This window comes from Diadema setosum, chromosome 6 (assembly GCF_964275005.1).
Source record: "Diadema setosum chromosome 6, eeDiaSeto1, whole genome shotgun sequence".
Taxonomy (NCBI): Eukaryota; Metazoa; Echinodermata; class Echinoidea; order Diadematoida; family Diadematidae; genus Diadema; species Diadema setosum.
In genome coordinates, this window is record NC_092690.1 from 28,853,188 (window position 1) to 28,917,949 (window position 64,762).

At 41.4% G+C, this 64,762-nt stretch overlaps 1 protein-coding gene and 1 pseudogene across 1 annotated transcript; one reads left to right on the forward strand and one right to left on the reverse strand.

Annotated features, from left to right (window-relative positions):
• Positions 1-8,108: 8,108 nt before the first annotated feature.
• On the reverse strand, positions 8,109-35,275 carry LOC140230069 (dual specificity tyrosine-phosphorylation-regulated kinase 1B-like). Its single transcript, XM_072310276.1, has 10 exons — positions 35,130-35,275; positions 33,043-33,204; positions 28,937-29,125; positions 16,937-17,084; positions 15,808-16,094; positions 14,099-14,245; positions 13,022-13,159; positions 11,879-12,009; positions 10,079-10,251; positions 8,109-9,475 (listed from the first exon to the last, which is right to left on the reverse strand). The coding sequence occupies exons 1-10, from the start codon at positions 35,202-35,204 to the stop codon at positions 8,679-8,681; spliced, it is 2,247 nt and encodes a 748-aa protein (XP_072166377.1). The 5' UTR covers positions 35,205-35,275; the 3' UTR covers positions 8,109-8,678.
• A 15,190-nt stretch (positions 35,276-50,465) lies between these two features.
• Positions 50,466-53,846, forward strand: LOC140230070 (uncharacterized; annotated as a pseudogene).
• Positions 53,847-64,762: the final 10,916 nt, after the last annotated feature.

Consider the following 64,762-nt stretch of genomic DNA (forward strand, 5'->3'; position numbering starts at 1 on the left):
TGAGCGCCGTTCATCACATTCTACAGCAAACTCGGCCGGCCGGCTAGCATATAGCGGCGGCAGAATATGCTGGCAAGTCGCGGCCGGTCAAGGACGTGGAAGCAGATGCAGCGCAGCACTGCCACACTGTCGTAGTTCAGCGCCGATAAATACGAAATACTATAAGCTCGTGTGTTCCCCGCGCCGAGAGACCTTGAGCTACCGGGCGGGCACTGGCGGGCAGTCGAGCGGGTGGGAGTGGAGTGCATTCTGTAACCAGGGTCATGTTCGTTTCATGAAGTTATCACCAATGGTTAAAGTCGCTCATATTATGTAGCTATAAGAGACTTCCAAATCCATTTCCTGAAGTCTTATGTGTGTGTCTTAAGTGTGTCTTATGAGCAAAAAGTCTTCTTGTAAGATTTTCATAGTTTATGAAATATCCCACTCCCATCATAACAATGCTGCTGGGTGTTCAAAAATCACATCATATTATCTCATCATTACATATGATCCTATCCTCAACTGCTGAAGTTTGGTGCACTGAAGATCATAGAAATCTGACCATGGACCTACTAAGAAGGTCCATGAGTTGACCAAGGCCATGGAGATGTATATGATTGAAGTGGATAAGTGAATGAAAAGTTAGCAAAAAAAAAAAAAAAAAAAATGAACATAGCAATTTACAAACTTTTTTTCTCCTTTCAAGCCATTGACAATTTACAGTCATTCAACAATAAATGCAGTTGATACTACAATGGCTTTGGTGCATAGCTTATGGCAAAATTGAGGACTACATTGTACAAGGCAACTCCACAAGTTGTTCATATTCATTCTAAAAAATACACTGTATAGTAGATTAAAACAAATAGTGACATTTCTTTTTTGGGGGGTTGGAGGGCAGAAGGTTGTTACTGAAGCAGTGACCAATATTTCATTTTTCTGCACAAACCAGACCAGATGTGTGATGACATCATCACACACACACACACACACACACACACACACACACACACACACACACACACACACACACACACACACACACACACTTAATATATAATACTTTTTTTTTAAGATTCGGGTCACTAAAAAGACTTGAGAGCCAAGGATGTTGTCACCCCATGTAAGCTAGTTGGTATAAAGTTTCACGATTGTTCCTCAAGTCAACGTGTATTGAAAAATGTGTAATACTCCCAAACTTAACTCCCTAAACCATGCTTATGATAACACTTTCAGGAATGCCAACTTATAAACAGCATTGCAGCAGGTAGTATCCCAAGTTGCTGGAAGCCACATATTAGGTTACCTTTCCGGTAATAGACATGTGTAGCAATACAATTTGGGAATAACGGCATTTTATTTTTGCATGAATCCAGTATTATTTGGGGCAAAAAAAAACACACAACACCACAACACAACAGAACAAACTACTGCAAAAAAATAATAAAAATGGCATCTCTTATATCTCTTATACACTTTTATTTTTGTTTGCTTCTTTGTTTGCTTGTTGTTGTTTTTTTTTTTTTGGCCATTCGACTTTTTTTTTTTTTGCTTCGTTGATCACAAATTAAAATGACATGGAGACAGACCAAAATTAATAAAATGCCCAAGGTTCACAAAAAGAGCTGAATAGTCTCATCCCGTGTTGTGGTCAGTGGGGCGTCTTGTACCTCCATCACCTTCTTTTACATACATTTGTAGGCCTTGCTACCATTGCTCAAGATTTCCAAACACAGATTTTTTTTTTTAATATTTTTTTTCCTTTTTATTAATAGCTTCATAGCAGAACTGGGTGCCAAAGAAAGCATGTATTCTTGGGATAAGGATTTCACCAGCTGATAACCATTTTAGCCAATTATAATCTACCAACTCGTGCCAACTTGGCACATCAGTAAAGCAGCAATTAATACACACACATACACACAACCAACACACAATACATATTCACACACAGAGACAAACATTCATACAAATACACACTTTCACACACACACACACACAGGCACACCATCTCACACAAAGACACATTAAAACATATACCCAACATGTTTAGTCCCTGACCGACAAGAACACAGAACCCACACAGCCGGAGGACCAACAAACCACACACCTCAATGTCCACACAGGGTGTAAAGCACTAAGAACATAACAAAACTTGGACAAAACGCAATATTGGCAGAATTGTTTGTTTTTTTTTAATTCATGGAGCATGGTGATATCGACTGCTATTTACAGGACAAACACTTGCCACGGTGTGCATTCATACAAAAAATTGAGATTGAGAGATAAAGAGTGAGAACTGCTGGTTAAAACTGACGGGAGTACAATTATTTTCCTCCTGCAATTTCACAGGAGATGACATCGATGACATTCTTAGAAAAAATACACAAGTGGCTATTCTGCTTTTAAAGAGAACGTATCTACAAGGTCAAAATTCTGTGCCCTCAAAATATTTACTCATTGACAAGCATGGCGATGGTTCAGAAAGAGATAAGAAATAGAAAGAATGATGAAAGATAGAGAGAATAATTAAAGACGGAGAGAGATCAAGAGAGGAAGGCAGAGAAAGAGTCAAATGACAAGATAGATAGATGGATGGATAGATGGATGGATAGATAGATAGGTAGAGGAAGGAGACAGGGGCGGAGAGAAATAAAAGGCAAAGGAAATTAGTGAGATTGAGAGAGGGAGGTGGAACAAGAGAGAGGTACAAGGCAAATAAACACATCTCAGTGTTGCTATACTCGACCTTACACCGAGAGTGGTGCATGTCGGTGTCAGAGCACAAACCACGCACACTGTAAGCGCCGTGTTTCAAGGAAGTTTTGGGAGAGAACGGGTCACCTGCCCCACTTGATAGCGACATGAACCATAAACTACTAGTATTTAGGGGAAAACAACGGAAAATTAAAAGAAAAGAGAGATTTTGCGATCAAACCTACAGAGGAAATCAATTTAAAGACTGCTGCCTGACAGTGTGTCTCAACACGGCACCTTTTTTTCACAGACTTAAACATATCCTGAAATACAACCCCTTTCTTATACTGCATTGACAAAGTTTGAAATCATCTGTGCCTGAAGGGACAAATTGGATTAAATATGAGGTAAGTTTTTTCCTTCCTGTCCCGACACTTTGCAGCCACCATAGAGGCCATATTATGCGTATACAGAACAGATCTTGGGGGCAACTGTAACAGCTGGGGGGGGGGGGGGGACCAACCAAAAAGCTTGGCAATCGATGATAAAGTGTGGTCGCCAATGTCATACAACCTTACGCTATTCATAAAAGGTAAGAGACCACTTGCCATATCAAATATCACTCAACATCTGAAAGATTGCAGTATGGAAAACATCTGAAATCTTGACCGTGGGTTAAGTTCTTGGATCACTTGGAAGATATCGGCTAAAAATGAGACGGTACTTGGCTTTCATTAAAGAAGAAAAAAATGCATCCTCTGTAGTGGATGTTGAAACATTTAATAGGCACAGCACTGCATTATTACACATTGCCTCATTCGAACAGAATTGCACATCACTACGGGTTTGTCGCATTCATCTTTGTAGTGTCGGTAAATGAACATGGCAATTGTACATTGCAAAACGTCACCCACCATCTTGCCATGCTTTTGCTCTGACTTGGTTGCACACTCAGACTTGGCTTTAAGACTAAACGGTTTCAGCCTATAGAGGGGGTATATATCCTTTGATTCCATGAGAGTAATACATTGGTTTACCCTTTAAAAAAAAAAAATACAAGCAAACAAATAAAAAAAAGCATAAAAATCAGAATCATTAGTCCCATATATCTGGACATACAATGCCTCCTCACACACAGGAGCACATACAATCTTCTTTCAGTTAACAGACCAATTAAAAAAAGTTAGTTTAGAATGCTGTTTACACTGCCAGTAATTTTCACACAGAATACATTTCTCAAATTTGTAAACATTCTCTCAGTATTTTCCTTCCTTTGTTATTTAGAATACACGACATCTTTCTGCTGCTTTTCCTAGTCATTTTTTGTCGATTAAAAAGATGATAAAAATGTTGATTAAAAGGACAGCAACTTGCAAAACTTGTCTGAATACCTGCTCCTGTAAAAACTTGTTCGTATTTCAGAGACACTTACTACCCATATGAGAACCTCTCACAACATGACTTTTAATCTGCCGCTGTTTATAACTCTTTACAATCATAGTGCGGTTCTTGCTAGTGAAGTGTACCCATATGTGAAATCCTGTGATACAACTTTTAAGTGTGAATTGCAACCTGTCGTACAACAAAGAACGCCACATATAATCCGTCACATCGGCACAAAACAAGGGGGCTGTACAACATCATACAGTCTCTCGGACGACCTCACGCGGGACGGTTCACGCCCGCTATCTCCAAATCCCTTCTGCAGCACAGTGCGTAATTCACATGAAAAATAAAAGTGCATTCTGCATGGACAAAAACAAATTCATAAATAAATACGACAATCGCTTGAAACATTCTGCCTTTTTTTTTTCGATAATCCATAATACGAACTTTTTAACCTTTTTTTTTCTTAATGCCTGCCCAACTTCATAATTTACTATATACATGATTCAAAAATAAGTACATCCGTTGGTATTCTGTACAATTAGTAATCATTTCTGTATTTTTTTTCTCTTTCTAGACATCTCTCATGACTGTACAAAATGAGTTCAATGCAAAGTTTTTCATTCCGAGAACGAGACAACGGCAAAGTGAAGAAAAAAAAAAGAGAAAAACACACACAAGAAAAATAAAAACAATCAGACAATGACATCAGCAAAGTGAAATAGAGACATAGGGAAGAGGGACAAGGAGATGAGACAAAAGTGGACAGGGACGGGACACGACAGGACAAGACTGGAGAGAGGACGGCGCAGAAGAAGTGGGAGAACAATGTGTGAGGCTTTTCCCGGTTTCCGCGGCAGAGAGCCGAGAGGAGAGATGGGGAAACGTTGGAAATCCAGGCCCAAGTATTTCTTATCTACACATGCAAAGAAATTCATAGAATGCAAATCAAAATGAAATAAAGAGCTACCAGCAGCCGATACACACACATGCCCTGTTTCCTGGACAACTGGAAAGGGAAAGGGAGGTGGGGGGGGGGGGTGGAGAATGAGAGGGAGAGAGTGAACAGACGAACAGAAATTACACAAGACGTCTACAGGAGCGAAGAATACAGACATAGAACAGAATTGTAAATGCCTGTCAATATTGCTAGATATTGGCATGTAAGTGGAGGAGTGCACAATACTCAACATCAAGAGTATCACCTTTTCATTATCACTTTACTCGCCTCTGCTTCTTACTCAAATGACCACAAAACTCTTTTATCATCAATGTTTCACACCATTACAAAATGGGAGTTCTCTTTGCCAAAGAAAATTTGAAGTAAACCCACGAGACCCTTGCAAGGCAGTCGTTTCAGAACTGCAGGATAACTGCCACTTTGTTGCGATCAGAAAGCAAGGTGGAATGCCCAGTATCAATGACCTCATGGCCTAACGACCTCGTGACCTAATGACCTATGACCTTAATCAGCAAAGGAGTAACCCTGTAACAGTGACCCTGTTGTGTTTGCATTCCTCTAAAGGTTTCCTCCCATCTTCTCCCACAATACGAGATTGCCTTACAACACTGGCAGACCTTCAAGCAGGGAATTCTTCATGAAAAGGGCTGGCTATGAGTTTGAAACCAACAACAACAACTTTTTTAATGATGTCTTAATCCCTGGCCTATGGGCCATGGGGGGGGGGGGGATTACCGTTCAGAGAAATTAATTCAATACATTCCTTTTTGACCTACAACAACAACAACAGGCTTATTTGCCACAGTTAATGACGAGAGGAAAACGAGTATCACTGAATAAACATTCAATGCATGGATGAAATGTTGTTTTCTCTCTCAAATCAGCATTTCTTTTTGTTCTTGTAGTTGTTGAAGGAGATCAAAAGAATTCATTCAGAGCAAATTCTCTTGACTCGAGAGAGTAACAATTTGAGAATTTGGTGGGAGGAAGATCAATGGAAGAGATGGTCAAATAGAAAACACTAGCGCAACACATGAGATAAGATTCGCTGCAATGTCTGTGTAGCTGGGAATGACTGTGGCCTCAATCTGGTGAGAACATGGGGGGGGGGGGGGGCCTCAGGCAAGCAAAGGAGTGGTCACCAAACCCATAAGAATCTCCCTGGCAGGAGTGTAGCCCACTAAACTGTCCACACATCCCTACTCCAGTCATTACAAGAGAACAAAATACTACTGACAATGTGTGCAAAAACAATTGGTTATAAAGGACGGCTTTCTCTTGTTAACTCTTTAATTTTTGTTAAACTTTCATCAATCTTTGTTCGAGAGTGGATGGATGGTTAGTGTGATATGAGGTTTCTCCAAGGCAGTGATACCATGACCTAAGCTGAGTACAAACGACAACACTTGATTAGCAAAGCATTAAAATACTGTCATTAGCAGAGACCCTTTGATAGCAACAAGGAAACTTGGTAAGAATGGCACGGGAAGGGGGTGGGTCGGGGGGAGGAGAAAGTCTGCTGATCTTATTCAGGTCGATGGGAGATGCATGTCACAGAGGCATTACAGAGATTTACAATCGGAACGGCCAAACTTTTCACTTTCTTCTCTGACCCTGTTACAGGAAGGGGGTTGAGAAATGATCATGTTTTGGCAGAAACAGGACTGCATCGATTTTGTGAAGGAATACACTGCGGTAAAAATGGAATAAAGAAACCATGGTAACTTTAGTAAAGTACACTCACATCTTGTCTGTCAGGTTTTCATCGACAGTAAAATCTTAAGCATTCACATACACCCAAATTTCAGCTGCTCAGGTCATCTGTTATTTTTTCCATCTTACAAAAAGTATATGTAAAACGTTTTAAAAAATCAGTCAATTTTCTAAAACACTGATGTAAAAATGTGTGTGTGTGTGTGCGTGGGGGGGGGGACGGGGGAAGGAGTTCCGTACAACAGAATAAATGCATCAAAATTGGTTGACTTCTTTAAAAGTAAGTTTTCAAAAACAGAGATTAAAAAAAAAAGTATCGCACAATTGGGGAATCAGTGGACAGTGTATCTACTTTGGCAATTAAATGAAAAATAATGGAAAAGTGCCAAAAGGATGTAAACATCTCTGTACAGCACCGGTGCACACACAGTGGACGGTTCCACTTATGAAGATCACAGGTCTGTGTACTACACATCAAATGTTACCTCCAAACACTGGAAACACTCTCTCTTTTAAACACTCCCTCTTCTAAAGAAGAAAAAAAATCTTACAGACCAAAAAAGAAATATTTCGGATCTCTGTTTTAGGTTGCTTGCGTTTCCACATGCAGTAAACCTCTCCGTTTGTTAGATCATCCTGAATACACACTAAAAATGACGTACTATCAGCCTGAGACGAGAATATAATATATACAAATTGGACGAGACCAGCCTGACTTGAAAATAAAACAATAAACCTGACTACACATCCTAACCTGACTTCCAATCCGATTATTAATCCTTTACCAATCCAAAATCCCAAACATTCATCATACATTTTCTTTCTTGTTTGCACATTTACTACAGACGCTGTTTCAAGTCTTGAAACAAATGGGTGGCCCATTGTTAAGCCCCATTAATGAATTTATGAATTCATGCCCCTCCCCTTCCACCATAAAAGAATATTCAATCAGAAGGGCCTTACACTATGATTTCAACACCTCTTATCTTCATCTCCACTTGAGTACCAGAGGGGCATTTGAGCCATCTGGTCTTGGTGGAATTAAGGTCCTTCTAGTGCTCAAAATCACACCATGTGTATAGCAGCACCACCTGAGGGGGTTGGGGGTGGGGGATGTGGGGTAAACCCTAAACACAGTTCACAAGAGACAATCTGAACTCAAAATATCTACAGAGTATTGGGTGGAACTTGTTGCACAGACAGGGGGAGGGTTGTTGAAAAGTGTCGCAAAGACTCCCAACTTTTCTCTTCTTTATTTTTTTTTCCTTCTCCCTTTCGCCATCCTACCAACAAGATGCAGCTGTAATCACGGCTTGGCAGATGATCTTCCATCAACAGACACACATACACACAAACTCTCTCTCTCACACACACACACACACACACACACACACTTTTGCACAAGTATTTGTGAGATAGATAGAGACCGTATTTCGGTTCTGTGACACAGGGGAAACAGACAGAGTTAATAAAGACTCATGATGTGCCGAGAGACAGACAGAAGGGGGATGCCCGCAGTTCCATGTCAGTTCCAGGCCCTAAAATCGCGAACTGTTCCTGGTCTATTTCGAGAGTTCTGGACGATTCCGGCCTGGGCTGTCGCGCGAAAATCCAATGCTCCATGTCTGAAACGTCATTCCTCACGGAAACTATGCAAATGTGTTCCTCTCGATTTGCGATTCCTTTTTCTCGGGCATGGACAAGAATTCTCTCTGCTTCCTGTATCCCATTGCAACTTGACCACCTTCCCTTTGACCGCAATGACCACAAGGACTAAAACACTGACCAAAGCCCCGTCATAGCGGCGGGATAAAATGATATTTAAAAACTCAACTGATAAAACAAAAACGAAAAAATCGATGCTATCTACAGGTGAAAACCTTTCCGCTAATATGTAGTATTTTTTGATAAAAAAGGAAAAAACGCAGGGTCACAGTGGTCAATGTGATGCCACTGGGCTCTGCTGAACGCACACCCCAACCATGGGCGAATCGTCACTTTGTCGCGGCGTCTGCGAGTTCACAAGTCCTGCACTGACAGGTTGCACTGGTAATGCGAATGCGTAGGGGACGTTGGTGGTGGCGCCCCCAACGTTACTCGTTAATGCAATGCCCCCCGTCCCCGTCGTTGTCCCGTGTATGTGCGGATTGCTTAGTACCGCTTGCGAGGGGTGGTGAGTCGCTATTGCATAACTGCCCAGCGGCATGTTGAGCGAACCGCTACTTAACGAGCTGCTCTGCGTGTTCTCTAACGAACTGTGTGAGGAGTACACAAATCCGGGCGTGGTCATGATCCCCGCTTGATGCACATGAGGCATACCCATAGTCACCGGTATACTGGGCGGGGGAATCCCCATAGTCACTACCGGGGCTTGTAATACCGTTTGAGTTAAATGCACATTGCTAGATGCCGGCGAGGGGTGGCTATGCGTGTGTCCGTGTCCCGCTGAGTGGTGGTGGTGGTGTTTGCGACCGTGGGAATGCGAGTGGGGGTAGGTGTGCGACGAGTGTCCATGAGTACTGCCTGACGACGAGCCAAACGCCACGTCACCGCTCGACATGCCCGAGGTCAGGCTCGAGTGCGACGACATCGACTCGTAGTCCATGGTGCCGGCTGAGCTGTTCGGGTGCTGGTGGCCCAGGGCGTGACTGGAACCACTGTTTTGGTGGGTGGGGTCGGACTGGGCGCGGCCCCCAGTCCCTGAACCGTGATTTGTTCCTCCTGCTGCTCCGCCCCCTGGCACAAAAATCAAACAAGCACAAACAATTTCCTACATTAATGCTTGAAACTCTCAGCAAACTACAAATGAGGAAGCTCTAATCATTTACATAAATGCTTAAAAATCTTGGCAAACTGTGAATGGGGGTGGGGGGGGGGGGCCTTTGAGATGTTATGTACAATGCATGATGGGAAAACAATTGCATGTCCTCCAGTTTTATCAATCGGTGCATATCTGCTCTGTCTATCTCAGGATTTGACACTGAATTTATTCTTCGGTGGCCTGCTTGGGCCAATAAAATCTCTGAATGTGAAATGTTGGTAACCACCAAGAAATGTAGTGGCCCAAAGTAAAAAGGGAATACAAACATTCATTTCAAATTCTAGCTGCCCAATCGGGCCACCAAGGGAAGACTTTTTGGAAGTTTGGTGGCCCAACATCAATTCTTAGTGGTCCGCCGCTAATATCCCTGTATCTCTGGTGAAATCTTCTATATCTAAATCTCTACCACAAGAGGTGATGATAAGATATCAGAACTCATTTGAAGGAAAAGAGAGAAAGAAAACGGGAAGTGAGAGAGCGAGACAGGAGAGAGATTGATTATGGAGGGCAAGACATACCCGAGCTGGAGCCCGAGGAGTGTTCTGTGGGCGGAGTACCGGCCTGGTCCATGGCCGGACTGGCCGAGGTGCTGTTGGACGTGTTGGTGCTGCCGTCCACCGTCCGCTTGAAGAAGGAGTGCTGGAGGGCGTAGTAGGGCTTTATCCTGACAGCCGGGTCGTACTCCAGCATTCTGGGAATTGAGAGAGCAGAAAAATTTGAAGACATTAAAGACAGGTAGAAGGCAAAGGTGAATAAATGGCAATATCTACGAAGGCATTTGACATAAAAATATAATGAACTTTATCATCGAAAATAGTTGTGGTTCCTGCTGATACATCACATTCTGTGACATTTCAAAATTTGACATAGATTCAGTTATTTCCCCCCCCCCCCTTTCCCTCTTCTACTAAAGGCCTGAAGCCCATAACTTTTAATCTGTCAAGGACAGGTTGATTTTGCTAACCACACATTTCCCACAGACTCGAGTATACTCAAGACTAGTCTCCAATGGGTTAATTGACTCTATACAAATTATTTCTGTGGCTAAAGCAAATAAAACAGTTACATTTTACAATTTGACTCTTGACCTTAGATGCCACAAACATTGTACTGTAATTAGTCTTGCCTCCACTAAAGCTTTTCATATTTAGTTGTTTAGTTTTGTTTTTTTGCTTGCTTTTTTTTATGGCAAGAAATGTAATATTCTAGCATTTGACCTTGAACATGCCGCCCCCTCTCTCAGGCATTTAACCCCATTCTAACTGGGCTATTTGAGACCAAGTTTTTACTGAGGGGGGGTCAATTTGACCCCCCCTTCAGATCTCGGCCGCCAATCGCGCGATCACCGCAAAATTTTGCCTGAAGATAGAGCTGGATGTCAACTACAAGATTACATGGTCATACAATAGAAAAATATTGCCTTTCTATTTTTAATGAATTAGTTATGTAAATTTGTGCATGAAATCATATTTTCACCTATAACTCCATCAAAAAGACTGGAGGATTGCTAAATTTTTGTGTCAGAATTCCTCAAGACACATCAAACAATTTGCGTGTAAAAAAAATAGCACAATCGAAATCAATTTCTTTTGTTTTTTATTGTTTTGTTAAATTCTTATGTATTTTATTGTTTTTTAGACCTTTTGTTTTCTATTGTTGTTTGGCCAAAATTTGTTGCAGGCACTTTTTCAGGCTTATCTACACTAGAATTGATTAATTTTGATGGTTAAAAGTTGAAATAATCTAATTTATATCAGTTTAACCAAAAAAACACAATTTGCATTGGATTTGCACACGATATCATGACTTTGAGCTGTTTTTTGGTTGACATGCATATGCAAAACATTACGTAACTTCAAAACGATGCACCCGGACGTCGCGAATTTGGTCTCAAAATATGCGGGAGACTTCAATGAAAAAAGTCATGAAACGACGCAGCAAAACCTTTGCGCGTTGCGAAATCGTGGCGCGAAACGTCGAGGGGGGGGGTCAATTTGACCCCCCCCCCCCCCCAGTTAGAATAGGGTTAAACAAAAGGAAAGGTTGCCTGCAGGGTCTGTATCTCCTAAGGCCACATGATGGGTGAACATGAGCATTCATAATCAAGTAGCCTCGATTGTCATATGGCAAATGTTGCTTTGATTTTTACATTGCATAGTGTAATGAGAACTCTTGGGCAGCGGGCATAAAACTGATCAATCACTGAAAACTGTTACAAGCTACAGAAATCCTAGCATCTGATTGGCTGAGAGCAAATTTGTCAGTAAAAATCACAGACAATACACTAGATGAAAAATTTGTTTGCATCCAGGTCTCACCTGAGGATGAGATCCTTGAACTTGAGATAGTCGGAGACGGTGTGGCCGGGCTCCCCCGCTCTCCTTCCTCCCGGTCCGCCCAGCTCCACCCCTAGAATATCGTGGAGCTTCCTTGTGCCAGGACTCTTGTACTGGATGGAGAAAAGAGAGAACACAGAAGGTATTGCAGTTTGAATGAAAATGAAAGGGAGACGGGGAAATTCTTTTACAAAAGATGAGGGGGGACCATGAGGCTCAAGACATGAGAGAGAATGCAAGGAAATTTATAACTTGTGAATACATCCAGGAATAGACACAACAATTGCTACAACTGTCTCCCTCCCACTGAGAACAAGCGAAGAGCTGCTTACAGCCTTACAGGGATGTATACAAAGCAAGAAGGCAATTATCTAACGAGAGGGCATGATCATCAAGCCCTGTCAAAAGTTAGAAGTGAATGCATCTTGTCAGGGTGAGGGGAGCAATCCTGAGACTATGTTGCAAAAACCTGTTGCAGACCTCCCAACCTTTCTAACTGAAAAATAGGGATAATCAAAAAAAGTAGGAAAAGAAAGAGCAGTTCCCACAGGAGTGTGTAGTAAAATTATCAAGAATAGGTAACTCCTTTTGAAACAAAAGCTGGAATTGGTCAAAATCCAGATTCTTTCCTCCAAAGTCAGAATAGTTGGGAGGTCTGCTGTTGCAGATGACATGGTATGACCGGACAATGGAGACTGATGGTGGGATATATTGCTCAACCTGAGAGGCAGGTATATATGATTTGATAGAAAAACAAATATTTGTCATTTCAATAGACAGCTCACTATCAACTGAAGCAAACTTTACTGAGGTCATCATTGGATAGGAGGAGAAGAGGAAAAAGATGGAGGAGGAAAAGGAAAATGAGAAGCAGGAGAAGAACGAGGAGGAAGAAGATGAAGAAGAAGACGACAATGAAGAAGAAGAAGAGGAGGAGGAGAAGGAGGAGGAGAAGGAGAAGGAGAAGAAGAAGAAGAAGAAGAAGAAGAAGAAGAAGAAGAAGAAGAAGAAGAAGAAGAAGAAGAAGAAGAAGAAGAAGAAAAAGAAGAAGCAGCACATTCTGTTTGGGGGCCAGGCAGCATCAGATTTAATCAAGAGATCAAAGTTACCAAACCAAATTCCTACCTTCTTTCCGTCTCTACTCCTCTTTAGCACCCAGCTCTTCTCCGTTTTGATGAAGTACTTGTGAGCCTTGGGGGCCTGCTCTATGATGTGTGTTGGTGGCATTCCCAATACCTCGATGATTTTGTTCATTTGGTCCACCTACAGGGCAACAAGTCAAGATCAACATTGAAAATTGAATCATTATACACATGTTTGGGATATTCAATCTGTATTCCTAGGAACAATAGGAGGTTAGTGAATTTGGCCAATGGCTGAGCATATCCTGTGGCTTAACTCTAGTGTCGAGTACATTACATGACAAGACAAAACTTAGAAGCTGCCATTTGAGTCTTGAAGTAAGGTGAATGTTTGAGCATTGACATCATATCGTGTACAAAGCCCCCAAGAAGATACATAAAAGTCAATAATCACATGGGGCACAGAAAATAACAGATTAACTTGTGAGACCTGTCACATGGTGCATATAAGAAATATAAAACATGCGAATAATGGAACATACGAAACATATAAAACTAAAACATGTGTAAAAACCAAAACATATGAAACAGGTTAAAAGATACAGAGAACATGGAATGTTCAATGCTTATGTATGATACAGAAAAATGCTACTTTCACAAGCTTGCTCACGAGATACCACTTTTAAGAGGGTGAAATTCGGTAGTCCCGATTGTCGATTACTGTATTTGGTCGGTCTGTTTTTTGGTACATTTCAAACGGGTTACTGGTTTTAATGAGGTAAAATCAGCAATCCCTGCAACCTTGTTATACCAGGGGTTTCCCTGTTCACTGGAACCTACACTGTATGCGCCGACTATTTTGCGAGGTTTTTATTTTCATGAATTTCGCCAGTCAGGCACTATTTAAAAATTCTAAGACAGGCAAAAAATATTGACTCTGACCACAATGTGGCATGCACAAATACATTTCTCCTGCCTCGTACTGTACTCCGCAATCGCAAATTTAACCACGTGCAAAATGGTCAGGAAGTCCCGATTCACGAAAAATTTAGACTCGCTAAATATATGGCATATACAGTAGTCTGCACAGGACACGAGTCCATTCCGTGATCGTCCCTACCTCATTGGACCCGCTGAAGAGTGGTTCCCCCGTGTGCATCTCCACCAGTATGCAGCCAAGGCTCCACATGTCTATCGCCATGTCATAAGAGATGCCCAGCAGCACCTCCGGTGAGCGGTAGAACCTGCTCTGGATGTACTGGTATATCTGCCGGCACGAAAAAGATTATTGGTAAGAGATGAGAAGGGGTAAAATATTGAAATAGATATTAGTAGTAACATACACAGGCCCAAAAAGGTCGGTAAGAGACAGGAAAAAATGAAATATCAAAATAGATTTCGGCTGTATACACAGGTCCAGAAGAATGGTAAGGGAGGGAATATCAAAACATATTTTGGTGGTACACACAAGAGCTGAAATATCGAAACATATTTTGGTAGCATACATGGGTCCAAAAGGTCAGCAAGAGATGTGAACAGATGAGTTTAATATCAAAACAGATTTCAGTAGTATACACTGGCCCATAAGATAAATATTGAAATACTAAGTAGATTTTTGTAGTAAACAATGGTCCATAAGATCTGCAAAAGATAAATATCAAATAGATTTTGGTAGGATTCACTGTCCTAAGATCAGTAAAAGATCAATATCAAAATTGATTTTGGTAGTATACATTGGACCAGAAGGTCAGTGAGACATGACATATATCAAAATAGATTTCAATAGTACAGTACACAGAGGCCACAAAGGTCATCATCGGTAAGAGATCAGAATAGACAACATATATTAATATAGATTTCAGTAGTAAATATAGCAACTGCAGTTGCAGTACATTGCTTTTTCCTTGCATGAATGAACTATTGGTGCATTCATTTGTGTCACCATGCACAATCATATGCACCAGTTCAGCTCTCAATTTAATAACAACCAAGAAATGAAGCCTCACAAACAAGCACCGAAACAGCTTCCAATCTTGCCACAAATTTACCACCACAATTCTGTCATTTGCCACTACCCTTGGCATTTTCCCCACCATCATCCATTGCTATAAGAAGACTTTGAGACTTCTCTGCTTGCTAATTGAAGATGGCATTTTCAAAGCAGGGAGTCTTTCATGCCTCTCGTTTTGTTTGGCTTCCTCTTGGCAGTCTACAAACCACGCTAGACTCTGTGGATTACGAAGTCATCATAACTTCAAAAGCTCCAAAACACGTCTGAAGGGCAGGAACTTTCACTCCCTGGCTGAGATTGAGGGCAAAAATGAAATTATGAAATCCCATCACTTTGATTTTTGTGGGTTTTTGTTGTTTTTCGTTTGTATTAAAATGTATACTGATATTTCTATGGGGTGTGTAGATGCAACCACCTTGATGAACATGGAGCAAAGTGTCGTATTAAATTTTTCATAACTGTCAACTACTGAATGTGCCGTATATTTCATGAGGATTTTATTTTTGCGAATTTCGCGAGTTGGGTGCTACTCACAAAATCAACAACACAAGAAAACATTAAATCTGATCCTGACAAGAATGCGACGGGCATACATTTTTTCCATTCATCACAATCATGAATTTAGCTACTCGCAAAATTGCCAGGAAGTTCAGATTCGCGAAAATTTAGACTAGCTAAATATATGGTGTATACAGTACATTACACAAAGTGTTAACAGCACTCCAAGGAAGTAGGAGCTAAGAGAGTTAGGGAGAGGATTCTGCCTCCATTCCCCTCCCCCCCCCCCCCCGCCCCCGAAATATCTGTCCCACACTCACCCTCTGCCCGAGTTGGCATGAGCTGCCGAAGTCGATGATCTTGATGGCGCTGCGCTTGGGGTTGCACAGTAGGATGTTCTCGGGCTTCAGGTCGCAGTGGATGATGTTGAGCTCAGGCGTGGCCAGGAAGAGCAGGGCCGTGCACATCTGCTGGGCGAACTTGCGCGTGAGGTTGAGCGAGACGCCGCGGAAGTTGGTGTTGCGCAGGAGGTCATAGAGGTTGTAGGAGAGGAGCTCAAAGACCAGGCAGAGGTGGTTGCGGAACATGAAGTGCCTCTTGAGTTTCACTGTAAAATGGGGGGAGGGGTGTAAGAGCAGCAAAGGTTGGAAGATAGAAGCAAAAACAGAGATGGTGAGACAGGTAGAAAGTGCAAGACATGATCTCAACATCACTCAAACATTTTCCCAGAGTCTGAGGTTCTCTATTCTTGACTGTAGTACCGTTCTAATTGCATTCAGAATAACAATTTATTTCCTGATGGCTACCCAAATTCTGAAATTTTTACATTGAGGATGACGAATCAAAAAGATGTAACCCTGATCAAGACTAAAATTTAATGTTTTTTTTTCCATGAAATCAGCACTAATTATTATTTCAGTATCACTATTCTCAGGAGACTCTTTTGTTTTCTCAGCCTAAAAGATTTACACTTGTTTCTTTCTTGCTTTATAATACAAAGACTTTATTAATCAACTGAAAAAACTGGGGAAAAAAAGTTAATTTGATCAAACAGGGTGTGCACAACTATGATGTCACTTTATAAAACATATTTCAAATCACGGTTGCATTTTATACGACTTTCAAGACAATGTTTCTCGTGAAACATGGTTTTGAATCGCACCTCCAGTGTGTTTTCAAACCATGTTTCCAAATCATGTTTGTAAATACGACTACCGGTTTGTGGCAAAATTCAAACCACAAAACATGGTTTCAAAACCATATTTCCATCCCGAAAAGTTTGCTCTGAACGTACACATACCCTAAGCGGACTCTACAGCCTTCAATCCATTTATAAACGTGATGCAGTGGCTTCACTCTCGTGACCTTCAATACTGTACAATAAAAATAGTTTTAACACAGCATGGAGCATTCACAATGGACCGATGGACCGACTCCGCCGCAACTCACCGATGTAGTACTTGCTGTCCGCGTCATGCTTGTTCATCAGCTCTAAGAGCCGGACCTCGATCTGGGCTTGGTTGAGGAAGGGTTTCTTGTTCTTGATGATCTTGATGGCCACGTACTCGTTCTCCTGGTGGTCGAAAGCCTTAGCCACCTGCAGGATGACAACGATGACGATGACGATGACGGCAATGATAAAATGAAAAGAAATACTTTGTTTGAAACATTGTTGGCTCTCTCAGCTCAGGGAAAACTAAAAGATAAGTGTTATAAACACATCGAAACTCCCTGGATATACGTGCCCTTGCAATAAATTGTGTTTCCAGAAACCAAAAGTTCTATCTCAAAACACTTTAAAGGCATGCTAGCTAGATTACACCAGCTGGTAATGTATTCAACCATGACCCCCACCCAGTAATTAGCATGTTTACTGGGTTCTCATCAACAGATATCCACTTAAAATGTGAACGCATCGAGAAACTGGCCTACTCTCAGCACATTATGATGGGACGATTTAATAGCAGTACTTAAGCTCTTACCCGATCATAATATTTGACATGAAGAGGATAAAAAATTAATTGCCATAAAGCATGCCACTATCGAGGACTGACACTGACATTGGGATGGGAAACAGGACGCGATGAGAAAAGCTTTTAAATTCCGCAAATTTGTTGCACACAATGATAATTGAAACTGTTTGGCCTTGTTGCACCAGATAATCACTTCCACCCTTAAAGACGCTGTCCCACTTGTGGTAGATTTTGCTGCAATGAAAAATGGATCTTTGCCCACCGAGCTGCGAAATAATGTTCCGATGAATAGGAAACGGAAACAACAACACTCTTGAAAGCATACAATTTTGGAGAATCCTGCCAACACTACTGAATTACGTACATTGTGTGTATGAAGAAAATGTTACCGTGCTCTTTAGTGAGCTACGGTATTTCTAAAGTGGATCACACACATATTGTAACTTATATCCTAGCACTACTGTCTGAAAGGAAAACTTTAGCATGATAAATCATTTATGAAAGGCTTACCACAAATAATGTATGGTATCCTCAACAACCAAAAAACAAAAGAAATGCTGATCTTCCCCCCCCCCCCCCTTCTCTCTCTCTCTCTCTCTCTCTCTCTCGCCACACATATTGGATATACTTCAATTATGACATTAGCTCTCTGATATCAAAGCAAGCCTCGTTATCATGGGACTGACAGAGCTATTTTGGGCAATCAGACAGATGGTTTCACTGCTTCATTATCCCCTAACGACCTTCCGTAAAAGATGTTCCAAAATTAGCAGACACAGACGAGACAGAACAGAAACACAACGCGAAAAATTAGTCTACCCAGTTATTTTGGGAGGGTAGAACATTGTACACACACATATATTCACACATGTGCACATGCACACACACAAAATGTTCTCGCATCTAATCTCGGTTACCATAACTTCAGTTTCTAAGTCGAGCTCTCGATAAGGTGAGTGAAACTCGCTGGCCGGGAGGGGAAGTACTGCAGGTTAGATTCTCGTCATACTCACTGACAGATAAGCTTGTCTGCAGGACTGTATATCTATAGAAACTTTTGTAGTTATGGGTGTGTTCATTTTTTTTTTCGCACTTGAAAGTGTGTGTTTGCCTGTTGTGTGCATGCATTGTGTTGAGTGTGAGTGTGAGTGCATGTGTGTGTGTGTGTGTGTTGCACATGCATGCACTATCATCAGGAAGAACAAAAATATATCACCTCACTTCTCTCAACCGAACAGGATACATAAAATTAGACAACTCCCATTACAGTGCACTTTTCCCACGGTGTGCAAGTCAATTTCCATCAATAGAGCGAATTCAGACCAGCGGAGAGACTGTAGGAATCCCATCAAGTCAGAATATCATGAAATTAATAGGCTATGGAAGGTTGAAGTTTCACCTGTTTTTCACAAACTATTGGTCAGAACCACAAGTTCAAAGAAAGAGTCAAGATGACAAATGTCATCAACTCAATATTATTCCATTCATCTGAGTACAATATAAGCTAAAATCACAAAATCATGTCTGTAGTAAAAATTTAGCAACTAGAAACTACCTTACCCCAAAGTCATCATTCTTTATTGAATGGGTACCGTTTTCACAGACACATACTTGAAACCTTCTGCGGGTAGGTTTCCACAACAACATACCCGTTCATGCGCAAAGGGGGTATGGTTGCAATTCGAACACGTGATCGACAAGCAGTGAGCCATCCTGTTTGGACTATTGCGCATACGTCTTGAGTGTATTAAAGGAATGTTACCGCGAGAGCGTTTGAACAGAAGGGCTGTTACGGCTGTCGGGGTAATGTCAGGGTAATTACCCAAGCTGGCTTGGGTAGAATGTGGCAAAAGTTACGGCGACAATGTCCGTGCAGCATTTTGCGGGGACCACTTTAACAGGCAGGGTAAAAGAAAAGATTGCACGGACGTTGTCGTGGTAACTCTTTTTTGAAAGATTGCAAGATTACAAGTTCCTCTTCTCAATTTCTTTTTTTTTTTTTTTTTTTTAAAGGCAGATAGTGAAGATTTACATGCACATCTATGGTTTTAACAGTCACCTCATCTATAAACTTTTAAACCCGACAGCTATCACAATCTTGTAAATCCAGGTGAAACAGAAAATTTCATTAACTTTCTTATTTTAAAGTCCAATTTTGATGATACAGTTTACTGTACAGCTCTTTTGATATTTCTCTACTGATTAAACATAGCCGACATGGACATGGAGTGCAGAGGTACTTGCAAATATACCACCATCTGTCATGTTAGCCTTTACTTCAGACTCCAGGTAGTATTTCATATACAGCAAAAACATAAACAAATGAGGCTGATGTGCTACATCGTATGTGTGGATCACTCCTATAACTACACTATATCTGAAGGGAAGACAAATGTTGCCTGCGGCGACACTGTGTGGCAGAGGCATAACTAGAAATGTCGCTACAGCGACTGGTTATACCCCCGCCAAACAACATTTCATAAGCTTTAGTCAAAACAACATTTGATAAGCTTTGGTCAAAAAACTGAGGAAGTAGTTAAATCCGCAAGATCTTTCCTTGATCTTCTGCCATTAATATGCCGTTACCATGGCAACGTACTTTTGGGTACTGTCGAAAAATGCGTCTTGCACATCTACAACCAAAGGCACACATCTGTACCAAGTTTCATGGAAATTGGGTAAAAACTGAGGAAGTAGTTTGCAGCACATAATTTTCCATCATTTTGGCTCATAATATGTGAGCTGTTACCATGGCAACATACTTTTTGTCACTGTCAAGAAATGTGTCATGCTGACCTATATCCTAAGACAAACATTCAATATGAATTCCATGAGAATTGGAAGAACACTGATGAAGCAGTTTTTGCCATGAAGCATTTTGCCCTATATTTTACCAATAACATGCCGTTACCATGGCAACGCACTTTTTGCCACTGCGGAAATATGTGTCTTGCACATTAACATATTCAGATGAACATCTGTACCTAATTTCATAAAAATTGATCAAAAACTGGGAGGAGTTCGCGACGCAAGATTTGTACCCATTTTTGCCCATAATATGCCGTTACCATGGCAACGTACTTTTGGGTACTGTCAAAAAAATATGTCTTGCACATCTACATCCCAAGGCACACATCTGTGCCAAGTTTTATGGGAATCGGTCGAAAACTGAGGAAGCAGTTCGCGACGCAAGATTTGCAACGGACCGACCGCCCGACCGCCCGCCCGACCGCCCGACCGACCGTCCGCTGATTCCTATATACCCCCTTCAAACTTCGTTTGGCGGGGGTATAAAAAAACATCACAGCGCGACGTCTTTTTCAACACTGATACTTCTCAGAATGGATGCATGATAGCTAAACCACATGTGGTGGTGAGCAAGGAAGAATCGGGGAAAGATTATTTCATTAACATTATAATTATTATTAAAGTTATAATCATTATTATTATTGTCATCATCATTATCATTACTATTATCATTATCATCATTAACAGAAAAGCAGAATTTTCAGCTTGTCTAAGAAAGGGTGACCCCCTGTTGTCTAAGAAAGGGTGACCCCCTGCCCAATGTGAGGATAGTCTTCCATACCAGTCACTCTGTTACCTTGCCATGAACTCCCTTGCCTACGACGGATATGATCTGGTAGCGCCACAGCACACCCTCCTCAAACAGGTGCGAGCCCCTGGGCCCTGAGCAGAGACTAGTGTCCCACATGGCTGGGAGACAAAATACCTCTGGCTGGGGATGCAAAAACCGAACTCTCCTTTACTTAGCTCCAATACTCCAAATGTCGGTGTCTGATGCCAATTGCTTGCTATATTTCAGAGGTCAGCCTTATCCATTTCATATTCCTTCATGTCAAGACTTGCTTGTACTGCCTTTAATAGAACAAGCTGAGCTATTAAGCTGGCTGGGACTGTTAGCCCACTCAGTGCACCAAAGATCCCAAGGGTTAATAGTTGACAAGATGACTGGCTGAATATTTCACCGTGAGAAAATCTCGCTGCCAGGAATGCCGAAGAGCCACTTTACCATTGTTTTCAAACAATGATGAAAAGGACTGGGACGTAGACAAACAAGTGATCAAAAATCAGTAAACAAACAGTCAAATTCAGATGGGTCTTTTATTAGAGAGAGAAACAGGAAAGAAAACGTCGGTGATAAATAAGATCCGAGAGGGATGAAATATTTCGCAAAAACCACAAATCCTTTGCTACTAATTGGATAACACCCCACACATTGTTGGCATCAGATGTACTGGGCTGTTCAGTCAATCACAACATGTGAGTGCAATGCCTTTTAACATTCCGCTGCTAGTCCCGACTCCCACACGCACAAATAAATATTTGCCTTTGTTGGATGTTTGTGAGATCTGTACAGAGTTTTTTTTTTTTCTTTTTTTTTTCCCTCTTTAGTGTCTGATCCCAAGTCCAGTTCAACAAATCTTGCTGTAGTCAAAATATGTCTTCCAACTTGTACAGTTGTAACGGCACAGATCTCCCTCTAGAAAGGCTAAATGAAACAGTATCAATATTCTTGAAAGATGTGGAGCAGATTGCTTAATTTGTGACTTTCTGACCATCTCAGTTTTTCCTTCTCTCTTGTCCTTCCTGCTGCTTGTAGTTGATCGACAAGCTTTTGAAGTCACCACAGCATGCTATAATGGTCAGAACTAACTGAGCAAAGGCAAGAAGGTAAAACGTGCACGGTATGGTATTCCTCATTCAACCATTCTGAGCACAGTCTACGTATTAACAGAATTCAGTCAAAGACGGCCTCTTTCCACAGCGCTGGTTAAAAGCACAAAGATTCGTTAGATTCTCAGCTACATCCAGACTCACAGATTCCACCAATGTCGTTCAAGTCCTTGCATGCCACAAAGGGGACTCATCACCATTAAAACAGGAATGCGAAATGATATCCTGGACCCCGTTCCCGGAGATGGAACAAGTGGTTTGACAGCAGAATTGAGAGGCATCTGCAAGACTGTTCTTCCAAACTTATGACCAGTCAGTCAGGGAAGAAAACTTTCCCTCATATCTGTCTCTGGCACAGAATGAACAGACTGTTCACAAACTTGTTGGATTTTATATATCTTCCAGTGCTCCTTCGGAGGATGGCCCCACCACGTGCAAACCAAGAGGTTCACAAATCATGTTCAGACTTGCCTGGATTCGCAAATTCCATGGGAACAATGTAGACCGTCAAACTGCTGGGGTGCAGGGGTGCATGCACACACAAATACACACCCCCGGATCACTTTCAGTCTGGCCCTAAGACCACCAAACACACACACACACACGCACAATCTTATGCGTGGGACTGCATGTTTCAACCAGGCTGGTTCAACTTGCTTCTTCCTCAGCAATGCTGATGAGTCAAACTGACCAGAAGATGAGCATTATCCTCTAGACTCATCAAGGAATATATGCCTGGTACAGAGTCACCAGAGGGTTTCTTCACTCAATGTGGATTAGTGGGTCCCTATGAGGCCACCTGGTTTGAGCTAAGCACCCTAATCCATTTCTTATTACCCTCTTTTATCCCTTTGTCGGAGGAATATCCCCCCCCCCCCCCTTACAGACACAAAGACACACACACACACATAAATACACACTCAATGGATTTACATTGGCAATTCACATCAGGTTGAGTCTACACGAGGAACAAAAGACACTAGTAATCCTTGCTTCCATTCTACTTCAATGTTACTTCCTCGATAATTAGACCAACTGGCTGGGCAGAATTACCTCATAGAACAAGAGTTAGGGTAGTCCCAGCTTATAGCTTCATTTCAACAAATCGGTGACAAAAAGCAATAGCTTAATACAGATGCAGCTGGCTAAAATCTGAATGCAAATACCCCTCTTATACAGTATGTGGTGAAGGAAACCTTGAATAGGAAGAAAAAATAAATTGTAGTTATTGTTGCAGTAAAAATATTCTGATATTGATAGACTATCATAGGATAAACTCAATCTTCAAGACAAAAAACCTCAGGTTGTCTGAGATGAAACATAAAGTGATATAGGAGAAGAAAAATACACATGTAACAGTTTTCATGATGGTTTGTGTGTGTGTGTGTGTGTGTCTGTGTATGTGTGTGTTGGATTTCCATTGCAGAACTCCAATATTGTGACTTAATAGTGTAGTGAATACAGGAAAATAATTTTTTTTTTAAGTACCTTTTTTTTTGGGGGGGGGGGGAGGTGGGATGGAGTGTACTTTCCTCTACAAGATGAAGGTTTCAACCTGATGCATTCAAACTGGAACAGAGACAGGACAAAGGCAGGATTAACCCAAGAAACACAAAGGAGAAATCCTATTCTCAGCTCTTTACAAGCTTTGGCAAATTTATCAGCTCTGCTTGCCATGGATAATGTGATAGTGGACAAGGAGGTTGGGAAGAAAGTTGGGGGGGGGGGGGGAGGGTGGGATAGGGTAGGGAAGGGACATGCACTTGATGAAATGATCCCTTTCAGCACCTTAACAAGAGGGCTGGATAAGGTTGGCTTACTTTCTAAAGAAGCACAAGCCAATTATCGAATCCAGAGCTCCAGAACGTTTACAATAATGCCGGTTGGTACCAGGGGGCATGCATTTTGGTCATTTCATTCGTTGCGTTTGCATGATTGACGTGCCCACGCTTGCTATTCACAAAGCTCTCAGCACCGACAAAATCGCCGCAAAGCAAGCTCTAAATTTTGGAGGTTACACAGGGACAAGACGGGAGTGATACAAACCCACTGGCCCTGATTCCGCAGTCACTGTCAGGGAAACTCTCCTGTGCAAATCATATGGGGCCCTTGCCCAAATAAACGCCAATTTTGGCAAGTTGGGAAAGTTTTTGCTATGCGCTTGCACAAAAGTGGAGGCAGACTGAATTTTATTCTCAGTAGCAACCGCTGTGGTGCAACTGCCGCAAGACCAAAATTTTAGTCCAATGTCGAATCAATTTTACTTGCTAAACATAATTTTCCTCAAAAATTATTGCAGGTCATCAGGATAACTTGGCAAATAGACCAAATCAGTTTGTTGGGCATTCCGGGATCTCCACAATTCTATCACCTTACGTTGTACATATTTTCCAACCCTCAAAAAATCAAATAGCAGCGGAAAGGATAATAGGAAAGCATTCAAAACTTTCAATGTACAGGTAGGAGAAAAAAAAAGAGAAAAGGATTGAATATACCTATCATTCATCTTCATCAAATTTTTTAAGTATAGAGACCTTGACCTAAGTCCCATTGAGGTCTGATTGATGGCTATTTTCTATTAACCTCTCTCTCCTAGAAAAGAAAATGGTGGTTTAGCGGAAAAAGGGAGCCTTAATTCACTACCCGCTACTCTCTGACCCTTGACTAGCTCACAGCATCAGTCATGGGTCAAGTGTCCAGAATAAAAAGACTTTAGACCCCGCCCTCATATTTCTTTTTTTTTTCTGTGTATAAAGAGCCACGCATCCTTCAGCAAATAAATTTCCTTTCCGTTTCAAAGAACTTTTGTAAAGCCATTGGCAGAAAAAGAGCGAATTGGACAATTTGGATGTCAAGATATGTCATGTATATTGTACTTCATACTCCCTGAGGGGGAATAGAAAAATAGACTGAAAAAGAGGGTGGATGAACCTCAGACGACTGAAAAAGAGGGTGGATGAACCTCAGTCACAAATTGCTTACTGAAAATAGAAATCACTTTTCATTCTCTTCATCTTTCATCATTTTTCTTTCTTTCTCTCTCTCATTTCATTGCTATCATTCTCTCAATAGCTTAAATGTTGTTGACTCTTTTCAGGGAGGTAGGGGTTGGGGGTGGATGAGTGGAATAAAGGAGTTTGAATCAACAGAAAGAGTGCACTTTACATGCAGCTCTCACAGCGAGATTCCACCATCTGTGATTTGAAACCATGTGAGGGTGTCTGGGTTTGATTCAAACTAACCCGGTAATGCCGTTCAATAATACATAGCTGAACAGGTGCCAATCTTGCCTTAATAGATATTGAATACTTAAATTATGCACCATAAAGAAAAGTCAACTAATGAAAATACCAATCTTTCAACTGCTTTCCTGCACGCATATAATCAATTTCACCATTTTATGGCCTTTTCCAATAAAGTGGTATATCAAAGCACGAAGCATTATGAATCTCACTGAAGTATAAAAACAAACAAAAAACTTCTCCGTTCGCTTTCATGATAGCTGATCGAAAGTTAACTATTGCACTTGTGTCATGACCATCTTGATTTGTAACTTCCTTTATCAATAAATACTGTTATCACTTTTCCTAATAGAAATAAAACAAACTAAATTTATGCATACTTTAAACCATAAGACACAACAATAATAAGGAACAAAAAGAAAAAAAAAACCTGATCGCAGGTCTCTTATCAATCTATTCCATTAGGTATATTGGAAAATGTATGGTCAAGTAATCTGCGGAAGAATAAATTGTATTGAAGTTGTCCTACCATACCGTGGACTACCCTCAAAGCTGTTATTTCTATCATTGTCTGTCAGCCATAAGACTTACACTGTCGAGGCTAGTAGTACAGACCAGAAACTGTCTTCAAGCCTGTTTTCATCTATCATTTTATTTGAACAGAGAAGGAAAAACCAAGAGATTGTCTGCGCTCACAAGACCCTGTGGACGTTGAAGGATACCATACACCACAACAGGAGCCCCAAGCCAAGTTTGCATTAAAGAAAACAAAGCCTTGATACAAGGCAAGGTCACGTCTGGCCAAACCCAAGATTCTATCCCCCCTTCCCACATCGAAAATGTTAGTGGGGAGCAGTGACGACTCTTACTCATGAGAAGATCAGGTGTAATCGCTACACCTCACATTCCTCAATTTTCTGTGATGTAAAGATTCAGTCGAGCATCGCATCTCCATGGAAACACACATACCCACACACACACAAATACCATCCAAAATCCAAACAAAAGAATGCCTGATTAGTTGTCTGACTTCACACCTAGCGGCATTCTACACTAAAGAGCAATAAGTCCCACTCGCTGGCGACTAATCGTGTGGCAATAGCTGTCTGAGCCATCCATTACATCGGGTATTGTGAATTGGTCCCCCGAAAGAGTCCCAAGACGTGCCATTTGTTCTGATTTAGAAGGTGAATGGAACTGCACAAAAGAAACGGAAATGTCATTCTATAAATATCTATCTATAGCTACATCTATATATCTCTTCATCAATCTTCGTATATCACTTTATCTACTCATCTACCAATCCATCTATCTACACAAAGAATAGTATGGAAAAGAACATGCATCTCAGTAGACAAAAACAAGAAACAGGTCAGGGGAATTTCTATATTCTCTCATCCTCACACTGAAGAAAAATTAAAAGTTATCAAGAACTCTTCTGCAGAATCAGGGTGACTTGGTAGATAAGTATTGCACAGAACACTGCAATGAACATCTTCACCCCCCTCCCCCCCCCCCCAAAAAAAAAAAAAAAAAAAAAAAAAATCAGCAAAAAGGATGAGTGACGCACACATAGAATGGAGTGAAATAACCCTCACACTCGAGCTCACCCGACAAGATTCTGGGTTACATTACGTAAGAAGTCAAACAAATTTGTAACGCTGGGGTCTCGTTTCAAATCAAAGATAGCAATTCCTGCTTGAATGTAAGCTTCTTGTAGCGACAGCCAATCAGGATAGGGGATTCTTTTCATTACCATGGCACTTGCCCATTGTAGCAAGAGCTGTTACCATAGCAACTGTCTATGAAATGGAGCCCATATGCTAAACTGGAAACACCGATCTCTGTATTCATACATAATCACCCCTTTAAATAGTTCAACTCTGTGAAGAAGTGCCCTCCTTTCTTCTCACCTCTCTTGATTGATGGTAAAAATCACTTTTTCCCAAACCCCTCCCCCACACTTCCTTACAAGCACCGTCCTTTAATATCTGCCTGAAAACCTGGAATTTCCCAATTTTCCACTTCATTTGGCGATACCACGCTCGCATGACGTTAATAGGGTTGAAGGCTCGTTCATTTGCATCGATAACGTGGCAACAAAGCGTTCTCCATCCTCGCATTCTTAATAAAATCTTCTTTTTCTTATGCAGTGTTATGTGTGGTGTGACGCTGTGTTCCACCAAGCAATGTCTTTAAAAAAACCTTGCAAACCAAAGGAAAACCTAACCAAGTGAAGATAATGAAGGTATAAACCTATTACACTTTTAACAAGTCTGTAAACTTGAAACAACTGACTTTGACAACGTGTAAGTCCTTTAATGTCAGTTTGCCAATCCTCAAAAGTGAGTCCATCATATAACAGTGTCGATCCTTATCCTTATTATGTAACAGAAGTACCTGGAAATTCAGTTTCATACTGTACAACGTGACAAATCCGGAATCACGAGAAGAAAAAAAAAAAAAAAAGATAGAGGAAACATCAGACCCCTCCCTTAGAAACACAGTGTCTGTCTGTTGACACAAGAAATCCAAGGACAGTGTTACCCACTCTCCACAGTCCCACATATTGGCTTTCACCGCCTTGACCGAAGTGCCGCTAATTGGCACGTTGATCCGCAAGCTGACATTGCAAGACCTCTGAGCGGACAGTCAACCCGGAGTTGCCGGCCTTGTGAGTCTGGGCTGTGACATCTTATTTCGAAATGATACCAAATATCGAGCCCAGAAGTGATACAAGAGCACGAAGACGACAAACTAACCTAAGGAAAAGCCTGGTGGGTCACTTCTCGCTCCCAGCACATATGAAGACACAGCCATGAATCCTCAGAAAAGACACACACAGAATGTGAGGTGAACTACAAATTTGATACAGTCACCAAAATCTTTCATTTTTATTCATCAATATGTTTTGAATACTTAACCAAAAACTTAACATAATGATACCCAACTACACAGCAAAAACACTGTCATCAATGCACTCCCCTTAATTTCTTAATCCAACAAGTTTCCATACGCATCTATGCTATCAAACAAATAAGAACGTGCATGTAGCTTGCGTTTTTAACCAGAGATAGATTAGCAGCCACGGATGACAGGAACTGCAAGATGGGTCTGTCTGCAAAATTTAGACCAGCTCAATTCCTAAATCAGTGGAGGATATGTTTCTTTCAACTTGCAGGCTATTCTGCACCAATGGTGTCAACCATACACTGATTGTATATTATCTGTAAGTGTGTCTGTGGTGTGTGTTGGTGTTTTGTGTTTGTGTTTGTGTTCGTGTCAGTATTTCTTGCATTAAGACCATGGCTGTAGTGTGTAAAGCTCAGGTAGGATCTTAAAGGTGAAGTTCTCATCCCGACGTCCATGGCGAGATCATAACGTAGCTCTTCACTTTGGTCCAGTTTGTGTCGCCTGTATGCATCCATTACGCATCCCCACACTGTCTCCTTCTCACATGAATCGCCATTTCACTCTCACAGCAAACGAAAATGGTGGTGGGGGGGGGGGTGGGGTCCGACAAACTCTGTACTCACCTGTCCAAAGGAACCCTTGCCGATGAGCGAGTCGATCTCGTAGCGGTCGTTCCACTTCTCCCCGTTCTTGATGATGTAGTCGTAGTTGTCGTCGTCGTAGCCGTCGTTGTAGAGCCGCTTCTCCTTCTTGTGGCTGGTGTCGTCGCCCTGGGCTGGTAGAGCTCGCCGCTTCTTCTTGGCATAGTATACCTGTATGGGAATACAAGGATCACAGTGGGTCAGACCTTTGCTTGGTTTACCCCTTCCTCCTAAAAAATAGATAAATGATAAATAAATAAATAAGAAATACATAAAATCACTGGAATATGCCTAAGACCAAATAAGGAGACACAGTGTGTTGTTACATGCATCCCACTGGGTCAAAATATATTCCCTAGATAGAGGCACTTTCAAGTTTCATATTGTCCTCTTTGATAGAACATGAAAAGATATTCAAGTTTTAAGGGAGCCCCCTTCAGTATCACAGACTTGGCATCTCTGCATTTTGTCAGATATTTCTTCTGACAAACTGTTTTAAGTTACTGATATCCTTGCATCTGATTGGCTGAGAGCAAATTTGTCCGAAAAAATACCCACCAGAATGCTTCATGAGATGTCCCCCTCGGAGATCGGGGTACCATTTCATAAAAGATGTTGCCACGGCAACTCTAGTTACTAGAGTAGCAACTTCCCGTAGCAGCAACCAATCAGGAAGGATTCTTGTCATTACCATGCCACTTTTAAATGCACGACTTGCTATTACAGCAAACTAAAGGAAATGGGGCCCACGGCATATTTTTTAAAGCATTCTATTATCAGGAGCAATTGTGGAACTGTGGATAATAAGACTACTGCCCCATCCATCATATTTAAAGCTGCTGTCACTATACAATGTGTATAAACTCTGTTCCACCATAATCAGGATGTCAGGCTACAGAAGAGGTAACATTAAGATTCTATTTATGCCGTCCAAGCCTTGATCTAAAATGTCTGGAACGTCAACTCAATCAAGGGTGTGATGTCACATAAACAAACACAACACACAAGCTCCCAAAGCACATGCCATCACACACACAAGTGTACACAAACATGCATGCTACGCATTGTATACAAAAAATCACCAGCTGCGGCGTATAAAAATGTATACAATAGTGGTTGTTTTGAGTCTAAAAGTGCTTTAGTGATGAGTGATCAACTTGTTACTAATTTCCTATGATTCCTAAGGCTGTAATTTACTCATTGTGCTGATATTTGTTTTGGCTACGACAGGCAAAACCCGATGCACTACAAGAACACGTTGTAGCCTAGAGATTGCGACAGATCAATTTGGAACTCAAGGAAGAATACTTGAAAATTGTACTTTCTATACATTACAATTTCACATGACTGCTGTAGAGACCATACTCTGGAAATAGCAATAGCATTCATTATTAAGCTCATGTGTAGACTATTACGAACATGTTATCCGCACGCAGCAGTCTTCTTTCAAACCAATACATGATACTTGATCCCTCTTTGCAAGAGGGCGTTACTGTAATCACACAAAACCATTGATATCAGACACGGTGATTGAGTACTCATTTCAAGGCTATTTCCTTAATCAAACCTGATTATCAAATACAACAAAGCACACACATAAACACACAGCAACAAGACATTGGACAAGAGAAACATGAAAAAATTAAACAAAAACAAGAAGAAATGTCCCTATGTCTGACATGAAATTGCACATAGATGAGTCATACCAGTTCTAGCCAGGTATGATGAAAGTTTACAGTGTGGCAGTGGCTTCTCAAATCAATGCCTTTATATACTACAAACAAAAAGAACAAAAGAAGTAACCAAACTGTTGTTTCAACAACAAGAACAAAAAAAGAGGAAAAATGCTTATGCAATTAAGGTCGCTCAGCAAAACAATGGTCTGGAATTTAGAGAACATAGTTTTCAGAGTTCAGTTTCTAAATACAAGAAAAGTAACAAAACAAACTACAAAGGACTGACCTGGAAGAAATGTACATAATCTTGTTTGAAGACCAGCTCAGAGTCATTCAGCCAAGAATTTAAATGAGAAAGACAATCAGGTCTGGTATTCAGAGAATTCAAAGCATCACAGCTGCATAATGTTCATTGCAGTGTGTTTTATGTAGCAAAACACTGCCTCAAATTTGTCCATACAGCTGTAGATGTTTACTAACAACAGATGAATCATATCTTAAAGGTGTAACATTTTACTACTGTAAAACGAGGAATCTTCTTGTGCATTTTAATTTTGCGAATTTCGCGAGAGCCAAGATTCACAAAATTAAAATGCATACAGGCAGTGAAAGTTCTTTTTACATTATATGCATTGAATATTAGAGGCAACTCGCAAAAATTTAATGCCACGAAAAAGGCTGTTGGCTCCAGTTCACAAAAATGTCATGCCACGAAAATATCATGTTTTGCAGTAATTTAGTCACAGATGAAACGTCTTATTATCCCTCAGTCCCCCTTAATCTACAATTAAAGTAACAACAATCATAGTTTCATAACAATAATACAAAAAAAAAAAACAAAACAAAACAAAACAAAACAAAACAAAACAGAAATCTATTACAACATCAACAAATCATTCAAGCCATAATTTTAGCTGGAGGGTTGGCTACAATTAATCATTACGGATCAGCTTTCCAAATGTTGCTTTACAATGCGACGCCTTTGTTGGGGTTAGCAACTAGCAGCCGCTGTTGTTCCCATCAAAATGTCATATATCCACGAAATACACCAAATAACCCCTCCCGACAGGTTTATTTGATGCCATGTTTGTGTTGGAGAACCCCCTCATAAATTTGTCCCAAAAGTAAAATGAGGGTTGTCAAGCGGGGTAGACATCTGCAGTTCACGAAACTGCTGGGCTGGGGTGGGGGTAGGGATGGGTAAGCTACGTACGCATAATCCCTCATGAGCTTGTATTGCATTTGTACTGTGCGGAGCCGAAAGTAATTAATGTATCAATAGCATGCGACTAGTTAAATCTTGAGTGCAGAACACAGTCACCATGTCATTTTCAATTCAGGCCTCAGAGTTCAAGAGTAATTTATCGAAGGATTTCATCAAGAAATCAACTGGGACTTTATTAAAAAAGATGAAATAAAATAAAATGAGATAAAAATAAATGTTCCTAAAATGCAAGCTCCACTAGGTCCGGTCAAACAGGATAATAAATTCGTCTCTGCGTTATTATAAATTGAAAACTGTGTATTACAGTGTAGGTACTTTAAGGAGAGAGAGCGGAAAAAGATAAAGAGGAAACAGAAGGTAAAAGGAAAATACTGCTTTCGAATTCCCCGAGCTCTAAGCAATAAGATTCCGCTGCAGGAAACATTTAGTTTTATAACTGATAGCACTGTAGTGTATAGAGAGAGGTTACATACAACTGTGACTACCGGTATTTCACAGGCAGTGGCCACCATGAACAACATATCATATTTGAGATCTGTTACACTGAAAAAAAAAAAATATAAATAGATAAATTATTAACTCTGCTTGACGAAACTGGCAACACATCTATTTCCGTTACTCCCTGACGCTCATTTTTATGGCGATAATGTGGCATTTACAACACAGGCGTAATTTGTTCTCCTCCCAGGTGAAATGAAAGGTGTCTTTTTAGCAGTTTACGATGAACCATGACATGTCAAGAGTATTTGGCAACACTTTTATTTGGGTCGATTTGTGTGCATCTGTCTGTCTGTCTGTGTGTTTTCTTCTTCAAATTGTCAAAGGTGAAGCAAGGTATGATCTGAGACATGTTACATACACATTTAAATCTCTCCACTGAAAATGGACACATGCTCAAGGTTCGCACGCTGGCACTAGAGGATAATAAAATGGAAATAGGCATGTGGGACCACGGTAATCATTGCACTGAAATATTGCGAAAGGAAGTTGAACTTTCTGATGACTTTCTAGATTCTAAATGCTCACTACAGACTCTCTTACTCTACATAATGGTCTCCTGTTCCACCTGATCATGAGGAGAACAAAAAAAAAACACAAAAAAAAACCGGAGAAGTTTCTAGTAATTCACCCAAAAAAAATCAAATACTTGGAGACTCTAGATGGCGCTCCTCGATACTGATACGCACCTCGTTGATGTGCTTGTACGTCTTGATGAGGTCGATGCTGAGCTTGCGTAGCGGGGCCTGGCCCGCGTCCCGGAAGGTGTGCGGGATGCGGCTCTGCATCGCAGCCATCTCCTCGGCCTGCTGCTGCAAGATCGGCTCTCGCTGCAACGTGTTCGGGGTATCCTGCTGGACCGATGTCGGCGATTGAGAGAACAAGAAAACGTTTGAATTTATCATATTTATACATGAGTAATGCGTAACTGTACTTTTAGAATGAAATTGTGTCATGGAACAGTGCCTACATCTTTAACTTCCTACTCTCTTCCACTACAAACTATGTCCACTCTTCATTCCCATTTGGTAGACCATAGACGAGAAGTAAGGTTTTTAAAAACAAGACTTAAGAGGTTTAAAAGGGTTTCTCAAGACAAAGACAGCAAGCACCCTTCTTAGGGGGACAAGTTTGTTGAGTTGAAAACCTTAACTTGAATTGCTAAAAAAATATGCAATTTGTTATTAAAACAACGGAAGGATGTGAGGCAATGTCATCACCTTGCTTAATTTGCATAGATGCAGTTGACTTGAATGTCTTCTTTTTTTTTTAATGGGACTTCATGACACTTTGAATTCTCAACTCTGGTAACTGTCCTAATTTAATGAGATTCTAACCATTTTTGATACCTGTTCAACAAGGCCTGATCAATTCATTTCAACTTTCAGCATGCGAGGCTACACTTTTACGAATCATGCTGTTTCTGTGATCCTCGGTCCACCGTATTTGACAAAGATTGAAACATGCGTGCTCCTCAGCACATGCTATCTATCACATTTCACCGTTGGGGTGGGGGCGGGGTGGGGTGAGAAATCATTTCCATGACGTCATTGCCGCGCCGGTTTCAATTCTCAGTCCATTGACCTTTAATGGAAACGGGAATGAACGGGATATGACAACACGGGAGACGGAGTAGGAGGGATTAAAGGTGTAGGCACTGTCCTCTGACACCACTTCATTTTAAAAAGTACAGTTCTTTGCAGCATTTGCAACGTTTCTTTCAGATTTGCCACAAAAAGGAGTAAATCTATCAAAACTGCACTCTTTGATACACCAAAAAGACCCTTTTGTTCACAAAAAAAAAAAAATGAAGAAAAAGCTTTTGTATAAGTATGGTATGAATAAGAAAAATGTACATGGTATGTGTGTATCATTTCAATGTGACATCAATAGAGAATGAATGTCAGTGACACCATCACCGTGTAGGTTTCCATTTTCAGTTCACTGACTCCAAAGAAACTTCTCCACAATCTGTGTGTATGGCTTTTGTCCAGCTATTAAAAACTAACTTGGATACTGAGTGGATTTTCATTTCTGTATTAAAGGATTATAAGAATGTCACTGACCTAGTTTTCATCCAGTGTAAGCAATCAAAATGGTTCTGACTGTAGCCTTTAAGTGTCTTGTTACTCGAAACTGTCATTGATATCTGATATATGACACATCCCTCTGTCTTGACAGGATGTTTCAAATTGTCACGTTCTAAAAATCATATCTCACAACATGATTAAATATTTATGGAGTATTAATACTTAAATGAGCATATCAAATATAAGCTTTTCTTTATGACTGTATAGAATCTTGCAATAAACTGGATGGGACATTGATCTTTGTACTTACTGTGCCAAGTAGTCTATTGGGTTTATCAAATATACATGGTTGTAGATCAAATGTCATAACAAATAGGTACAAATGAAGAAGTACCTTCTTTTCACATGAAATAAACTTAAAAGTATGATTTTAAAAATGATTTTGAAAAAAATACTTCACAAATGTGTTTTCATTTCTTTTATGTAGTCATATATTAAAATAACTTCTAATGTTTATGTTTAATGTTTAAATGTTTATCAACAAATCACATGAATGTATAATTTCAATTGCAGAACTTTGAACATCCAGCTTCTATTTACAATTGCATCTCTCTGCTACATATAACATTGTATGTACCAAAATTAAAATCGAAATCCTTGTAAATATTGTGTAAGTTTCGTGCATGCGAAAATTTCTGGTTTTACAGGGAGCATTACAAAAGGAGGGGAAGCGAGGGCGCCCTGACCTGTGATGGTGGGTGGTTGGGTGGCTGTCCGTTGAGTGGCTGACTGGAGCAGGCTACCGACATGTCGCCGTTCATCCGCTCCCTCAGACAATGCGCATCATCACCATCACCCTGCACGGGGCCAAAATGGCGCCTGGCGCTGCGTCCTGGATACCGGAAGACGAGAGTGGGGGAGAAAAGGAGAGAACTTTTACTATACTTGAGAGGCCTATTTTCAATGCGAAGAATTGCAAAGTTATAAACATTTTGGTTGTTGTTGTGATTTTGCCACAGTACTGCACATGTGCGATTAGCCAGGCAATCTCCTCTATGCAACTGTGCCTCTGATGTAACAATAGCCTGGGTGGCTAGCTGCCCATCTTGCGTATAAAGGCTTCCAAGATGAATCCATACATCAAGTTGAAGTAAAAATCTGCCTCATCGAGACGAGGATGAAGACTTGTATATACTCCGCATCAATTTTGATATGTATGCAATAGTAAACAAACAAAGAAGTGTTTGTGCTCGGGATATACATATCATACAATGAGATTATCCAAGAGACATTGATTCAGAGATATTCTTACTTTTGAACAAAAAAAGATAATCATAAAATCATAGAGGATACTCGGATCACCTAAAGAACAAAAATCAACTGGATTACAGCTGAAAGAGGGGGAAAAACATGTTTAAAACAGGAATGGCCTACATCTATAGGCATTTTCTTTGCAGAAGGGAAATAAATCTAGCTTTATAGCTACAATAAGATTCATCTGGGTACCTCAAAATTTGACATGACAGGGAAAGTTCATCTCCACTATACATTGGCCTTTGACCCTTTTTTTTTCCCTTGAAAATCTAATAATCAAAACGTATGCCAAAGTGTGCAACTAGGGCAACCACGACTGAATGGAATACAGTCTGTGAAGACGCGATGGAGGGGATTGCGGTTCTCCGGTCGGCAGGACAAGAAGAGGACAATGGGTCCGTGATGAGGGAAAGGATTGTTTGACCCGGTTTGCGGACCTTTCGTCGCATTACGCCAAATCAATACAAGGGTGGAGGGAGGGCTGCTGAGTACAGAGTAAAAAGTCACTGCCTCCCGGAAGAGAGATGACACAACTCGTTGACGCGGCAACCCCTCCAGCTCATCCCAGCAGTTCCTTCTCTCGACTGCGCTGCCGACTATAGACCTATTCGCTTTTAAAACACTGAGTTGTGTCGGCCATAACTGGGGGGATTTGAAAATATGAAGGAATAAGATTCAACAAGATATGCAGTGAGTCAGGTGCATTGCTATGTCAGGTCATAAATCCATATTATTATATTTGGCATACTGAAGCCCCCTTCCCCCCAATTATGGCTGAAATAAACACTGATATAAAACAAACAGCACCAAACCAGAACAGGTCTATTGACAAGGCGAAAATAAAAGGAGATGATACAGACACCTCGGACAATGTTCGGTGGAGGTTTTAAAACTTCCATTTCACTGGGATGCACAGTGAGCCCTTGTCAAAGCGTTGCAAAATACTTGACTGATGCATAGATATGAGAAACTAAAGAGCATAATTTGCTTTACCATTTGTCTTCACTTTTCTACTGATATAAAGCTCTGGCATCCTGCCTCGGAGGCATCAGAGGTGTTGAAACATGCAAAAGTCAAATATGTACATCTTCCAATGCCAATGGACAGAATACAAGTAGTGTAGTATGTATTGAACAACTACGTGTAAAGGCAATACTGAGTAAACAGTCTAAATTATGTATTACAGATGTTTCACATTGAGGCAGATGAGGGAACATCAGCCTTTCTTTATACTGGTAAACAGGTAACCATCAAATGCAGTCTTCCTTGATCTGGACACAGGCCATCATAAGCAAAACAAGAGCATTCAAGGAACGCAACCCTGGAAATTATCTTTTTTTTTTAGTGGGTATAACCAGGGAGGTGGAAGAAAGATGGAGATGGCACTCTGAGAGCTTCCCTCAGAGAAAAAAATCAAGTGGTCTTACACCGATTAACGTCTTGAAATCCAACCCTCATTCTGTGATAAATATGTCAAAATCTGGCCTTATCGGTCCACCCATCACCCTCCGGCGCACAAGAGTGACGCAACATGATCTCCTTTCCAGGCCTTCCATAAACACACGCTCGTAAAAATCGGGCTTTGAAGCGATGCGTGGCACCGACAATATGACGTCATATTCAAAATTTTGGCAGTCTATTACATTCAGTGAAAGACGTCCCCCTTCGAAAGCTACAACTTATGGCTCAAGAATTGGGTAGCGTGGTATGTCTATACCTTTCGCTGGTTCAGCAGACTGTGCTGAGGAGATTGCCGTTTGAACCAGCGAAATCGGTACACAAACAACGGAGTTACTGAGCAGTAAGTTTTGTGCGCTAGAGATGTCATCATATTGTTTCTGTATCGGTTATGAGAAATCCCGCACATTTCCGCAATTTTTTTATAGTTAGAGAGGTAGGCCTGACCTTGATCTTCAAAATGATATAAGTTACATGAGCGTGTTCGGGCGTGTTTTCAAACAGTTCGAGTGTAAAAGTAGTGCTTCATAGAGACCGAGGCGGTTTTTTTTTTCGTCTGCACCCGAGCGAGCTGGGGCTTTTCAGCGTACTCGTCGAGTTGTTGTAGGGCCGCCGCGTAGGCGTCGGGACAGCGTTCGTTGCCGTTGTTTCGGTGAATTTGAGTTACTAGTAAATACATATTGGAATGGAAAGTTGAGTGTTAAAAAGTGTAAATTAGACATATCAGCCTTGATTATAATAATTTTCCGTAGAGAATTAAAGATGATATCTATAAAAGCCTAGATGTATGATGCTGTAAGTATATTTTAGGGGGAAAAACAGACCTTAGTATACAGTGTTTCGCCTCACTCTCCCTCGATCATTCATCGGTAAATACCGGTAATCGGCTTGACTCTACCCCATGCTTACGTTACAAAAAATTGAATTAAAAAGTAGTAGAGTACATCTCTGGAGCTAGTAGAATCTAACGTTTAACAGTGGTTAGATTCTAGTTTGTGAAATACTAGAGTCTACTAGCTAGGACTAACGTTAGGTATGCTTTTGCTAGGCAGCGTACCCGAGGTGACGCTGCGCTATTAAACAGTGTCCCGAGCCTTGCCCTTGCCTTGGCCTCCAATTTCCAAGCCAAGGCCCAACTAACTTTCTGAGTTTCAGTTTCAATTGCAAATCAAATTTCGTTAAGTTGCGGTGTCAATGTGATTTTGAATTTGCTAAAAGCAATTCCTCCTCAACAAACTCGTCTCCGTCAAAATCACGATCGCCAGATCCACCACCACTGCTTACACCACTGCTTTACAGAATACACTCTAGGAGTTAATTCTGTGCTTACACCGTAGGACGCCATTTTATTCCCCGACCACAATGCATTTCGCGTCGTGATTTCCGCCACAAGATTTACGACTTGCAGTGCGCCGAGCGTGAGTAATGGGATTACGGGAGGGGGAAAAAAACGCTGTCGGGGCCACGCATGACTTCAAAGGAAACTCAGAAGAGCACACTCCATCTTTCTTCCACCTCCCTGGTATAACATGTCTGACCACTAACTTATCAGCGTAACGCATAAATATTTCTTGGAGCACTGTGGCATAATAAGGCATGATTGATGTCAACTTGAAGGATCCTCCACCCCCACACCCCTTTGTAACACAGTAAGTCCCTGCCCTTCTTTGAATAAATGCTACACAGACTGGACCCTTGATGCCCAGAAAAACATTTGACTTCAAAGGGCAAGCTTGGAAGTGGGGGGGGGGGGGGGGGGCTGTCAAGAAAACGGGATGGAGAAAAACATATTTGGCCACCATTTCATTCCTCCTTTCACCACCTCCATCATCTTCCTTCTTTTTTTTTTTCTCTCGCTCTCTCCTTTTTTCCCCCTTTTCTCCCCTGCACGTGAAGTCGCTACTAACGAGAACCCAAACTGACCTGACCTACTTCTCCTCTTGGACAAGCCCTTCTTTGAAAGAAGGAGGTGTGAGGGGGAATTTCCAGGACTCTGGCTCCCTTTTGAGGGAATAGTCTTCCTCCTTCACACCCCTTTCTCTGGGGGGAGGAGAGAGGGGGTGAGGGGGGGGGGGGGGGAGAAAAGGAGACAAGATAGAAGAGAAAAGATAGAAGGGGGAAGGCAGAGGGGTGAAGACCAAGGGGTGAAGACCAAGGGGTGTGCTAGAAGGGAAGAGAGGGAGGGGTAAGACAGAAGGGGGAAGAAAAGGGATGGGGACAGATGGGAGAAGAGATTGATTTGCTGTGAGGGTAAATGGAAAACTGGGACGAGGGCATTTTCAAGCAATGGCCTGGCCACAGAGGTGGTAGAGATGAACTACAGAAAGAGAAGTTCACACAAAACCCTCTCTAAAGAGTGGAGGCAAGTTTTCCATCAAGCTTTTTAAATCTATACTTCATAGCAGTATTTCAAATTTGATAGGGCTCACAGAAAGTGAATGCACACACACCACAGAACTTTTGCTATAATATATGTGGAATGTGTCGACTTCAAATTTGTAGAACTTGTGGAATTCACAAAGGTAGCTCCAAACTTGAATGAAGGAAGATCTGATCACAGTCAAGTATGTACAAGGCGTTATGAACCCACACACCTGCCTGCTTTGTCCCAAGGCAACTACAGTCCACTGTAGGGCAAGTGATATTGACAGGCACTTTCACAAATTAAAAGTAGATATTCCTCGTCCATATGCTCCTTCAAGGCATACAGGAAAAGATCTTTTGTATTAAATACCCTGATGTTTGTTTCCAACAACAACTGATCTTCAGCCATGAACGTACGCAGTTGAACTGAAGAGGGTGGCCCAAGGAGTAGGGTCGGGAGAAGGTCCAATTTTTCGGCTGGGGGCACGACTAGGGAAAGGGGGACGCAGGAATGACAGACACACGGGCCTTTGGTTACGAGGACCGAGCTGTCGGATTTGGAAAGTGCGAGAAAAGTGTGTTGACACTGAAATTGGAACGGGGGATTAAGGTGACTTGGACTCTGGCACTGCTGTGTGTGTGTGTGTGAGCTCTCCTTTGAATCAGATGTATAGTGTATTGGGCAGGGAGGCAGTTTCTACCTTTCTGGAAGGAGCACGTTTTGTGAGGTCTTGCTTTCAATCATGTACACTGTAGATTCCCAGTTTCCCTTGGAGATGGATATATAGTAGGAGGGTGTCTGCAAAACAAAAACTCTTCTTCTTCTTCTTTTAAATCCTCCAACGATTTTTAAAAACACAGTGCTTTCTACTCTCTTAAGCTTAAGAAATTAAAAAGAAAGAAGATTTTAGACAAATAAGCAGTATCCAAAACATGACCGACTTTGTCGTTTTCAACAACAAATAAATAAAGGTTCTGCTGGTTGTGTTTCTGTCAGTGACTATCAGTCGTGAGTGCAAGTAACTTTCTAGGCCAAAAATATTATTGCATCTGTTGAATATTTTGCCCTAACAAGACAGATTTCACCCTGGGAATGAGTTTGATCTCGTATCTTACATCTTATCTCATCTTATCTAATGTCTTATTTTGTACGTGATGATTTAGATAACAAAGTGCTATCTGAACAGCGACTGTACTTTGATGCACCACACGACAAAATATGTGAAATAGCTGTTAGTAGGCTGCCAAATATTGAAAAAAGAAAGTGGGGCAAATCAAAAAACAATCGAGCACTACAGTAACACTTTTGGCCAAAGCAACACACGTTTTTGTGTCAGTGAAATATGATATCATAAAACACATGTCCCAATTTCCACTGCCATCATCTCTCTACCCATCTCAAACTTTACATAAGGGGCCCTCTCGCCAAACAACCAGTGAGACAAAAGTCTGACTCTAGCAGCCGTTCGACTTTCGAGTTTCAAACTTTTTCTGCTTTCTGTCTTTGAAACGTCAGCTTGAGTTTAGAAGTATTTTTTTTATTATTTTTTTTTTTGATTGTCTGTGTTTGGTTTTGATGATCATCCATATCAGTAAATGAACTTGATACTGATGGTGTGAGATAAAATTCAGGCTCTCATGACCCAAATTTCTCAAAATGCAGGTCAAGAAACAAGGACACAAACCGACATACCCACACACGCACACACAAAAACCCACAAACCCACATAATATACAAGGTGTTCTCCCGAGTTAGATTTCTGAGGGAATAATTGCACATTATGCTGAACTAAAAACCCTAATGAGTAATTCTTTGAAGAAGAAAAAGCTAAATCTTCAATAAAATGGAAATGGGAAAAGGGTGTACAAAACAGGTATAGAAATAGGTCATCCATATTACAGATTTACAATTTTTGGTCAGAATTGTGACTCCCATTCTACTTAATAATTCTGTATAAGTGCAATATGGACACATGTCCGTAACAGATTTTTTTTTAAAGATACCTGTAAAGAATTGACACAAAAAGGTGTGAAACTGTAAATATGAGACTTATATCAGAGAAAGAAAAAATTGAAAGATTGAAAAAAAAAAAAATTAGGCCGGAAGGGGTCACTCAAAGGTCAAAAGAGATCTTGTAATCTACGCCCAAATGAAGAAACGAAAAAGTTTCTGGCACAAAGGATGCAGCGGCAAATTCCCCACTGCCTCTGAATGCGGACTTGGTGGAGTCCATTTACTCATTCAGCTCTGATTAGAGCCATCCTCCCACACAGCAAACCAGGCTTTCTAGAAGATGCTGCTGGCTGAAATACTGGAATACTGCCCACCAGTAGGATTGAGTGATTTAACTCTCTGAATACCACCTGCTTCCATAACCCCCCCCCCCAAAAAAAACAAAAACAAAACAAAACAAAACAAAACAAAACAAAACATAACACCAAAAACCAGAATTATCACTGAATGCGATTAATACCCCCACCTAAATTTTAATAGGCTCAATGCACAATTATGGTGAAATACCAGTGTTTCATAATGTGAATGCAAATACATCGTGAAATATAATGCGAAATGCATCACGGAATATACTGTGAAAATGCATCGCGAAATACCATGGCATTTAGGGCAGTAATTCAAACTTTGCATGATATGTGGACGCAAGATTTGAGTGAGAAAAACCACCAATTGTACAAAGGTGTATTTGTCATGTGACCCGTCACACTTGCTGTCTTCTCCCTGTAGGAGATAAATGCGTACATGCAGTGCGTCCCTATGAGAGGTACTACCCTAACAATTCCTTTGTTTATCAGATACTGTATAAGCCGAATATTTCGCAAATTTCTCGAATCGAGCGCAATTTGCGAATTTAAAGACACATGAAAATATTGACTCTGATCCCGACATGCATGTGATGTGCACACATTTCTCCATTCAGTACGGTGCTCCACAATCACGAATTTAACCACTCACGAAATCATTCAGACTTTTCTTCAGAATAACAAAACTGGACATTTTTTCATGGGGGGCAAACATACTATGGATTTCCAGTGAATTTATTCAGACCCCCTAAAAAAATTCCATCCGTTATTTTCTACACGAAAGGAGAGCATATTCTTGAGTGACATGGGGTTAACTTTTAATTTCTTAAAAAAAAAAAAAAAAAAAAAAAACTCTGAGGTGTATTACCATAAGATTTCATATAAGATGTTGGGGGACATTATTCTTCAACCATGCAAAATCTTGTGACCATTGCAAATGGGACATACGACCTTTAAGCACACCCAGTCTCTCACACTGCCCCTCCCTAACGTTTTGTGTCATAAGTAATTAAGGTGGAGTAGGGATGTTTGTCTCCATCTCAAACTTGCCGCAGCAATCCACGGCAATTTAGCCACGAACTCTGAACTATGTGCGATGCTAGAGAGTGTTCAATATTTACACACGGAAATCACCAGCGAAATATTTGATATTGTGCATTGAATTGGCCAGTAAGATGAACAGAAGACGAGGGCGCATATATTTTCTTGAACATATAAGAAGGAAAAACATATCATTGGGGGGAGTAGTAATGTAGACCGGATTGGCAGCAGTGGGGAGAGCGCAACCACCGGTTTGTACGCATAATGTTGCTTGCACAGTATGTGCATATGTCGTAGCATGTGTCTTTGTGTTTGTGCATGTGTGTGTGTGTGTGTGTGAGTGTGTTTTGTGTGTGTATGCGCGTGTGCGTGTGTGTATGTGTGTGTGTGCATGTGTGTCTGTGTGTGCACTGAGCCAGTGGCTGTCTACCGGTCTCAATCCGGACGTGTTCGGCCGTGGTGCGGGGGCGTCGCAAATGGCAATTTTAGCATTCATGGAGAATAAATTGACAATGTTGTTCGGAGCCCCGCAAGTTTCGGGACGGAGATGCAGTGTGGTGGGATAATTGGAGAAGACAACATTAAAGGTGGTGGTGGGGGAGGGGGGGGGGAGGATGAGAGAGAGAGAGAGAGAGAGAGAGAGAGAGAGGAGAGAGAAGGAGAAGAATAAAACAAGACAACATCCGAGATGAGAGAGATATCAGCACAGAGTTTGAGAGAGGGAGAAAAGGGGGTGGATGGAGGTGAGGGACGCCAAAGTTTGGATAACGGAATTGTACTGAGGCATTGATTACAAGACGCAGAAAGGCATGCGTGGGACATGTGAAGTCTCGGATTTTCAAGGTGACAACCTGATTAAAAACAGAGGACTGAAGAAAAAAAAAAGAGTAATGTTAAAACAAACAAGACGTGGTTTACACATTCAAAGGATGATATAGTGGTGGTGGGAGGATCAACCAGGAAGAATGGATTTTTTTTCTTCTTTTTTAACCAAGACAATGTCAATAGCATTCTTCTACTTGAAGGTGGGTAAAGACAGACACTATAAAGGGAGGATGAGAACTGACCGACTAGAGTGGAGAGCACATGGACCAAATCTTGCGCAATGCCACATCAACATTTATTTCATTCCAATAAATAGAATCATAATTCAAGGCATTCATACAATCAGTACCCCTGGGCCCTGTTTTATGAAGAGTTAAGATTGATTATAAAGTTGATTTCAACTATAAGTCTATGGCAACCTGTGTGGTAAGGAAATTTAAAATCGATTTTTATCTTTTGATAAAACGGGGCCCAAGATTGTTTGAACCGAGACACTATGACACTATTTTGCTCTCACCCCGCCCCCCTTTTTTTAAATTCAATACAGAGATGGGGACAGATGCTCTGACTACGGTGAGACAAAAATCAGAGATATTACTAAACACAAGATGAGGAGAAAGCTGGGAAGAGCCAAGGAAATCAAAAGGAATGGATGTGATCAGAGAGGAAGGAGACAAGAAAGAAAAGAAAAAGAACAAGAAAGATGCAGAGAAGAGGAGGAGGAGGAGAAGAAGGAGTGGGCAATGAATGGTACATTGTATATAGACTGTACATTTACAGCCAACAACTCCCTACTTCTCCCATACTCATTCCCGAGATGCAGAGATGCGGTCCCGAATACCATAACCCCGGTCTCCATCAGGAGAAGAGAGGAGAGGAGAGGAGAGGTGGAGGAGGAGGCACGGGAGAGTCAGCGGCGGAGGAACAAGAAACTACAATGATTGATGGACGCCCACGCACATCCACCAGACCAGAGCTCAGACAGAGCACGGAGGAAACGGAGGAAGAGGAAGGGGGGAGAGAGAGAGAAGGAGTCGGACGAAGAGATGTGAAAAGAGATTGAAGAAGGGAGAGAGGGAGGCAGAGCTGAAAAGGAGAGAGACAGCCAGAGCCTAAGAGGAATGAAAACAAGCGGGGAAAGGTTCAGAAGTTCAGCTGTTCCCTCTACCGGCCACCCTCCCTCCTCTGCCCCTCTCTCTCTCTCTCTCCCCCGCTGAGCCGAGCGAGCCGGGCGCACATATTTACGATGATGGTGGCGTAGGGAGAACTTGCACTTTGCCGCATCAGACACTGGACAGGCCACAAGAGCAAGAGCACTCGTACGAAATTCCTTCACTGTACCAATAAAAGATCTCTTTGCTTGGGGTGTCTGGCTTGTTCTGCATCAAAGCTGGGATGCGGCACAAGTGAAAAGCTCACCATTAGACTTCACTCTAAGTTGCAGAGGACTGACTTTGTGGAGCCTGCACACTTTAAACTGAAAAGTATTTCTTTCATATGTGCAGAGTAATTCAATCAATGGATATAACGGACAATAGACAGTAATATCATATGAAGATTTAATACCATCATCTCTTTCTCCCTCTCTCTATCTCTCAAATGTCTCCTCATCGGTGGTGTTTGACCACTTTGACCAGACGCCACTCAATTCCAGACCGTTTTCGCTCTACTCCAGCATCCTGTCTGCTGACTTCACATCACCCGTCTTATCTCGTCACGTTTTATCGCCGACAATCCCGACTGAGCGGAGTAGCATACCACTTCCTTGTCGATCCTTCAACCACATCAGTCACTCACCTCGCCCCACACACTCCTTATCACACGCTGTCATCCGCCGATCATCTCGGACTGGTGTAAAATGCACAATTAATTACCCGGCGATAAAACTCACTTTCGCTTTAACGCACTAGCCCCACAAATCACTTTCGTCACAGGAATATCTGTCTATTCCAGGAGCTACACTCGCAATACAAGAATATGGGGGGAGGTGGGACTTATTGCATGATCATTTTCTCAATCAGAGCCAATAAACTGTTTTCATTACATGAAAACTCACTTGCAAACACTCATTATTCAAGAGAAAACCTTTTTTGCATGGTGTCTCCTGAGTTTACCGCTCACAGGCAGTTTTCAATTGATAAGCCTCAACTGTTTTTGTTGAGGTAACAGAAGCACACACATTGAAATTCCCATGGAAACACATAACACTCACTCACACACACACACACACACACAAAGAGGTAGAGATACATGCAGCACTGTACATATCCTGGCCCTGTTTGACTATTAAATACAATTCAAGATTTTGGCACGAACGCCCATGAATAGAAAATGCAGGCATCTGTTATGGCTGATCTGGAACCTCACTTTGTTTCTTTGACAAAAGGAAGAATGCTTTGTTTAACCAAGTGAATGAATTCAACCGTGCAAAACTTTAGGCAATTTCAACCCAACAACAGGGAGTTTGCTTTGGTACATTGCTTGGCTAGCCCTAAACCCTCACCATCCAACATATCACTAGACCAGCTCATAAAATTTTAGTTATTTACCAAAATCTGTGATATCCCAAGCTTGGTGTTTTGAATTTTAGAACTTTATCTTCATGCACATATGGTTTTCAACCCACATTCTTTCTGACAAAAAAAAAAAAGAAAGAAGAATAAATAAACATTTCATCAAAATCCCCTTAAATGAAGTTATCAGCAATCATACAATTTATGACCAATTCTTTATCTCAGATCCATCAAGCCTTAACACAGACCCACTAATCCTAAAAATGCAGACAGAAGAAATTCACAGAGATAATATCTGGACCAAAGACTCCCTTGTCAATATGCCAGAACTAGACTAGGTCTTTATTTCATTCATTTCAAATCAATGTCATGTTTGGTACAGAAAATCTGACAAAATTCTCTACATGTACCATGACCACATCATCTGATATTTGATAAAGCTTTTTAGTGGACCTCTCAACTCTTCCTTTTTCTTTTTTCTTTTTTGGAACATTACTTTGTACTTTGCCATTATGCGTGTATTATCTTTATTTGTTACCTATCATTTATTTTTCACACAGTTGAATGAATGGCTATAACATAATTCTGGATTAATTCTATGTTATGCAATGTTGGAAAAAAAAAGAATGAAAAAGAAATAAATTGAATTGAAAGTGAATCTGATACTAAAAGAATAAAAACAAGGACAGATATATAATTTGTTTGAAACAAATAACAAAATGAATTAGTACATGACTAATATACACACAAAAAAAAGTTTCCTGCCTTCCAAACTGGTCTATAAGAAGTTGATAAACTGCTCCATAAGGACCATGACAAGCTGATAATAAAACTATTACATATTTCACACTGCAGATTGCAATGCTGCATTCACAAGCCGGAACAAACTCCAAGCATTTCGCACATTATCGGCCCGTCCTGACGTCATGGCAACGGCCAGAACCGAACTTCCTTATAAGTCTGCGGCCAACAGTCAGTCAGTGATATGAATAGAAAAAGTAAACATGATCGCTTTTTTATTCTCCACCTCATTCGTTTCTCCGCATCCCCCCCCCCCAAGTCTAGTTCTGTCCTTACCTCTCTCAAGATCTTTAGTATCCTCTCCCTTTTTATTTTACTTCTCTGTAATTTTTTTTTTTTTTTTTTTTGTGAGGTTTTCCGTGTTTTCCCTAAAAATACTGCATATACTTCCTCACACTCGATGTTAACGACAGCCTGCAGTTAAAGCTCTCCCTTGTTGACTCAACCCAAAATAGAAGCCGGCAGCGTATATTTGCAATCACTTATGACGTCACCGAGTACGCATATCCGCGATGGTGATCCACAAGATCAAGTTGTAACATTCGAGAAAAAGGAGAGAGAGAGAGAAATTGTGCTCTCAGACACACACCCAAGGACGCACGGAAAAACGGTGACGGTCTGAGCTTTATTTTTATTATTAATGCACGCAGGAGTATGGCTAGCAAACATGCAAATCCCCCACTAATTCCACATTGATTTCATTTCTGTTTTTGGGCACAAATTTCCATCTTTATTCCGATGGTGAAATCTTATCCTATACCTTCTCAGTCTACTTACAAGTTAATAACCCCTATTGCTGGGGGGGGGGGGGGGGGGGACAGGGATAACTCCTGTGTTTCATTTGCAATGAATGTTGAATAGTGCAACAAAATTTCAGTACTACCAACACAGAAGTTAGAGGACTTGTGAAGACCATACTGCTGGGACAAAGAATGAATGAATGCCCGGTTTTGATTAAAGGTCCTTTTTACCTTTGGGAACACTATTAAAAAAATTTTCAATGTAGGTCTGTTGTACCACAAAACATCCTGTCATTTAAAATCTTTGTGATAAAGCCTAACATATAAGGAGAGATCTGTATTTTTCTCAATAAACAGTAACTGTAGACACTTTGGTCTGGAAACATTTTCACTATAACTATTGTTCACATTTTGTATATTTAACAATACTTAACATCGATTTTACTGATTCAAATTTTTACAGTGGTTGTTTCTATCCATAACTCCCATTTTAGAACTATTTTGAAGCACTAATGATGGGTTTTTGTTTCATTTACAAATGGTAAATTATGCCTTCAAGAAGCCCACACAAGGGTGGGCTTCAGGTTTGCTATTGTTTTCTTTTTTGTTTAAAGTTTATTCAACAAATTCTGCCTTCTACTTCAGGCTCAAAAGCAATAATGAGATTGCAAATTGACAGGAATATTGATATACAGTGGGGAGCCACCAGATGAATGGAAGTTTTGCAAAATTAAGACCAATACACAGAAAAATAAATCATCTTTATATGCGCAGCCATGTTTTGGCAACAACCACAGAAAGGTAAAACCATGTGATAAACTAATACAACTGAACGAAACATGCCTACGAGAATACACATTATGAATATGAAAGGCTGCTGTCAGTTCAGGAATATTCCATTTTGTTGAAGAAATGGAAGAGAACACAGAATGGTTCTGCTGTTTCGTTTTCGGACAAAAGCCGAAAATACCTCCCAGTCATCGCTCAACCAGACAAGGGGAACAAAAACTGGACAGAGTTACGTAATATTATGTAATCCTGTCTAAGCAGTAAACTCCTGCCCAGACACATACCTCCATTCACACTGAAGACACACTGACAGTGTATAGGATGTGATATATGACCAGGGATGGCACCCAACTTCACGTCACAGCAGACACACATGGCAGAAAGAGCTCAGCGAAATGAAGTCACTTAGACTCAGTAATTCAGACCCTGTTTATGCAATAATGATTCAGAAGCACTATAAATGTAAAACACGATATTTTCGCGGCATGAAATTTTCGCGAATTGGAGCCGACGGCCCTTTTCGCAGCATGACATTTTTGCGAGTTGCCTCTAACATTCAATGCATATAGCGTAGACAAGAACTTTCACATGCATTTCAATTTCGAGAATCTTGGCTCTCGCGAAATTAAAATGCATGCGAAGATTCCTTGTTTTACATGCAGTATCATAGGCCCTAGAGGAAGACAATTACTTAATTAGAGCATTTTGAGACAGTATAATAGTTTTCCTTCTTGGCCTCTCAAGTATAATCTCACACACTGCAATCATATTCCATCACTTATTCTGGACATAAACAATTACAGACTATGACTGGGTTACCTGTAAATTAAGTGAAGAACTATCATGACCACAAATGTAAAAAAAAAAATAATAATAATAATAAAATAAAATGAAATAAAATTTTCACACATTGTAAAGCCGCCAAGTGATTTAAATGTGTATTTTGTACTTTTTGAAACAATATGGATCGAGAACACCTCTCGAATTGAGCAAGTTTAAGCGAGTCGTACAGTGGGAGGATGGGGCAAAGGAAAAATCTGCAAGGGTCTGTATGCATAGACTAGGGTTCAACCTGAGGACAAGCTGGATGCTAGCAGCATGCTATCAAACATAGGAGAAATCAAGTGCACACAATATGTTAGCATGTGTGTGCATGTGCCAGTCCCTGAATAAGTATGTGTATGTGTGTCCATGCGCACATGCCAAGTGTGTGTGTGTGTTGGAGGGCTGCCTGGTAGTGAGTGGGTACATTGTATGTATGTGGATATGGTGCTGAGGACTGGATAGACTGCGTCACAAGGCACGCTATTCATAATACACAGAAATATGCGGAATCATGGTTTGAAAAAGAGACTAAATAGCTCTGCTTTTGAACCATAACACATAATATCTATAGAACACACACGCCATGCACTGTAAGATATTTTCTTTCTTTCTTTCAACCAGTCCTCAATTATTACAAGACAACAATGCAACACAAGAAGATTATACTGTGTATAACACTAACATATGAAGAGTTTGTTTGCAAAAACCGATAAGTCCATATTTGCCAAATGGAGATATTTGCGATTAAAGGTCAAGAAAAATAAAGAACATAATAAGAAAATTTTTGCTTCGTTTGACCATAGCTTCAAAAATGTACCTTTATATGTAATGACCAATATATCATTTAAACGGTATTATTTTACTTCTGGAGTCTCCGAAAGAGACTACATTGAGAGACCCGCTTTGCGCACGCGCAGTCATATCGCTTTTCTACGCACGAGTATTCGAACGCAGTTCCCTTATCGCAGTCGAAAATTCTGATCTTTTTTCGCATTTCGCGGTACTAACGGTTCTAGAAACCAGCAGTTAGTGGAATTTAGATTCCGCTATCTTCCTATATCGTACAACGATTATTCGGTGCTTAGCAAGGCGGCAAGCACAGCCCTTTCTAGCGGCCTCATTCCACGAAAGTCACGCGGTGGCTACGGTGATGGAGGTACAACAGCCCCAAGAACAGCTGCATCATCCGGCTAAGCCCGGCGCAGTGGCAAACACCAACGTTGTTTGCGAAGAACGTTCCCCTCCGACAGGCAAACAAGTCAAGCCGAAAAAGAAACTAGTTAAGTCGGTCACGGTTTCCGGTACTAACATGGCGGGTAAAGTGCCGCAAGCGAAGCAGGGCCCAAAGACGGCCGAAAAATCCTCGGATGTCGAGGACAGACTATCGAGACTGGAAAGTCTTCTGAGTAAAGTGGTCGACGCGCTGCCCAGTGTATGTAAACTCCACGCCGCCGAAACCGGCATCGCGCCATTTTGTGGCGTACGATGAGGCGCACAGCGCCGGACAGTGTGAAATTGCTATGGAAACTGATTTTCAACAGTGCGGGGAGCCGCACGTGCGTGACACGGGCGAAGCCAACAGAGAAGAAGGCGAATTTGCGTCAGACGCGGCAGACGTGCTAGAAATTCCCGTTCTCGCAGCAAAATTTGCCAAGCCGGGTGATACAGGGCTACCGGTAGACGAGGACTTAGCCAGCTCTACTACTTACCTCATAAGCCACCCTCTAGAAGAAAAAGTGTTGGAAGAGACGGCATCTAAGTATCCAGCCCCGAGCAACTGTGTTTACCTCGCTACACCGAAGGTGAACGGCCCGATCTGGGATAACCTACCGCAACACACACGCAGTAGAGATGCCAAGTTACAGCGTGTGCAGAAGTCGCTGACGAAGGGCCTGAGCGCGCTAATACAGTCCTTCCCATCACCTCGGCTGACCAACACACAGCAGGACGCATTGGCGTTGCTGTGCAATGCCAATTTTGAACTCAATTCGTTGAGGAAAGAACTTATCAAGCCGGACATGGCAGCCACTTACTCTCATCTTTGCAAACCTTCCACTCCCGTCACTAAATTCCTATTCGGGGATGAATTGGGAAAGAGAATGAAAGATCTCAAAGAGGAGCAGAAAGCTGCATCAGGGGTGATGAGAAACCCAATTTCGCGGCCACAGTCTAGTACGTACCACCCGTACAGGGGAGCAGCTTTCTCCAAGCGACAATACAGAAGTGCTGGCTGGACTGCAAGTTCAGCTGCCTCAACACACAGACCAACAGCCGGCGGTAGTAGCAGGCCTTTTTTAGGTCAGCGCCCACAGTGGGGTCACAGCAAGCAGCCACCACCCCGCACAGCGAGCCGCCCCCCACAACAGGCTCCACAGCACAGGCCTCCAATGCAGCGCAAGAAATAACTACCAGCATACCCAAAGAGGTAGGTAGTTTCGATTCACATCATGATCATACCTGCATTCCCCAATGTATTTGTACGTGTGTGCAATGTATTCCAAAGAAAGCTCCAGTGGCAGTCGGAGGTCGAGTGAGGCTTTTTTACAGGCGATGGTGCCAAATCACAGCTGATCCATTTATTTTGGCAGCAATCAGGGGTTACAAAATTGAATTTGAAGAAGCATGTATGCCCCCTAGGAGGGATAAGCCCATCATTCAATACAAACCAAACCAGCACAATTCAGCTTGTATTGACAGAGAGATCGCAAGCTTACTGACTAAGAATGTTATCGAAGAATGTGGTCATGAAGAAGGAGAATTTCTCTCAAACATTTTCACACGACCCAAGAAAAATGGGGGTGTTCGACTAATACTTGATTTGACAGATTTGAACAAGTGTGTGAGCGTACAACACTTCAAAATGGATAACATTCATACAGCTGCCCTTTTAATCTCCCCAGATTTCCTAGCCTCAGTCGACCTCCGAGATGCTTACTACTCCATTCCAATTGACACTGAACACAGAAAATTCTTCAAATTTCCATGGCAAGGGAAATTTTACAGGTTCAAAGTCCTACCAAATGGGCTCAGCACAGCGCCCAGACTTTTCACCAAGCTCATGAAACCTGTTTTCGCTACACTGAGAGAAATGGGGCACATAGTATTAGGCTACCTTGATGATACTCTCATTATCGGAGAGTCAATAGAACAAACAAAGGAGGCTGTACGTGCAACCACAAATCTCCTGTCTGAGCTAGGTTTCGTAGTCCATGAGGAGAAATCTATGCTAGAACCCCAACAAGAGCTCACATTCCTAGGGTTTAAGCTGCACACTGGTGATATGACTATCTCCTTGCCAGAAGAGAAAATGCAGGACATTATCACAGTCTGTTCAGACTTGCTTGACAATACTAGACCCACAATCAGGCAGGTGTCACATGTTATCGGGAAGATAATAGCTACTTTCCCTGGAGTCCAACATGGCCCTCTTTTCTACAGATGCCTAGAACGTGACAAAATTGCCGCCCTTAAAGCTAACAAAGGCCATTTTGACAGACCTATGAAGCTGTCATTAGAAGGGAAAGAAGAGCTCAAATGGTGGATTAATCATGTCTTTGAGGAGTGTGCACCAATTAAGCGTAACAGACCTACACTTGAGCTGCGTACAGACGCTAGTGGGCTTGGTTGGGGAGCCACAAATCTGTCCATTGAAACAGGAGGCAGATGGAACGATCTTGAAATGGAAAGAGCTAGAAAGAATGATATCAATTACCTGGAGACATTGGCAGCCGGGTTTGGACTGAAGTCCTTTTGCTCTTCTGTACATGATGTTCATGTCCTCCTTAGGTCAGACAACACAACAGCAGTTGCTTATTTGAATAACATGGGGGGTATTAAGTCCAAGGACTGTGACAGTGCAGCTAGAGACATCTGGAGGTGGTGCATGGAACGTAATATTTGGGTTACTGCAGCACACCTTCCAGGGAGTGAGAACACTGAGGCAGACAGCAGGTCTAGAAAGTTCAGTGACCGAAATGAATGGATGCTTAACAAGCAAGCCTTTAACAAACTAGTTTCAGTTTTTGGGCTTCCAGACATTGATCTCTTTGCGTCCAGACTAAACAACCAACTTGAGAGATATGTCACTTGGTTGCCAGATCCAAATGCAGAAGCCGTAGATGCATTTACGTTGGATTGGGGAGAATTCAAATTCTATGCCTTTCCCCCATTCTGTCTCATCCCAAGATGTCTTCAAAAAATTAGAACAGATGTTGATAGAGCTGAAGGCATAATGGTAGTGCCAAATTGGCCCACACAGGCATGGTTTCCTAAGCTGAAAAGGATGTTAAAGGGTGAAGCAGTGCTAATTACAAGGAGTAGGAACCTATTAACGCAACCTGTTACGCATGAACCACATCCCTTGTATGATCGAATTGATCTTCTCTGTTGCAGGTTATGCGGCAGCCCTTCGAAAGGACAGGACTAAAGAAGGAAATTGTGGACATTTTGGCCGCTTCTTGGAGAGCCTCTACCCAGAAACAATATTGTGTGTACATAAAGAAGTGGAAAGACTTTTGCAAGAGTAAGAAGAAAAGCCATCTTCACTCTAGTGTTCAGTTTGTTTTAGAATTTCTTAGTGAGCTTTTTCATGTAGGAGGTCTTGGATACAATGCACTCAACACAGCAAGAAGTGCGCTCGCATCATTCCTAGTTCTTGAGGATGGTGCCTCTACAGTTGGGAACAACATTTTGATATCAAGATTTATGAAGGGAGTTTTCCATCTCCGAACCCCAAGACCTCGCTATGTAGATACTTGGGATGTAAATATTGTGTTTTGCTATCTCAGAAAGCTGTCACCGGCAAATGCACTGAGCCTACAAGATCTCACCAAAAAGCTATGCATGCTCATGGCTCTCATCTCAACACAGAGAGCACAGTCGTTGCAGCTCCTGAATTTGGACAACATGATACTCAAGGGATCATCAGTTACATTTCATTTCAGCGAGCTACTGAAACAAAATAGGCCTGGAAACGCTGGCTACACACTGAGCATGAGAGCCTACCCTCCAGATCGTCGATTGTGCGTTGTCAACTACATCAAAGCCTACATACGGAGGACCGAGGAAATTCGAGGCCAAGAGCGTCGGCTCTTTATTAGTTTTCGCAGACCCCATGCGAAAGTTACGTCACAAACCATCTCCAGGTGGATCAAAGATGTTATGACAGCGGCAGGAATCGACACCTCAAAATATAAGGCTCACTCAACAAGAGCAGCTGCGACGTCAGCTGCACACAGAGCAGACTTGCCAGTTTCGTTTATCCTTGAGAAGGCAGGCTGGACGAATGAAAAGACTTTCAGAAAGTACTACAGAAAACCTTTGCTGGATGGGAGCAAGTGTCTTTCAACTGCTCTACTAAAATGACCAGGCAAGGTAAACAATTTACCGTTTTGGTAAATGACAATTCATAGTCATTTCTGTTATATTTCTTACAAATATGGCTACTGAGCTTCAAAATCTCAATGTAGTCTCTTTCGGAGACTCCAGAAGTAAAATAGAAAGATTAAATGAGAACTTACCTGTTTGAAATTTGATCTTTATTTTACGAGGGAGTTGTAGGAAGAGAATACATTCCCTCCTCTCCCTCCCAAAGTTTCAAACGTGAAGCTAAGTTCTCCATAATCTTTCAAATATCCAGCAGCCACATTTGATGCTTCGAAAAATGACTGCGCGTGCGCAAAGCGGGTCTCTCAATGTATTCTCTTCCTACAACTCCCTCGTAAAATAAAGATCAAATTTCAAACAGGTAAGTTCTCATTTAATCTTTCTATTTTGTACTTTATGACAGAGACCGTACTTCAAAATCTTTAAAAATGGACTTATCGGTTTTTGCGAACAAACTCTTCATACAAATCTTGTTGGATCTACCTCTCTTACTGTGCTCTCTATATATCTACCTGTCTTTGTATATCATCTATTTTTCTCCATGATAAACATACTGTAAAACGAGGAATGTTCGCATGCATTTTAATTTCGCAAATTTCGCGAGAGCCAAGATTCGCGAAATAAAAATGCACGTGAAAGTTCTTGTCTACACTCCAGGTCACTCGCGAAAATTTCATGCCACGAAAATATCTTGTTTTACAGTATATTCTTTCGAAGTCTTTCTCTCCTTCTCTACCTATCTCTCTCCCTCTCTATCTCTATCTCTATCTATCTATCTATCTATCTATCTATCTATCTCTCTCTATCTTCCTCTATCTTTCTCCATCTATCTATCTCTATCTATCTATCTATCTCTATCTATCTATCTCTATCTATCTATCTCTATCTATCTATCTATATCTATGTACCTCTATCTTTCTCCATCTATCTATCTCTATCTATCTATCTCTATCTATCTATCTCTATCTACCTCTATCTTTCTCCATCTATCTATCTCTATCTATCTATCTCTATCTATCTATCTATCTCTATCTATCTATCTATCTATATCTATCTACCTCTATCTTTCTCCATCTATCTCTCTATCAATCTATCTCTATCTACCTCCGTATCTCTCTCTTCATATCTATCTCTCTCCATAGATCCATCCATTTATGTTATCTATCTATCCATCTTTCTATCTATTTATCTATCTATCTCTATCAATTGTATCATATATGATCTATCTACCACTACCTATCAGCTATTTCTATCTACCTACCTCTCTCTATCAATCTATCACTCTCTATCTATCTCTATCGATCTATCTCTATTTATATATTTCTCTCTATCTACATATCTCTTACTTATCTTTATCATTTTTTTTCTACAGAACAGAAATCTTATACTGTAAATGTGAAAATGTTCAGTGTTGAAAATACTGCATACTTTGTGCAACCAGAAACTAGCACAAAAATAAAAGCACACAAATACTTTTGCTTGCCATATGTTCCAGTAGTTGATGTCTTGATTTTGCAGAATAAAAAACATGTGAAACTCATCTTACCTGGCGGAGCGCACAAGATAACTTGCGCAAAAACATCCACTTTTACAGTACTCTACTTATCAGTATTTTTTAGATATGTCTCATTCTATTTGCTTCATTAATCTCATCTGTACTCAAAGAGAAATGAACACAACATACATCAGTGCATAAAAACATACCCACACAACCATAGTCTTACCTCACACTGATGCACACACACAAACACACACACACACACACACATACATGCATACATACACAAAAGGAGCTGAGTGAATTCTCCCTCTCTCTCCTGTGTTGACACACCGCACAATATCCCACGCATGGGACTATGAGGCAAGTCTGCCCAGCAGGCATTGACAGCGTACGGAAGGCGATCTCCATTTCACGGAGGGAAATATGACGCTAATTCAATGACAAGGTCGTAATTCTGCGGTTCTCCACGGGGAATGCCAGAATTTTCTCCCAGGAAGTCAATGTATCATCGCGGAAAAACGAGGTCGCGTCTCTCCCGCTCTGGACTGTGAACTCTCAACCATGAGTACAAGCCCAACCAGGAACACAACTTTTTCTCTGTTCTTCCCTTTCATCCCTCTAAAATTCAATGTTTTTAATAGCAAAGTCCATTCTCTAGAGTAATGTGATACATGATGCATCATACAAAGAGGTGCACATCTGCAACCACATACATAATTTTCCTAAATTTTAGTCCATCGTCCAACATTTTGTTTGTTTGTTTGTTTGTCCCCACATCCTAATGATACTATGCACTACATATCAATCTGATGATGAAAATGTAGATTGTTTTTCTTCCTCATAGATGTTTGTTTTTTCCATTTAACTTATTTTTAGCTCAAACTGAAATGCTGGCATGAAACAGCCGCAAGTTTACAGAAGTAAGAGTGCTGACAGATTTCAAGGATGAAGAAAGGCCATCCAACCCTGTGTACTATTATTGCACGATACCGGCTTATCTCGCAGATAGTAGCGAGATACGCGTACACTGTCGGACGAAAATGCACGTCATCAACACCGCAAGGAGAGGCAGATAAGCTGGCTAACTTTACACAAACGTGTGGGTTGCGTTTCCATTTGAAGCAACATTTTCCACTCCATCTCTATTGTTTGGCAAAGGGTTCAATGACCGTCCTCATTTAAATCGCGGGCCAATGCAAAATCAGAAACGTCGGAGGATCGCGCAGATCAACCGTCCCATGTTCACTTCTGAATTAGACCCAAAGAAGGTATCATGGCGCCGCCGTATAAAAGTCGACCGGAGAGAGTGGATTATTGAAGAACATGTTGGGGAAAAATACCATACAAGAAGACTGGCATTTGATTACCACAAATTAGTCACCCCAATGACTACATGCTAAGTTTGACAGTGCCTTCAGAGACTGCCTCTGATATTACAATCCACTTGTGTTGGCGTGTATCAACTTTCAATCTTCACTACATTATTGCATGTTCTCCTAAAACATAAGAAAAAAAACCCTTTTTTAAGAAGGATTTTCAAAGATACTTCCTGGAGTTTGTTCGGCTTCAAGGTATATGAAAGAGCTGCAATTTTTGAATTACATCTGATACCCATTATTTGCAACAGACTGGTTTCCTGGTGCGTTCAGATGAAAAGATTATCATACTTTTCCCAGGCCAAGAGAACATGCATGTGGTTACATGCTATCAAATCGCCTTGTACTGTACATGAAATACTTGGCGTCTTTCCATAGACTTGGTATCTTCAGAAAAGATGGGGACATTTGCCAACAAAATTTGAGAAAATCATGTTTGCATGCTTTACACTACAGGGTGCCTTCAAAAGGCAATTCTGTTTCATTTGTTTTTTATTTTATTCAGGGAAGCATGCTACAAAACAAAAATAAGACATTTATCATAGAGGGATAGGGAAGGAAAAAAATAAAAGAAGGAAACATTCTCATAAGAATCAGAACATTTCTGATGAAAGATTTTCACAGGGGGCTAAATATCTTACAAATGTAATTTTTTTTGTACTCCCAATAATAATCAAAATAAATCGATTATAATTCAATCTACAACCTGTCCTCTTGCTATTTTGATCTGGAGTGGCAAAAACAGGAAAAGTGTGTGTGGGGGAGGGGGTGGTGGATGAAAACAGACAGAGTGCCGTGTTTTGTCGTTGTTGTTGTCACTCTTGTTTAACATTTGTGCTTGCTCAGAGTCCTTTTTTGGTCACTGCGCGATCAATGGGTGTAAAAGCGTCCTTCCGGCTTTCCACCTCCAAGGCTGTGGAATTGGCTGGAATACTGGATGGAAGAACTCTTCTTCGACCAGAGAAACAAGAGTGACGGTGATGCAGAAAAAGAAATAGAAAGGAGGAGGGGGGAGGTAGGGATACAGGAAGAGTGTATCAGGAGGGAAATAATGCCCTCCGATCCTAAAAATAGCCCATGGAAAGGTCTTCCTTCTCCCCCCCCCCCCCCCCCTCTCTTTCTCTATCCGTATCCATCCTCTCCAAGGCTAACCTTTTCTCTATTTGGTGGCACCCCTTCTGCCGCAAAGTACTGCGAAAGGGGAATCGTGCAGACTTCCGGGACAGGCAAGAAAAGAAAATGTATAAATGAGTCTATTTTCATCCGTAGTCCGTTACAGAGGTGTTTGTGATGGCAATAATATGATTCTTTCTTTACCGAGAATTTGATTTGTTTCAGCTTTGTGATTCTAAAACTGCAAATATACTATTGCAATAAATGTTTGTTGCTTTTTGTTGTTGCTGTTTTTTTTATAGTCATTCTCACTATTAATACTGTACAAAGACAAACAGCAGTAGCATCAGTATCAGGATACATGTACAATCTTGTTGCTGTACCCAGAACAGGGCCCACAACGTATCGGGTATAACTATAAGCTGATGCAATCGCCTTCCACGAAGATGATGGAAGTTTGCCTCGAAAGATGTGCCAACAGCAAAACAAAAACAGAACACGAATCCTTTTGGCACCATCATTCAAAACACATTAGAGACAAGATACATACTAATGATGCATAGTACGAATAGAAAGTCTCTGTGGACACCTTCAATCTTCAGTCATCTAACTTTCTGGTACCTGAATCTGCTGAAGCTCCCCCTCCCCCCACCTCACCCCACAACATCTCCCCCCCCCCCCCCCCCCCCCCATTCCCAACATCTGGAGTGATTTCCATCAGCCTGTCGAGTGTTAAATAGTCACTTCAAACAGCTGGTCAACCAGCTGACCACACATGTTGTGTTATCGGTCATATGGTGACAGTAACCATCCTAACCCTGTGGTCAAGTTTCCCTTTCTTGAGCCTTTACCCCACCCCTATCATGTACAGTACATATTACCCATCTCATTCCATTATTTTTTAGCACTACTGACAGGAACAGAAATTGCATGCAAAATCTGGCAGAATCCTCGGAAAATTTTCATCCATGGATCGTGCTTTGCATAGCATTGCCAGTCGTCTGTTTCTGCGTTTTGAATACAGCATCATCAGCAGCTCCAAGCAGCCGCAATAACGCTGACAATATCCGCACGAGCCATGCATGGTGATGAGGTCTTGATTACGACAAGACACCCATACACACAGACAAACACACACACACACACACACGACTGTCCCTACCTGTCAATTTGTGAGAAGCGCTAGTATCCCCAGCAAAGTCATTAATGTGTCTGCCCTCGCTAAACTAACAAGGAAACAAACGCCGTTCACCATCCCCCCACCCTTCTATCTCAGCAACGCTGTAATTTCATCTAGCAGCATCACCATCATTAATTCCTTCCGCTCCTTTTTCTCACCACACCCCCCCCCCCCCATTTTCTCCAAGCTGTGTCTCAAAACCTTCTCTCAAACCCCATCTCCCCCATTGCATTTTCACTTTCTCAGCCCAATATCATGCTCACACACACACACACACACATCACAGACACACACATACATTTACACATACATACACTCACACACACGTACCCGCTCATTAATTCCTTCCGCTCACTTGTCGGCACGACGACGACGCGCCCTGCTCAAGAATTGATTCATCCACAGCCCGACAGATCGCCCTCCGAAGGCTGGGCACTCGCAATTTGTGAATGGACTGCACCAGAATGAGCAGGCAGGCCTTCTCTGCCCCCCCCCTCCCCTTCTGCTCCCTACCCCCATCCCCCCCCCCCTTCCATTTCAGCAAGGTAGAAGAGTTGGGGGGTGGGGGGGGCTAAGATTTGCCTCGCTCTCCCCTGCCAGCTGCAAAATGTCACTGCCGTTCTATTTTTAGGACAGGGAGGCGGAGGGCTGCCGGGCGAAATATGAATGCGATTGAAATCGGCCATTCCGCCTCAATCGCTTCTCTATGGGCTCGTTCGTGCAAGGGTTAGGAACTCGTCGGAAGGAGGGGAAGAGACTTGGAGAGAGAGGGAGGCCAAATTGTGGCTTCATTTCTCGTATTGAGAAAACATTAATTGATCTATTGAGAAATATAATCCCCATGGAACACTAAAATCCTTCACTTAGACAATGCAACCCTTGCATTTAATAGTGTAATCATACCAAAACGAACTGGGGATTACAATAATTGCATTGGTGCAATCATGACTAATAACCACTTTAGAAACACTAATCAATAAATCAATCACTGTGTATGGCTGTAAATCTGCCATTTCTGACTTTTCATTATCTCTATCTATCTATCTCTATCATTATCTCTATCTAATTAGTACACTTTTACATCTTCTCTTACAGGAACCATATTAGAAACTATTAAGAGCTCACATTTCCTCTCCTTCCATACACTGGAAGATACTGACCCTCATGTCGTCTCCATTTATTTCATTTTCAATTTGTGTAACATGTACAGCACAGTGTGTTCCTTTGTAATGTTCACTCTGGTTTTTGTTTCATGTTTGTAATGTTAAATGTATCCTATATTCTTTACCTGGTCAAATAAATTAACAATAATAATCACAGAAAGGAAAGAAAACAAAGGCAAAAAATGACAACAAATAACCAAACCAACAAACAAGCAAAAACATGACATGATTCTTGACTATGACTCATGCTGTGAGTTGACGATTCCTCTGAAAAAAAAAGAAGAAAAAAAAAACACTGAATAATGTCAAATTTAAACCTCTTTCTTTTCTTCTATTTTTGTCCATGGTGGCTGCTGCCATAAGATTCGTCTAGCTTCATGAAGGCACAGAGAGCAGGAATCCTGAATTTTTGTTGTAAAGTTCCTCTTTGCTCCACTATCAACTTTCTTCTATTAAAAATCCAGTGATTTTGCTGATAGAAAAGGTTCTGGGTTTGTTTGGTTTTTTGTTAGTGTTTTTTGTTTTGTTTTGTTTTTATTCTGCTTTTCTTCCCATTGGGTTTAGGATTGACTCATAGATCTTGTCAGAACATCAGAGATAATCTCAGTCATTTTGAGATTGTTCTTTTGACTATCAAACGGGAATGTGGCAACTTTCAGTTGACAATTGAATCACACGATATATCAGAACATCACGTGAAATGGTTATCTCAGGCTGTTCAACAGACACTGATTTTAGTGTCATTGTTGTAGTCTTTTTCCTTTCTGATCATTTGGGGGGGGGGGGTGGGGGAAAGAGTGGTTAAAGATTGACTCATGGAACACACAACATTGGACTAAAAGTCAGTCCATGAATTTTGAACAAGTATGTCGTCGCTGGTGCAACAAGACCCCAAACAGGGGAAAGATGATAAACGCAGCCCTTGTGGCCCCAGCGACAATGTGCTGCATTTTCGTCTCGAGTCACAACATAGAATGGAATGTTAGGTTCTTCTAATCCAATGTTGGATGCACTGCCTGGCACAGGGCGTTCCAGAGCTACAAGATTTTCTTGTGTGCAAGGCTCTGGTAAAAATGGACAGACAGATTTAAGGAGATGTTGCATAGTCTCCTCCTCTCTATGCAGGAGGGAGATGTAATCATCCTCACTATATGTGCTGATTTTGGGATAATGATTTCGAGTCATAAAACACACAGTAATATGAATAATCATCTATACGCCTAGGTCGAGAGGGACATAGTGGGTAAAAACATCTTGTCCAACGACGTAAGCACTGGGCGGGAATCGAACTTGGGTCCTTCGATTGAGAGTCGGGAGTCGTATTTACTATGCCACAGTGACCCTAACCAATGGGACAGCTACCTTTCTTGTAATTCCCACATTTCTAGCACTTAAAGACAGCAAAATAGACCAATTCAGGACAATGAACCATGGTTGGAGAGTGACGCACAATGCTACGGTTTCAAAATATCACAAGAACACATTTACAGCGTCATGAAAGATGTGCCCTCACGCGCGTGCAACATCTTTTTCAAGGAAAGAGAAATGGTATCTAATTGAGAAGTTTGTAAACATTGATTTAGGTGTATCACACCACCCTGGATCTCTCTGGTATGATTTATCACTACCAACCCTCTCCATTCCATAAACCTCCCCTTTTCCTTCCCCAACCCCACCCCCTTTCCCACCCTTCTCAAGAGTCCTTCTCATATCATGGAAGTCAACGAACCCGAGCCTGCCACCATCACACCCCAGTTATCCCAAGCAGGTGACGGCAATGCTCTCTTGTTTGGGGTTGAGGCTTTCGTGGAAAACATTGGGGGGGGGGGGGGTCACTGAAAAATCGGTCACGGTCTCCTGCCTAAGTGGGTTAATCTCTGTGAAGGGTTGACAAACCCTTTCCAAAAACACCTCCCATTTGGAAATTCCTGGAAAAAGAGTTAAAGAAAATCACTCCATCCGACATCCCAGATAGCCTCCTCCATCACCGCTGTCTCCCAAGTGGATCCACCTGGACCAAAATCTCAGGGCTTCATAACGCAACCCCTCCCTTGTAACGAACACGAACACGCACAGACACACACACACACACACGCACACCGTATACATACATACATACATACACATAGTAAATGATACCTACAATACACTGAGTACTTCTATGCATCATATCAAACAACAGCAAAATCAGTCTGTATGAAGATAATTCAGGATGCAGACTTTCTTTTTGAACAATGGCCTTCAAATCCTTGCGATATTTTCACTCTACAGGCCTCTAGAACATGAATGATTTAGTGTATACGCCAAAATTTAAAATGCATCACCATGGGGGGGGGGGGGGAGGAGGAGTATTGCCTTTAATTAAGAGTTTTTATCATTTGGAAAACTCTGTGGCAACACACCATACATCCTATCCTCGACCCGTTTCTCCCCTAAGTTTACAGTCCAGGAGGCTGTGAACCAAGAAAGGATCAACCAAGTGATGCGTTATATACCAAGGTCTGGTAATCAGTGGAGGGGAGGAAGAAGAATGGTATCTCCATCCTCTGACCTCCTCTGAACCGGGATTTTCGGTCCATTTCTTGTGGCAGCCTAGATATCCTAGGGGCAGTCTCACCTCAAGTGCGATGCAATCGTAAAACGGAATAAAAAGAAGCCAAAATGTACACGAGAGAGTCACTATTAACTAAAAAGTAAGTATGCAATATCACGTTTCCCATCCTCACAAAGTCTCATGGGCATAAAAAAGGGTGAACATATTAACTGTTTCGGTCATGCGCCTGAATCCTCCCCCCCCCCCCCCCCATCAAATTCATTTGACACATAAAAACACAACTTTGAATGAATGCTAAAGAACAAAGTACCCCTTCAAGATATCCCTTGCACAATCAAAATGGGTATTGCAGAACAGTAATTGCATTGCCACAGTTAACCAGTTGCTATCGGTCTGCTCGACTTCACATTATGAAGCATAAAAGCAGCACAGGCGGCAAAAATTAGCTCATGACCCGAGTCCAGACTCCGAGCCAAGGAATTGCATTTCATGTTCTGCACCCCTCTGTGAATGCTCAAGACAGACATTTCAGACCCATTGGCACAGTATCAGACAAAGTCCAACATTGAACAAACTTCATAGGAAATCACATTTTTCTACAAATTGTTAACTGAAAGTGCCCCCCCCCAAAAAAAAAAAAACCTAATATAGAAATTAGAAACCATAAAATGTGATTGCCTGCAGAAGAAAGAATTGACCCATTGTATTCACAGTGTTTTTGACATTCAAATCAGAACTTTGTGCCGAAAAAGTCTTGTTCATATCTCAGGACTTGCTCCTAGAATCAAGGTATGGAATCAGATCTTGCTCGTCTAACTGTGCTTTTACACGTTCTAAGAGTGCTTGATTTGAATGCTGAGAACAAACACGATTGCAATTAGAATACAAATTATCATTCGTTCACACAACTGAGAAAGGCTTCATCGATTATGCGGTTTTGATATTCAGAGGAAGAAGGGAAGGTTAAACTTGATCCAACAATCATTCTTAGGCCGTCTTTCAGCGAGAGTGATTGGAAGGCCAATGTTATCTCCACCCCCCCCCCCCCAATAAATAAGATGATTGGAGTTCAATGATGTTCACATGGACGTTTCATTGCTTAATTCTGGTGAAATGTGATT

What these genes read in the sequence shown, in the direction of transcription:
- LOC140230069 (XM_072310276.1), bottom strand. Translation starts at nt 35,204, where the DNA reads ATGAACGGCGACATGTCGGTAGCCTGCTCCAGTCAGCCACTCAACGGA. An exon ending in GGACAGCAAGTACTACATCG is followed by an intron (nt 16,095 to 16,936) that starts GTGAGTTGCGGC and finishes CCCATTTTACAG; the next exon opens with TGAAACTCAAGAGGCACTTC. An exon ending in TTCAAGGATCTCATCCTCAG is followed by an intron (nt 10,252 to 11,878) that starts GTGAGACCTGGA and finishes CTCAATTCCCAG; the next exon opens with AATGCTGGAGTACGACCCGG.